Below are 72089 nucleotides of genomic sequence, written 5' to 3' on the forward strand. Positions count from 1 at the left end.
TTTTCCTGTTGGCGAGCGGGCCCCGCCTCCAAATTGCCGGCGGGAAAATCCTGGCCAATGTTACTGTTCATGGGACCTTGATGTGTCCAAAATGGCTGTCATATTTCCTACATTGCAACAGTGACTACATCTCAAAAAGTATTTCATTGGCAGCAAAGCACTTTGGGACGTCCAGAGGTCATGAAAGACGCTATGCATGTCTTTCAATCTTTTATCTTATATTAACTGACATGCCTCCTTACAGCAGTGCACATGTGCCTTTCATTCAATCAGACTTGGCTAGATTTGAACCCAGTAACCAGAGGTAAAACACGCCTTCACTGTTTAGGAACATAGGAGTAGGACATTCAGCCCTTCAAGCCCAACCAAGAGTCAACCTGCCTGGTTTGAATTTAAATAAAACTCGGCTGTTAACAGTCAGTCATCAGACAAGTGGTGCACTCTCCAGTCAGAGTCCACTTGCCAAACAATCAGCACTCTCTTCTCATGAAGCATAAATTGTTGTTTCCTTTACATTTGATATCCTTGCGAATGTCCTTATGAGTGCAAGATGAAAAGCTTCAACATGTGTCTTTTTGCAGCAGTACTCAAGGTCTCAAGGGTCAGTGTTGGAACCCTTGCTGTTGCTGGGCGTGATTTCAAAATTTGCAGATGGTACGAAGATTGGAAATGTTGTCAACTGTGATGAGGATAGTCATGAACTTCAAAAGGACATAGACATGTTGATGGATTGGGCAGGCAAATGGCAGATGAAATTCAATGCAGAGAAGTGTGAAGTGATTCATTTTTGTAGGAAGAACAGTATAAAATAAAAGGAGAAACTGTAAAAGAGGTGCAAGAACAGAGGGACCTCGGTGTATATGTACATAAGTCATTGAAGGTGGCAGGGCATGTTGAGAGAGCAGTTAATAAAGCATAAAGTATCTTAGCCTTTATTAATAGGGGAATTGAGTACAAGAGTAAGGAGGTCATGTTGAACTTGTATAAGACATTATTGCATCCAGTTCTGAACACCTTACTTGAGAGGAAGGACGTTAAGGCATTGGAGAGGGTACAGAGGAGATTCACAAGAATGATTCCAGAGATGAAGAACTGTAGCAGTGAGGATAGATTGGAGAGGTTGAAAACAAAAACAGAATTACCTGGAAAAACTCAGCAGGTCTGGCAGCATCGGCGGAGAAGAAATCAGTTAACATTTCGAGCCTTCATGGCCCTTCGGCAGAACTGGAGCATAGTTAGAAGAAGGGAGAAATATAAATTGGTTTAAGGTGGGTGGGGGGGGTGGGGGTGGTGGGGGGGGTTGGTGGGGAAGAGACACATTGAGGGTGTGGTGTGATTGTGGAGATGAGCAGATAATCAAAAGATGTCACAGACAAAAGGGTCAAAGAGGTGTTGAAGGTGGTGGTATTTGTCTGAGAAAAGTGCTAATTAAGAATGGAAGACAGGATATTCAAAGTACAGCTCTAGTGGGGGTGGGGTGGAAAGACTAAAGGTTTTAGTTTTAGATTTAAAAATAATGGAAATAGGTGGGGAAAGAAGAATCTATATAAATTATTGAAAAAAAAGCGGGGGGGGGAAAGAAACGGGGTGGGGATGGGGGGAGGGGGAGTTTAAGATCTAAAGTTGTTGAATTCAATATTCAGCCCGGAGGGCTGTAAAGTGCCTAGTCGGAAGGTGAGGTGCTGTTCCTCCAGTTTGCGTTGGGCTTCACTGGAACAATGCAACAAGCCAAGGACAGACATGTTGGCAAGAGAACAGGGTGGAGTGTTAAAATGGCAAGCGACAGGGAGGTTTGGGTCTTTCTTGCGGACAGACCGCAGGTGTTCCGCAAAACGGTCGCCCAGTTTGCGTTTGGTCTCTCCAGTGTAGAGGAGACCGCATTGGGAGCAACGAATACAGTAGACTAAGTTAGGGGAAATGCAAGTGAAATGCTGCTTCACTTGAAAGGAGTGTTTGGGCCCTTGGACGGTGAGGAGAGAGGAAGTGAAGGGGCAGGTGTTGCATCTTCTGCGTGGGCATGGGGAGGTGCCATAAGTGGGGGTTGAGGAGTAGAGGGTGATGGAGGAGTGGACCAGGGTGTCCCGGAGGGAACGATCCCTACGGAATGCCGTCAGGGGGGGTGAAGGGAAGATGTGTTTGGTGGTGGCATCATGCTGGAGTTGGCGGAAATGGCGGAGGATGATCTTTTGAATGCGGAGGCTGGTGGGGTGATAAGTGAGGACAAGGGGGACCCTATCATGTTTCTGGGAAGGAGGAGAAGGCGTGAGGGAGGATGCGCGGGATATGGGCCGGACACGGTTGAGGGCCCTGTCAACGACCGTGGATGGAAAACCTCGGTTAAGGAAGAAGGAGGACATGTCAGAGGAGCTGTTTTTGAAGGTAGCATCATCAGAACAGATGCGACGGAGGCGAAGGAACTGAGAGAATGGGATGGAGTCTTTACAGGAAGCGGGGTGTGAGGAGCTGTAGTCGAGGTAGCTGTGGGAGTCGGTAGGCTTGTAATGGATATTGGTGGACAGTCTATCATCAGAAATTGAGACAGAGAGGTTGAGACTCTTTTACTTGGAGAAAAGAGGGCTGAATGGAAACTTGATAGATGTTTTCAAGATCCTGAGCGGTATGGGCAGGGTAAATACTGAGAAAATGTTCCCACTCAAGACAGCATCAAAAATTAGAGACAAAGATTCAAAATAATTGGCAAAAATGAGTAAGCGTGATGTGAGGAAATTCTTTTTCACCCAGAGGGTGGTTGGAGTCTGGAACGAACTTCCTGGTGGATGCAGGTTTGATTGAAGTATTCAAAGTGGAATTGGATTTCTATCTGAAAAGAAAGAATGTCCAAGGTTACGGGGATAAGGCAGGGGAGTGGGACTAGGTAGAATGCTCTTTTAGGGAGCCAGTACAGACTTGATGGGCCGAATTGCCTCCTTTTGCAATGTAAAGACTCTGTGATTCTGTACTACCAAACGACTGCTTCTAACTATATCCCTTTGTAGACTCCTTACCCCCTCTTGACAACTTGCTTTCCTAGTTATTTTAATTGCTGTTGAAGTGCAGACACCTACTCTTAACAGTTCAGTAATTTATCAACAAGAATGAGTAACCTCAATTATACACCATTAATTCATGGAGCAACTATCCCCAGAGATGCAGTCATTCCTTTAATCATATTGTTTACTTTTATTCCTTCATTAAATTAGCCTACAGTTCAATCCCCTCATCTGCCTTGAGTTGGCTGAGCTCAGCAAAGGTGGCGGTTAGCAGCTAATATTGACCTTTACGCCCCGAAACCAAGAAGGGGAAAATTATTATCTGACAAATCCTTGCTCCTGATTGCTATCCAATTATCCATGTTGCAAAAATGCTGGTGCGTGGACAATGGGTGAGAACAGAATCAGTCAGGACCTCATGCCCACCGAGGCCAAACTCCTAATTGAGCTACGGCTCCCTGCCCTGACTGTATGCGCACAACATTAAATAAGTCAATGCCTCCACAACAGGAGGGGAAGGAATGGCTGTGAATGTTGATCAGTTATTTCAGATTAATGCTCTGCCAGGCTGATATGGTTAAGGGCAGAATTGAGGAAAAGAAGAGAAATGGATCAAATCGCCGCCATGGACTGGATGGGCTGATTGGCCTCTTCCCATGCTGTATGTCCTATTTACAGAATCACAGAATCACACAGTGCAGAAGAGGCGCTTTGGCCCATCAAGTCTGCACCGACACATAAGAAACACCTGACCTATCTACCTACCTAATCCCATTTACCAGCACTTGGCCCATAGCCTTGAATGTTATGACATGCCAAGTGCTCATCCAGTTACTTTTTAAAGGATGTGAGGCAACCCGCCTCCACCACCCTCCCAGGCAGCGCATTCCAGACCATCTGGGTAAAAAAGTTTTTCCTCACATTCCCTCTAAATCTCCTGCCCCTCACCTTGAACTTATGTCCCCTTGTGACTGACCCTTCAACTAAGGGGAACAGCTGCTCCCTATCCACCTTGTCCATGCCCCTCATAATCTTGTACACCTCGATCAGGTCGCCCCTCAGTCTTCTCTGCTCCAACAAAAACAACACAAGTCTATCCAACCTCTCTTTATAACTTAAATGTTTCACCCCAGGCAACATCCTGGTGAATCTCCTCTGCACCCCCTCCAGTGCAATCACATCCTTCCTATAATGTGGCGACCAGAACTGCACATTGCTGTTGTTTCAGATAGGTTGGGGCCTGAGTGGTCAGGGATCATGGAAATGGTGTGCCCAGCAAAACAACTGGACGAGGATAAATGTAAGGCAGAGTGTTAGGTTAAAGAGAACTTGTTTGATTTACCTTTGTGAGGACAGAGGGTAGTGTTGCAGAACATTTCCTCGGTAGGGTTAATGGGCTGCGCAAAGTCTGTGGGATTGAGCACATTGTACATCGTCTGCAGGCAGAAGGGGTTTAATGGCTGAATAGCTTTAAATTTTTTTAATGCTGTTTTATTGAAATAAAAGACTTGCATCTCCATAGCACCTTTCATGACCTCCAAAAGCACTTCACAGCCAGTGAAGCACTCTTGGAGGGTGGTCAGTGTAATGTAGTAAACGTGGCAGACACACTGTACACAGCAACATCCCACAAACAGCACTGAAATAAATGACCAGGCCTTCTGGTTTATTGTTAGTGGTGTTAATTGAAGGCCAAAGATAAATGTTGACCGGGACACTGGGCGGAGTGGGGGTGGGGAGGGAGATGGTGGGGTGGCGGATGTTGGGGGGAGAATGCCTCTGTTCGTGTTTCAAATAGTGCCACAGCGTCATTTACATTCATTACATTCCTCTATCTATTGTGTTCCTGGAGGCATTATTGTGTTTATTTGAGAAATGCTAATGCCTCCATTAATATAGCAGACAAATAAATTTGATATGAGCGTGTTAAGTAGTCATAGGACAATATCCAAGAGATAATATTGCTCGGCTTCAGTTTACGATGCACTTAAGCTACAAATGTAGCACTGGTTTAAAATACACTCACTTTGCACCAATGTTGTGATTTATAATGCAATCACGGCCTGAATTTGGAGTCAGGACACAGCCTGATATCCAAGTGAAGAATGAGAAGCTGAGTCACAATGTTTATAATCCACACGGGCCAGCCACTAGCCCAATTATCCTGTCCCCCGCCCTGTCCCCATATCCATCAGCTCCTTTCTCCCTCATGTAAGCATCAGGCTTCCCCTTAAATACAACCAGTGATGCTCCCAGTCTGACCTCTCTGCCCTTGGCCTGCTGCAGTTTTCCAATGAAGCTCAAGCTCGAGGAACAGCACCTCAACTTTTGACTCAACAGCTGAGAGCCTTCTGGAGTCAACATCGAGTTCAACAATAACCTTTGCCTCCATTTTGTTTCTTACATTTTTGCTGGCTTGCTTTTCCCTCATGTTTGTTTCTTCTTTACTTGTGTTCAGATGGCAGCCCTCCTGCCATTCACACCTCTGCTCAAGAACATATTTTGTTTCCTTACTTGTCCTATTACCAGTCCCTTTGTGAACGCTTTGGTCATTTAATCTCTCCTGCTCTCCAGCCCGTCACAGAGCCTCCCTTTTGTTCTTTGTCCCACCCTCCCGTTATTCACTTGTTCAAAGCCTATTACATTTCTAACTTTTTCTAGTTCTGATGAAAGGTCACAGATCTGAAACATTTCTCTCTGCACAGATGCTGCCTGATCTGTTGCGTATTTCCAGCATTTTCTGTTTTTATTTTGGATGTCTAGCATCTGCGTTCCCTTGTTTTAGCTTGAATACAACCATACTCGTAGTTTCAAGCTCTCCATGTAGCAGCGAGTTCCACATTTGCATCACCCTCTAAAAAGAAATCCTTCCTAAATGCCTTTATTTGACCTATTCAGTGACTATCCTGTACTTATAACTTACTCATGTTAGGCTCAACCGCAAGTGATTTGCAAAAGAAGCAAATGTAACGTGAGAAAAAACTTTTTCACACAGCGAGTGGTTCGGGTCTGGGATGCACTGCCTGGAAGTGTGGTGGAGGCAGGTTCAATGGAGGCATTCAAGAGGGCATTGGATGATTATTTGAATTGAAACAATGTGCAGGGGTAGAGGGAAAAGGCAGGGCAATGGCACTAGGTCATAATGCTTGTTTGGCGAGCCAGTGCAGACACGATGGGCCGAATGGCCTCCTTCTGTGCCGTTAAGATTCTGAGGCTCTGTGATTCTGTGAAGTGGAAAAAGGATCTCCATGTTCACCCTATCAATCGTTTCATGATTTTAAAGGGCTCGATCAGGTCTCTTTAGCCTTCTTTCTTCCAGAGTAAAGAGCTTCACCTTGTTCAATCTTCATCTGAAAATTGCATCCCATCAGTTCTCATAGGAAAAGCAGTCATCCATTCAGCCTGTTCAATTAGATCATTGCTGATTGTATCTTAATTCCATCTTCCCACCTTGGCTCTGTAACCTTTTATACCCCTGACTATCAAAATCCTATCAATCTCAGTTTTTCAAATCTTCAATTGACCCCCCTCCCCAAGGCACAATGGCTTTCATGTGTGGAGGGAGTTCCAGACTTCCATTATTCTTTGGTAAAAGCAAAATGCTGAGGATGCTGGAGATCTGAAGGAAAATCGGAAAGTGCCGGAAAAACTCGACAGGTTTGGCGGCATCTTTGGACAGAGAAACGGAGTTAACGTTTCGACTCCAAATTGACTCTTCTTCAGAATTATTATTCTTTGTGTGAAGAAGTGCTTCCTTACATCATCCCTTCACAGCAATGTTCCCATTTTAAAGCTATGCCTGACTCCTCCTGGACCAGGAGGAATAGTTCATCGTTAACATCCTCGTAAATCTTTCCTGCCGCTTTTCCCAGTGGTTCAGCAGCACTTTTGTAGTGTGCAGAGGCCCGAACTGCCCACAGCCTGATATTCCCAACATATGAACAAGGAGCAGGAGTAGTCCATTTGGCCCCTCGAGCCTGCTTCGCCATTTAATAAGATCGCGGCTGATCTGAAAACAACCTTAAATCTGCACCCCACCTACTCCCGATAACCTATCACCCCCTTGCTTGCCAAGAATCTATCCACTTCTGTCTTAAAAAAATATTCAAAGACTCTGCTTCCATCGCTTTTTCAGGAAGAGAGTTCCAAAGACTCCCGACCCTCTGAGAGAAAAAAATTCACCTCTTCTCTGTTTTAAATGGGCGACCCCTAATTTTTAAACAGTGACCCCTAGTTCTAGATTCTTCCACAAGAGGAAACATCCTCTTCACATCCATCCTGTCAAGACCCCTCAGGATCTTATATGTTTCAATCAAGTCACCTCTCACTTTCCTGAGCTCCAGTGGATACAAGCCTAGCCTGCCCATCCTTTCCTCGTAAGAAAACCCACCCATTCCAGGTATTAGTCTGGTAAACCTTCTCTTGTCTTCTTCCAACACATTTACGTCCTTCCTTAAATAAGGTGACCAATATTGTACGCAGTACTGCAGATGTGGAGTCACTCATATTGGAGTCACTTCAGACGCAATATGCACAGTGCAAGTTTAGTGATGAGGCAAAGCCGAGGCTGCTTTTCAGCAATGCCAGGCATGTCTGAGGATATGGCATAGACCATTTAGGACTGAGATGAGGAGAAATTTGTTCACCCAGAGAGCAGTGAGCCTGTGGAACTTGTTACCACAGAAAGTAGTTGAGACCAAAACATTGTATGTTTTCAAGAAGGAGTTAGATATAGCTCTTGGGGCGAAAGGGATCAAAGGGTATGGGGAGAAAGCGGGAGCAGGCTATTGAGTTTGATGATCAGCCATGATCATAATGAATGGCGGAGCAGGCTCGAAGGGCCGAATGGCCTACTCCTGCTCCTAGTTTCTATGTAAGGTGGATCCACATTTAAAAATGACAAGGGCCACCACATTAGGAGACTTGACCAATGCCTGATTCACTGCCAGAAAATCTGTTCATTTATAGCTTTGTTATGGCTCAGCTTAGCTTTATTGGACAGGAACACAAGCCTTGTTAGCTGAACTGCGTTTTTTTTCACCTTCCCTTCATTCCATTGACAGGAGTTAGAACCTATGAGTCAAGTTTGTTACATCGCTAGCCCAACTTGTGACTTCTGAGTCAGCCTTCAATCTGCCACTATGTTTTATTTGAGTGTCATTGTGTATACGTGCATGCTGTTGCTGAGTGAGACCAAGGGAAGCTGCACGTTTTGTGTTAATCTAGAGGGATGTGAAAAAAAAAACTCATAAATGTGGACTCGTAGTGATTTACGCATTTGTTACTGTGAAATAAAATCTAATTATAAAGAACGGTGAAAGTCAAATGCCATGAGAGTATTGAGCTACGGATGGAGTTGTAGATAAGAACTTTTTAAGATAATTGGCAAAAGAACCAAAGGGTGAGGTGAGGAGAGTTTTGATTATCGCAGTGAGGTTATCATGGACGAACTGCCTGAAAGGGCGATGGAAGCAGATTCAATGATAGCTTTCAAAAAGGGAGTTAGATAAATGCTTGAAAAAAAAAATAGCAGGGTGGGAAATGGTGTGATGGCTCAAGTTACTTCCTTCTTTGCTATATGATTCAATGAATAAACAAAGAATGATTTGCATTAATATAGCGACTTAAATGACTTCAGGACTTTCAACAGCGCTTTAAATTCTTTCACGGGTTGTGGGCATTGCTGGCTAGGCCAGCATTTGCTGCACCTCCCTAATTGCCGTTGAGAAGGTGGTGCTGAGCTGCCTTCTTGAACAACTGCAGGTTCAAGGTGTAGGTACACCCACGGTGCTGTTAGGGAGGGATTTCCAGGATTTTGACCGAGAGACAGTGAAGGAACGGCGATATATTTCCAAGTTATGATGGTGTAGGTTTGGAGGGGAACCTGCAGGTTGTGGTGTTCCCATGCATCAGCTGCCCTTGTCCTTTTAGGTGGTAGAGGTTGCGGGTTTGGAAGGTGCTGTCGAAGGAGCCTTGGTGAGTTGCTGCAGTGCATCTTTTGTAGGCTTGGAAATAAATCGACCGTCCTTCACTGTCGCTGGGTCAAAATCCTGGAACTCCCTCCCTAACAGCACTGTGGGTGTACCTACACCACATGGACTGCAGCGGTTCAGGAAGACAGCTCACCACCACCTTCTCAAGGGCAATTAGGGATGGGCAATAAATGCCAGCCTAACCAGTGACGCTCACACCCGTGAAAGAATAATTGGATAAAGTGACTGCTCCGCTTCCTGCAATACAACACTGACAACGCTTCCGAAAGTACTTCATCAGCTATAAAGTGGAGACATCCCGAGGCTGTGAAAAGAATTGTTGTGCCTGCTCTTTCCCCATAGCCCTCTTAATTGTTCTTTTCCAAGTTTTTATCCAATTCCTTTTTGAAAGTTACTGTTAAATGTACTTCTTCTGCCCTTTCGGGCAGTGTGTTCATGATCAAATCACTGCACTAATAAAAACAATCCCCATCTCCCAATCTGATCCTTATGCCGGATTTTTCCTCTGGAAGTATCTTAGAAGGATCGATCATGACCGCACCAGCACTTTGACAGAGTTATCCAGTCACTCCCACTCCCCCTGTTCCTTATCTCCTTTCTGACAGATACAAGGGTGTGAAGCAGAATGATTCAGGCAGACTCAGCCGAGAGAGCGCAAAAAAGTGAAGGGCATAAAATTGTTCATAATGAGAGGGTAATCATCAGTGTGATTGCATAAGTCATTCTAAATGTCAGTGCAGCTCAGTTGGTAGCACTCTCACCTCTGAGTCAGAAGGTTTGTGGACTCGAGACCCATCGAGAGCCTCGTGCATGTAATCCTGCTGATAAGTTTAGTGACGGAGGGCTGCGTTGGCAGATGTGCCAACTTAACTGATAAGGTACCCTCTCAGGTTGATGTCAAAGATCCCATGGCACAATTTCGACAAAGAACGGGGAGTTCCACCCCCGCAGTGTCCTGGACAAATTTATCTTTAGCCAGCAGGCAGGCATCACTCAAAAAGCAAACAAGCGATTTGATCATTTATCTCATTATTGTTACTGGGTCCTTGCTGTATGCAAACTGGTTGCTGCGCTTTTTTTAATTCTTTCATGGGATGTGGGCATCACTGGCAAGGCCAGCATTTGCTGCCCATCCCTAGTTGCCCTTGAACTGAGTGACTTGCTAGGCCATTTCAGAGGGCAGTTAAGAGCCAATACATTGGCTGTGGGTCTGGAGTCATACATGGGCCAGACCAGGTAAGGGTTGGCAGATTTCCTTCCCTGAACCAGATGGGTTTTTACAACAATCAACAATGGTTTCAGGGTCACTGTTACTGAGACAAGCTTTTAATTCCAGGTTTATTAACTGAACTTAAATACCACCAGCTATCCTGGTGGGATTTGAACCCATGGCCCCAGAGCATTCGCCCGGTGTTGGATCCTGGTCAGCAGTTTAGTTGGACGAATGGATCTGGGTTGCACACTTGTTTCGGGATGGCTGAGTTGGTACCATAGACAAAGTAAAACAAAGGAACTCAGCAGCTACACTTGTGTGTTTACAACTCAGACCATGCCTCTACATTACAGTCTGTAACTCTAGACTACGCACTACGGACTACTGACTACTAAGGCTAAAGCAAATGTGACTACTAAGGTTGTCTGCGCTACTCAGCTATCGGGTACGAAGATCATGTGATCTTCCATTATAACATTCTTCTTAAAGGTATATTACACATCAGATTACCACATCCCTCCCCCATTACTCAGCAATACATGTTACAGTTACAATTACAATTTTTCTCAAAATATCAAATTATTTCCACAGATAAGCAATTTACAAATTCAGTCTTTTTGGGGGTTTCCTTATGCGTGTAGAGCGTCTCAGCTCTACAACTTCAGATTTTTTTTGTCAGGAACCTCCTTTTCTGGTGTTTTCCGAACATTAGGTTCCTCGGTGGGCAGCTGTTTACTCCACTCTTGCAGGTACAGCTAATCCTTCAGACACATCTGTACTCAAGTTGTGTTCTTTCAACAGGAGATGTTGATGCAGCCGGAACACTGGAGGAATCATTTCCTGATCGTAACATTTAGATTTTCAGTTGGGCGGGTGCGCCGCTGAGTCACTGCTCGATCGCCGAATTGTCAAAGGCCAATTAAGGCCGGTTAAAAACTAATTAAAATAGTTAAGTGAGCTGCCCGTCCAACCTTAAGGTGGGCGGGGAGGGGCAGGCGAAGAGCCCAGGCGGCCTTCACATTTTTCATGAAACCTCATCCACGGGCGGGGGATGAGGTTTCATGAAGTTTTTATAAATAAAATAAAGTTTTCCATTAATGTCCCTTGACATGTCCCAGCTCATGTCACACTGTCACATGAGGGGACGTGCCTCATAATATTTTCTTTTCTGTATTCAGCTTTTCAAAACTTTAACTAATCTCCGTGAGGCACCCCACCCCCGTGTCTCAGGGAGATTTCTCCGATCTTTCGCTCGCTTGTGCGAAAGAGAGCAGGGAACCACTCAGGGGACACCCCCCCCCCCGCCCGCACAGGAAGCACTCAGCGGCCTTCGTTGGCCCGCCCACATAAAATGGCGGCACGACCCCGATCGGGGGCGCTGATAGGGTTCACGCCTACTCCCGCCTGCCCCCGCACAACCCCCCCGACGGGGGGAAATTCAGCCCTTTGTTTCTCTCCTCCTTATATGTTCTATATGTCTCTGTATGACTTGGTCTTCCACTTTCACGTGGTAAGGAACAGGTCCAGTCACTGTACTTATTTCACCTGATAACCCACTTGGGTCCTTCTCCAAAATGTTTCGCCTATAACGTCTCTCCTAGGGTAAAATTTCTGTCATGACTGTGCCAGTTACGTCCAGTTTTCTGATTCCTTTCCACCTTCCCCCCCTAAATATGGCGTTATTAAACCCAATCTCGCTCTGAAACGGTGTTTCATCAACATTTCCGCGGGTGTGACACCTGTTGTTGTGTGAGGGGTGGTCCTATAATGGAAAAGAAAACGTTCTAGTTTGGTCGCCATGGAGCCTCCAGGTAATTTTTTCATGCCAGTTTTGAATATTTGAACCGCTCTCTCGGCCAGTCCATTGGGGAAGGGTGGTACGGTGAAGTCTTTACTCAATGATACCATCAAGGCTGATAAACGTTGAAACTCAGCGCTCGGAAATGCCGTGCCATTATCTGATACGACCACGTCTGGTGGTGCATTGATGGCAAAACTTTGACGTAGCTTGTCAATGGCAGCAGAAGATGTTGGTGACTTCACCTCATATACGTCCATCCATTTTGAGTGAGCATCAACAATAAGGAGAAACATTGTTCCCACAAAAGGTCCCACAAAGGCAAGATGCAATCACACCCATGGCCTTCCTGGTCGCTCCCACGTGTGTAATGGAGATGTTGGAGGTCACTTTTGCACTTGCTGACACTGCACACAACTTCTCACTAAGCTCTCTGTTTCTCCATCCATCCCAGGCCACCATAGGTAGCTGCGTGCTATGGTCTTCATTCGGGAAATACCTGGATGTGCACTGTGTATCTCAGTTAATAAAGGCTTTTGTTCTTTTGGAGGAACAATCACTCGAGCTCCCCACAATAAGATACCATCCTGGCTGGTTATCTCATATCTTCTGTGAAAATATGGTTTCATTTCATCAGATTCTGGTTCTTGTGACCAACCGTGAAGAACTTGTTCTCATACTTTGGATAAGATCGGGTTTCGACTTGTCCAATCTCTAATCTGTCTGGCACCTAACGGTGATGAATCTTAGAAGTTCAATAATAAAATGAGTTCTTGAAGAACTGGAACATCCTCATCTTTTTCTTTCAAAGGCAAATGACTAAGTGCATCAGCTTTTGCAATCTGATTTCCAGGCCTTTGAATGAAAGCATATTTGTAGGCTGCCAGGATCAACGCCCATTGTTATATTCTTGCTGAGGCTATGGGCGGTATAGCCTTGTCCTCGCTGAACAATCCTGGCAAAGGTTTATGGTCCGAAACGATAGTAAAATGACGACTGTTGCATACTGGTGAAATTTCTTGACACCAAAGATGGTGGACAGGCCTTTCTTTTTCTCTCTGTGAATATTCCTTTTCTGCTATGTTGAGTGTTCTTGATACATATCGAACAGACCATTCTGAGCCATCGTCCATTCGATGGGAGGGCACTGCTCCCACTCCATAGGGAGGTGCGTCACATGTCAAAATGAGCTCTTTTCTTTGGTCAAAATGTACTAATAGGGTGGATGAGTGCAACAATTGTTTCATTTTTGTGAAAGCTTTTTTCTGTGGTGTTTTCCAGGACCAACATTGGCTTTTCTTGAGTGGGTAATAAAGGGGTGTCAGTTCTGTCAACAGTAATTGATCAACCCAAGAATGATTTGAGCTGGGAGGTGTTCCTTGGTGCTGGTGCCTCTCTAATGGTTCTCACTTTTTTCTCAACCGGTTGGAGGCCTTGTGAATCTACCCTCTGACCTAAATAAATTACCTATTTAGTTTGGAACGTGCACTTTTCTCTTTTTAAACGCGCTCCCACCTGCGAGAAACATTTCAAAACTTCTTTCAAGTTTGCCAAACGCTCCTTTTCAGTGAGTCCTGTCACCAGAATGTCATCTAAATAAACTACAACGTGAGGCAGTAAACTTCCCATTGTTCTCTGGAAAATGGTGCAAGCTGAGGATTCACCAAAGGGCAAACGGGTTTATTGTGTGTATTAATTGTGACAAGTTTCTGAGATGCCTTCTCTAACTCCAATTGTCGAAAAGCCTGACTCATATCAAGCTTTGTGTAGATGGTTCCATCTGCCAACTTAACGTAGAGACCTTCAATTTTTGGTATAGGGTGCCTGCCCAACTTAGCCACTTTATTAACAGTCAATTTGTAGTCTCCACAAATTCGAATGCTTTGGTAGGGTTTAAGTACTTGGACTATTGGTGCTGCCCATTCTGAGAACTGCACAGGTTGGATATCTCCCAGTTTCTCTAATCTGTCCAATTAGGCATCTACCTTTTCCGGCATTGCATAAAGTACTGGTCTTGCCTTCATAATTTGGGGGGAAGCATCTGGATCCACATGAATTTTTGCTTTTAGCCCCTGGAACTTCCCGTTCATCTTGGGAAACTGAGGTGTATTTTTATAGTAGCTCAGGTAGCCCACTGGCTCCCAACTGGAAGATCTCAGCCCAATCTAATTTAATTTCTTTCAGTCAGTTTCATCCAAGGAGGCTTGGCCCCTCACCTGCTACCTCCATCAGGGGTAATTTTACTGATTTACTTCCGTATGTACAGTAGCCCTTTGATTTTGATGTCTTCTCCCGTGTAAGTTTTCAATTTGGCATCTGTTTCTTCAAAACTTAATTTACATTCTCCATAATTCAGGTAAGTGAAGGTAGGCTCACCTATTACTGTAGTGGAAGCTCCTGTGCCCACCTCCATTCCGATAGGTCGATCATTCACCCTCACTGTTACATAGATTGGTTCTGTCCTTCTTACCTTTAAATTATACAATGACTAAGCATCTGAATCTGTTACTTCAGGCTCTTCTATGTTATGGATACCACGGGGTTTTTTTCTTTTGAACGAAAGTCTACCTGATTCTATCTTTGCAAATTCTCATGAGGTGTCCGTTTCGATGTCAGTAAAAACATCTGATTTTTTTTAAACTTCCATTCATTCCAAGGTTGTCTGCTGCCCCCTCTGTTACTATTATTCCATGTTTTCACTGCTAAGTCATTTCTTTTTATTTGTCTGCAAGCGGCGGCTGCTTCCTGCTTCTCATCAGAGCTGTGCGTTTTCGCACCCTTTTTAGCTGGGTCAATGTGGAGGATTGCACCATTTTGCGTTCCCTGTGTTTTCGAGTCCCTCACTGCGCTTTCCATGACCAGTGCTATTTCTAATGCCTTCTGAAAATCCAAATTTGTTTCAGATAGTAACCTCTTCTGAATTGCATCTTCATTTATACTGCACGCCAAACGATCTCTAAGCATATCATTTACAGATGTCCCAAACTCGCAATATTCTGTTAACTGTTTCAGACTTTGACACATAACAAGCAACTGTCTCCCTGGGTCTCTATTTCTTGAATTAAATATGAACCGTTGCATTGTTACCGAGGGCCTGGGCTGGTAATGACCCTTCACAAGGTTCACTAAGTCATCAAAGCTTTTCAGATCTGGTGCACTGGGTGACGTCAAACTTCGAATCAATCCATAGGTCTTACTGCCACACGTGGATAAGAGGATCGCTCGCCTCTTCTCCTCCCCCGCAATGTCATTGGCTTGGAAAAACAACACGAGGCGTCCAAGATAAAGAGACTAATCATCCATAGTTGGGTCAAAGGAGTCAACTCTTCCAAACTGCGCATGCTTCGAGGGGACTGCTTTGAAAATTAGGACGGAAATTCTACGTACAATTATCGTGCGAGATACAGCCCGATTTTGGTTCACTTGATTTCCTTCCTTGCTTTTTCTTGCTTTTTCCTCATCGCTGGTTTGTTGGATCCTGATCACTAGTTTAGTTGGACTAATGGATCTGGGTTGCATGCTTGTTTCGGGATGACTGAGTTGGTACCGTAGTCAGAGTAGACCAGCAGACAGTTCTTATGTAGAACACATTCTATTTATTTACAAAGGAACTCAGCAGCTACACTTGTGTGCCTACAACTCAAACCCTGTCTCTACATTACAGACTCTAACTCTAGACTACTCACTACTGACTACTGACCACGAAGGGAGCCTGCACTACTCTGCTATTGGATACTAAGATCATGTGATCTTCCATTATAACATTCTTCTTAAAGACATATTACACATCAGATTACCACACCTGGGCTTCTGGATTATTAGTTTTGTGACATTCCCACCAAGCCACCATCTGCCCCTGCATCATGTGCAGGACTATGGGGAAGGAGCAGGTGCGATTGCTGTCCGCAGTCACTTGTGAACAGATGTGATCAACCCTGTCGTTCTTTTGTGAGATCGCTGCCACTCGCTGTGCTAAGGCAGATCCCATTGTGGCTACCAGCTATGGAACTCAAAACAACTAACTAAATCAAATGTAAAATGACATGATTTAGGAGTAGTCATATGAAGATATGAAATAGCAGCAGAAGTAGGCCATTCAACCCCTTAAGCCTGCTCCCCCTTCCATAAGGTCATGGCTGATCTGTTTGTGTTTTGAGTTCCACACTCCCATCCCCCCTCCAATAACCTTTGATTCCCTTGCCTAACAAGAATCTATCTACCTCTGCCTTAAAAATATCCAATGACCCCCATCTCCACCACCTTCTGAGGCAGAGAGTTCCAAAGTTGCACAACCCTCTGAGAGAGAAAACATTCTCCTCACCTCTATCCTAAAAGGGCAACCCCTAATTTTAAAACAGTGTCCTCTAGTTCTGGATTCACCCACAAGAGGAAGCATCCTTTCTACATCCACCTTGTCAATACTGTTCAGGATCTTATATACTTCAATGATGTCACCCCTCACTCTTCTAAACTCCAGTGGAAACAAGCCTAGTTTGTCCAACCTAGCCTCATAAGACAACCCGCTCATTCCAGGAATCAATCTAGTAAACCTTCTCTGAACTGCCTTCTAAGCATTTACATCCTTCCTTAAATAAGGAGACCAAAATTTCACACAGTATTTGAGATGTGGCCTCAACAAATGCCTTGTATAACTGAAGCATAACATCCTTACTTTTATGTTCAATTCCTCTCGTAATAAAGGATAGCATTCCATTAGCCTTCTTAATTACTTGCTGTACCTGCAGACTAACTTTTTGTGACTCATGTACTAGAACACCTAGATCCCTCTGCACCTCAGAATATGGAGCCATTCTCCATTTAAGTAGTACTCTGCTTTTTTGTTCTTCCTGCCAAAGTGAACAACTTTAAATTTTCCTACATTAAACTCCATTTTCCAGATCTTTGCTCACTCATTCAACCCATCTATATCCATCTGCAACCTCCTCATGTCCCCTTCACAACATACTTTCCTACCTATCTTTGTGTCATCTGCAAATTTAGCTACCCTCACTCCCCTCATCTAAGTCATTGATATAAATCATAAAAAGTTAAGGCCCCAGCACAGACCCATGTGGGACTCTACTCATCACATCCTGCCAATCAGAAAAAGACCCATTTATGCATCCATGCTAATATGTTACCCCCTACACCATGCACTTTTATTTTCCATAATAATCTTTGATACGGCACCTTATCAAATGCCTTCTGTAAATCCAAGTACGGTATGTCTATAGGCTCCCCTTTGTCCACTGGGCATATTACTCCTTCAAAAAACTCCAATAAATTGGTTAAACATGATTTTCCTTTCACAAAACCACACTGACTCTTCCCTATTGCCTTGAGCTCCTCTAAGTGCACAGCTATAACCTCCTTAATGATTGATTCTAATCACCTTCCCATGACAGAAGTCAAGCTAACTGGCCTATAAAAATGATAAAAAATGTTAGGTATTAATAGTAAGGAACAAGTGAGTAGCTGATGTTATCTTATCTTTTATTTTTTAAGTAAGGTTTATTACAATTGGTGAATTGTGTTAAGTATTAGTATAACTTAGCAGCTATGGTAAAGGTTTATTAATAGTAGTAAGGTGTATTAGTACTGGTATGGTTTTTACTTGATCAGTAGTAAGGGTAACTAATTAAGAAAATGGCAGTGTTGCTCCAACCTCGAGAGTGCCCATCCTGTGCTATGTGGGAACTCCAGGATGCTTCCCATATCCTGGATAACCATTTGTGCAGGAAGTGTCGCCAGTTGAAGCAGTTTGAGCTGTATGTGAATGTACAGAGTGTGGTCAATAAGATTGGTGAATTGCAGGCACAGATTGCCAAGTGGGAATATGATGCTGTGGCTATAACAGAGACCTAGCTCAAAGAAGGGCAGGACTGGGTGTTAAATATTCCTGGATACAAGGTGTTCAGCAAAGATAGGAAAGGAAGGAATGGAGGAGGAGTGGTGGTAATGATTAAAGAGAGTGCTAGTGGGACCAAGGACAGAATCTATTTGGCTAGAGCTAAGGAGCAAAAAAGGTGCAATTCCTTTGCGCAGTATAGTTTATAGGCCACAAACGAGTGGAAAAGATGTGGAGGAACAAATTTTCAAGGAAATTGCAGAGAGGTGCAAAAATTACAGAGTACTTATCATGGGAGACTTTAATTATCCATATAGACTGGGGTAGTATTAGTGTAAAGGGCAGAGAAGGACAAGAATTCCTAGAGTGTGTTTAGGAAAATTTTCTTCAGGAGCATGTGTCTAGTCCAACGAGGAAGGGGGCACTGCTGGACCTGAATCTTGGAAATGTGGTGGGCCAAGTAGATCAAGTGTTGGTAGGAGAATATTTAGGGGACAGTGATCATTGTATCATAAGGTTGAGGATGACTACGGAAAAAGGACAATGAACAGTCCAGAAAGAAAAATTAACTGGAGGAAATTCAACTTCAATGGGATGAGAACGGACCTGGGCCAAATAAATTTGAGACAAAGATTGGCAGGAAAATTGGTGGCTGATCAATGGGCTACTTTCAAAGGAGAGCTAATCAGGCACAGTCAAGGTATATTCCCTTGAAGGAGAAAGATAAGGCAAAAAAATCCAGAGCTCCCTGGATGACAAAGGAGATAGAAATTGAGATAAAGAAGAAAATGTATGCTTATGATATGCGTCAGGTAGAAACAATGGGCGCAATTTTCTGTGCCTGCTACATCGGGCATGTTCGGTGGCATGTGTAGACAATATGGTGCGATCGATTTTACGACGGTGGGAAACCAGTTCGCGATTGCCCACTCAGCCTGTTGACGGTGGACCGTGTTCATGCTATTGGATGTCGGGAACCTCACTGTAATGCATCTGCTTATCATTACCAGGCCAGCCCGCTAGAATCGTCCCCCCTCTCTGGATCGTTCGTCCACGTTGGTGGGAAAGCCCCGAAGCAGCTCATGCAAGGTGGAAGGTCGCCATTGAGGGTCTGCTTCGGGACACAGTGTCTTGGCCATGGTCTGCTACGGATGATCATTGAGGGGGTGGAGAGAAAGGTGTAGGCTTGACTGGGAGAAGAAGGTGTACCGGGGTGGTGGGAATGGGGGGTGGGGGGCGGGGGGGGTGAGGGTGGGAGGTTGGTGGGGGAACGATTATGTCAGAAGGGGTACGCAACAGCACATAAAAGGCGTGCACCAGATGGCCTGCATTTTGAGGGGGACTCGGAGATGAGTACACAGAGTACACAGTAATGTTGCGCAGTGCTCGCCAGGGTCGCCTGTTGGACTTCAAGCTTCAGCGGGGGTTGGGGGGGGGGGGGGGTGGGGCGGGGGTGGCGGGTGGAGGTGGGGGGGTGGTGGTCGGGGTTAAGGGAAGTCCTGTCATTGAGGTGACTGGTGGCAGTGGCAGTCACTTTAATGCCGATGGTGGGGAAACTTCTGGAAACAATAATTCAGGCCGAAGTTAATAATCAGATGGAAATTAGTCAAGGAAAACCAGCATGGGTTTCTTAAAGGAAAATAACCATTAACTAACTTGCTGGAGTGCTTTGAAGAGTTAACAGAAAGGGTTGATGATGGCAATGCTGTAAGTGTGGTGTACATGGACTTCCAAAGGGCGTTTGATACAGTGCCACACAACAGGCTTGTCAGCAAACTTATGGCTCATGGAATTAGAGGGACAGTAGTAGCATGGATATGGAATTGGCTCAGTGGCAGACAAGTGGTTAATGAATATTTTTCGGGCAGGAAGTTTTGTCGTGGAGTTCCCCAGTGGTCAATGTTGGGACCTTTGCTTTTCCTGACATATATTAATAACCTTGACCTTGGTGTACAGGGCACAATTTCAAAGTTTGCAGATGATACAAAACTTGGAACCATTGTGAACTGTGAGGAGGATAGTGTAGAACTTCAAAAGGATACAGACAAATTGGTGGAATGGGCAGACAGGTAGCAGATTAAGTTCAATGCAGAGAAATGGGAAGTGATTCATCTTGATAGAAAGATAGAAAGAACATGGAGAAATAGTATAAAATAATGGGTACAACACTAAAGGGAGTGCAGGAACAGAGGGACCTGGGTGTATATGTGCAGAAGTCATTGAAGGTGGCAGGACAGGTTGAGAGAATGGTTAATAAAGTATCCTGGGCTTTATTAATTGGGGCAGAGAGTAGAAGAGCAAGGAGGTTACGTTGAACTTGTACAGGACACTTGTCCAGCCTCAGCTGGAGTATTGCGTCCAGTTCTGAGCACCACATTTTAGGAAAGATGGGAAGACATTAGAGAGGGTGCAGATAAGATTCACAAGAATGGTTCCTGGGATGAGGGACTTCAATTGTGCAGATAGATTGGAGAAATTGGGACTGCTTTACTTCGAGAAAGGAAGGCTGAGAGGAGATTCAATAGAGGTATTCAAAATCATGAAGGGTCTGGATAGAGTAGATAGGGAGAAACTGTTCCCACTCACCAAAGGATCGAGAACGAGAGGGCACGGATTTAAAGTAATTCGTAAAAGAAGCAATAAAGATATGAGGAAAACTTTTTCACACAGTGAGTGGCTAGGATGTGGAAAGCACTGCCTGAGAGTGTGGTGGAGGCCGGTTTAATTAAAGCATTGAAAAGGTAATTAGACTGCGATCTGAAAAGGATCGGGCTACCGGGAGATGGCGGGGGGATGGAACTAGATTGAGTTGCTGATTCAGAGAGCCGGTGCAGACATGATGGGCCAAATGGCCTCCTTCTGCACCATGACAATTCTGTGATCCTGTGATCCTTAAAATCTACCTCTCTGAACAAGGTTTTGGTCATGTGACCTAGTATCTCCTTCTGTTTGTTGATTCATTGTTAACTCTTGTTTTACAATGCTCCTGTGAAGCGCCTTGGGATAATTTATTATGTTAAAGGAGTCACATAAATAGAAGTTGTTGTTGCCATTGTTGGAGACCGTAGACTCTTTCTGATACCTCCTGCTGTCTTGATTTCTGGTGGGCACAGCCGGGAAAGCAAACGCGTTAAAGCAACAGCGTAAAATAATTAAATCGTTAACAGAATCATGAGAGATGTCAGTGAAGCAGATGAAAGGACTCTTGTGTTTGTTTTGTGCAATGATGGATAACTGGGTGTGATTACAAGGTCGTAATCTAATCACGTTGTTCAAATAAGTTTCATTATCCATGCGAGCAAAGTGGTTTTTAACTATAATTTGAGCCCCCATATTAGATTACAGTCTCACAATCTCTCCCTGCTATCTGTGTCTAATACACCTTGATTCAATTTTATGTTGTGTGTGTGTGTTGGGGGAGGGTGGTTTAATCAGTCTTCAGTGATTTTTTTCCCCCTTAGCAATGGTTGTCAGTGAGCTTCACATCCTTGACATTTGTACAGGAAGATTAATGATTGTGACATTATTATTATTGAAGATTTATTGGAAGGAACCTGCTGTCAGATACAGGGGAAGTTCCACATCCAGTTCAAATTAAAGCATGTTTTATTCTACCTGATTTATTTTTTCAACCTGCTATTGGAAGTCTTCAAAGCCACTGTTGCCATGCTCCCTTGAGGGGCTTCTGATCCATCATGTGACAGGAAGGAAGTGCTGTACGCTCAATCATAGGATCAGTTGACAGGAACATAAAAAGTGTCAAAGATAATAATGAATCTACTTGGATTTTTGATGCTCAGCTCTCTCTTACTCGTCCTCTTCCCTTATACATCCAGCCACATTTTGGCGATATCTCTTGTTTGTTCCTGTACGAGCCTGATTATTCCAAACATTGCTCATTCTTTGAAGAGTTAACTTCTTTTAAAAGTGCGCTTTGAACTTGCTTTGCACTAACATCATTGTTTTAATGAGAAGAGGATATTGTGACAATTTCTTGTACTTATACCGTGTACAGTGTCACCATCCCAGCTGATGTTAATGGTAGACAAGTCAGACCCTAGAGTGAAACCTGGCTTGATAGATCCTAACTTTTTTTTTTGGAAACTGTTACTGAACAAATTCACAGGAGTCTGCTGATGAACTTTTAATACAAACAATAAAATATTTATTAAAACATGAAAAGTGAACTATATTATGCCAGGCAAAAAAAAAGGTTGGAAAGATCTCAATACAAACACAAGAAAATGATTCAGATCACACTACTCATTTACCCAGCAAATAAACCAGTGAATATTTACCACTATATTGACATAAAGGCTTCTCACTTGAGGCTGGCACAGTTGCAAACAATTTTCTTCTGGTGAATTCCTGAGCATTCACTCGATGCTTTTCACCCAACTTGTATCTTTCCCCGAGACACCCAAAACTGCACTCTAAACTCACTATTGCTTCAGCTACAGAGCAAACACATGAATTCCCTAAGCTCAGTCTCCCAGTGGCATCTCTGCTAAATGAATCAATTTACTGAGTTCTATAACTGATCTATCAGTCAACTACCATCCCAATAGCCCCAATCTCAGAGTTTAAAATCCCTTTTCTCTCTCTCTGACCCTTACACTGAACTCTCTACTCTATCTCTATGTGTCTGTGTCACTTGAACACTGTCATTAGGCAACAGTAAAGTTTTTTTTCCAGGACCACTACACTTTTAATATATATATATATATATATAAATATATATGTGTATATATATATATATATATATATATTTACACATATATACACAAACAAACCCAAAAGACCTGACCTTCAGTCAGGAGTCCATCCAGGCTTTCTGGCACCAAGGTTCACAAACGAAATCTAAATGAAAGTGGAACCTTTTTACCTCACTTAACACAGAAATGTATATCTTCAACTTAAAATTATACATTGTCTCTAACAACAGCATATTCAGGCACTATTTATAATATACATTCAGATTTAAGATGCATAGGAACATAGGAATAGGAGAAGGACAATCAGCCCATCGAGCCTGCTCCACCATTCAATATGATCATGGCTGATTGAACACTTCAATGCCTTTTACCCCACACTATCCCCGTAACCCTTTACGTTACCGTTAATCAGAAATCTTTCAATCTCTACCTTAAGCATACTCAATGACTGAGCTTCCACGGCCCTCCGGGGTAGAGAATTCCAGAGATTCACAACCCTCTGAGTAAGGAAATTTCTCCTCATCTCAGTCCTAACTGGCTTCCCCCTTATGTTGAAATTGTGCCCCGTAGCTCTAGACGTCCCAACCAGTGGAACATCTTACCTGCATCTACCCTGTCTATTCCTTTAAATATTTTGTAGGTTTCAATGAGATCACCTCTCATTCTTCAAAACCCTAGAGAACACAGGCCCAGTTTCCCCAATCTCTCTTCATAGGAAAGTCCCACCATCCCTGCAACAAGTCTGGTGAACCATCGTTGCACTCCCTCTATGGCAATAATATCTTTTCTGAGGTAAGGGGACCAAAACTGCACACACTACTCCAGGTGCAGTTTAACCAAGCTTCTATACAATTGAAGCAAGACTTCATTACTCTTGTTCTCAAATCCTCTTGTGATAAAGGCTAACATTCCATTGGCCTTCCTAATTGCCAGCTACACCTGCATGTTACCTTTCAGTGTCTTATGGACAAGGACACTCAGGTCCTCTTGTATATCTACACTTTCTAATCTCTTACCATTTAGGAAACACTCTGCACACCTATTCCTTCTACCAAAGTGAATAACCTCACATTTTTCCACATTATATTCCATCTGCCATGTTCTTGCCCACTCACTAAGTCTGTCCAAATCCTCCTGTAGCCTGTAGCGAACTTGAAATATGACATTTGGTCCCCACATCCAAATCATTGATATATACTGTGAACAGCTGGAGCCCAAGTACTGATCCTTGTTGTACCTCACTAGTCACAGCCCGCCAACGTGCGAATGACCCGATTATTCCTACTCTCTGTTTACTGCCTGTTAGCCAACCCTTAATCCTTGCCAATATATTGCCTCCTATCCCATGTGCTTTTATTTTGCTAATCAACCTCCTGTGGGGGACTTTATCAAAAGCCTTCTGAAAATCCAAGTTTACTATGTCCATCGACTTTCCTTTATCAATTTTGTTAGTGACATCCTCAAAAAACTCCAACAAGTACATCAGACATGATTTCCCATTCACAAATCCATGCTGACTATGCCCAATCAGATCATGACTATCTAAATATCCATTTATCACGTCCTTTATAATAGATTCTAGCATTTTCCCTACTACTGATATAAGGCTAACAAGCCTGTAGTTCCCTGTCTTCTCTTTCCGTCCCTTTTTAAATAGTGGGGTAACATTTTCTACCTTCCAATCTTCAGGAACCTTTCCAGAATCTATAGCATTTTGGAAAATGATCACCAATGCATCCACTATCTCTATAGCAACTTCTTTCAACACTCTGGGATGTGAGAATATCAGGTCCTGGTGACTTATCAACTTCCAGTCCTATTAATTTCTCCAATACAACCTTCTTACTTATAGCAATTTCCTCCAACGCCTCATTCCCCCTAGTCCCTTGGATCTCTAAACCTGGGAGATCTTCCTCAGTGAAAACAGACACAAAGTAATCATTTAGCTTCTCTGCCATTTCTCTATTCCCCATTATGAATTCTCCTGACTCTGCTTGTAATGGACCCACATTTGTCTTAGCCAAAACACTTCCTTTTTACATACCTACAGAAGCTTTTAAATGGTATACAACACATCCAAAAAAACTGGATCTAAGGCAGACATAAGCCCTGTACTGTTAGCAATTACTAATCAGGGTTTGTCTTAGACTTTCAAATCTTTCCTGCTTTTAATTTTTCTGGGTATGTCATTGCAGTGATTCTCAAACATTTTTCATCTATGGCCCCTTTTCAAATAGATTGGTATTACAGAACCCCCATCTGAATGAGAACACTGTTTAATGCCCTAGGCGGAGTTGGGTTGGACGTCACAGAACGGTTGCAGACGAGCTACAGGGGATGTGTGAGGATGGCACAAGACAGACGAGCATGACATACCATGGCAGCAGATTTCCTGCTGGGAGTAGCTACAAGTGGCAGCAGCTGCAATGATCATAATACGAAGATGCTGCATGTAAAAATTGTTTCAATAATAGTTTTAAGACAAATATTTAATGACAGATATCACTGAAATGAGTTTGCCTGCTTCTCACTGCAGGGCATGTCTAACTTTGAAGTGAGCAGAAGCATGAGAAGACCAGGAGGTTGGAGAGAGCAGGAGCACAGAGAGAGAGAGTGGGGGCACATAGAGAGCAGAAGCATTGAGGCAGCAGGCACATGGGGAGAGCAGGAGCATGGAGAGAGCAGGAGCACAAAGAGAGCAGGAGCATTGAGAGAGCAGGAGCACAGGGAGAGCAGGAGCATAGAGAGAGCAGGAGCACAGGGAGAGCGGGAGCATAGAGAGAGCAGGAGCATGGAGAGAGCAGGAGCACAGAGAGTGCAGGAGCACAGAGAGAGCAGGAGCATTGAGAGAGCAGGAGCACGGAGAGAGCAGGAGCACAGAGAGAGCAGGAGCATTGAGAGAGCAGGAGCACAGGGAGAGCTGGAGCATGGAGAGAGCAGGAGCATTGAGAGAGCAGGAGCATGGAGAGAGCAGGAGCATTGAGAGAGCAGGAGCATGGAGAGAGCAGGAGCACAGGGAGAGCTGGAGCATGGAGAGAGCAGAAGCACGCAGAGAGCAGGAGCACAGAGAGAACAGGGGCACGGGAGAGCAGGATAGAGAGAGCAGGAGCACAGAGAGAGTAGGAGCACGGGGAGAGAACAGGAGCACAGAGCGAGCAAGAGAACAGGAGAACAGACGGAATGGGAGCACGGGGAAAGTAGGAGCACAGAAAGAGCAGAAGAATGGAGAGAGCGGGAGCAGAGGGAGAGCAGGAGCATGGAGAGAATAGGAGCACAGGGAGAGCAGGAGCACAGGGAGAGCAGGAGCACAGAGAGAGCAGGATCATGGGAGAGCAGGAGCATGGGGAGAGCAGGAGCACAGGGAGAACAGGACCATGGGAGAGCAGGAGCATGGGTAGAGCAGGAGCACAGGGAGAGCAGGATCATGGGAGAGCAGGAGCATGGGTAGAGCAGGAGCACAGAGAGAGCAGGAGCACAGGGAGAGCAGGATCACAGGAGAGCAGAAGCACAGAGAGAGCAGGAGCACAGGGAGAGCAGGATCACGGGAGAGCAGAAGCACAGGGACAGCAGGAGCACAGGGAGAACAGGACCATGGGAGAGCAGGAGCATGGGTAGAGCAGGAGCACAGGGAGAGCAGGAGCACAGGGAGAGCAGGAGCATGGGTAGAGCAGGAGCACAGTGAGAGCAGGAGCACAGGGAGAGCAGGATCATGGGAGAGCAGGAGCATGGGGAGAGCAGGAGCACAGGGAGAACAGGACCGTGGGAGAGCAGGAGCATGGGTAGAGCAGGAGCACAGAGAGAGCAGGAGCACAGGGAGAGCAGGATCACAGGAGAGCAGAAGCACAGAGAGAGCAGGAGCACAGGGAGAGCAGGATCACGGGAGAGCAGAAGCACAGGGACAGCAGGAGCACAGGGAGAACAGGACCATGGGAGAGCAGGAGCACAGAGAGAGCAGGAGCACAGAGAGAGCAGGAGAATGGAGAGAGCAGCAACTGGGAGAGAGCAGGAGCATGGGGAGTGTAGGATCAAGGAGAGAACGGGAGCATGGGGAGAACTGGAGCACAGAGAAAGAAAATCAGGGAGAAATGTTAGAGAATTGGGGGCAGTGGGAGGGTGCAGGATGGGGGAGCAGCTCACCTCTGATTTTCCGCTCACTTGCCACCACAGTGCTCTAGATAGTCACCAACCTGTAAGGCTGGCCCTGGGCCATGGACCCAAACGTTCTGTGTGAATCCCCAGCAGACTGTGAATCCAGGTTTGTAAACTCCTAAAATACTGTCAACTTTCCTGGGACTGAAGATAAGGCATCACTGAGAATGCTCTAAGGCACAATAGTCCAAATAATACAAGGCAAGGTTAGAATACGAAATAGAACATCAGTCCCCTCCTCCCTGATGATGAAACCTAAACTTTCAATCAGGACTCATTGTGCAATGAAAGGAAGGGGGAACCAATGCTTATTTCTCCCCCTCCCTAACAATGCTGTACTATGGCTTATTATGGTGGCTTTCAATGGGATCTGCCAACCTGGACAAAACCAGGAATCAAATCTGGGACTTTCCAGTTTCTGTTATTTGTGCCTTCCCTCAATAATCATCGGCATGTTGTTTCAGCTTTGTTTGAAGTGACGTTTCTCTGAAAAAAACATGAATGCTCCCGATAATGACCATTGCTGACAATGCCAGCAGTTATTGCCTATCCTGAGCTGCCCCTGATAATGGCAGTGGTGAGGCACCTCTTTCTTAAACTGCTGTGGTCCATCTGATGAAGGTGATCCCACTGTGTTGTTAGGTAAGGAATTCCAAGGTTTTGATGATGGTCCAGGCCAGGTCAGGATAGGCTTTGTAACTTGTGTTAACGATGAACACACTGCGGTGTTCACCAGGAGTGAACCATGCTCCCTGCAATGTTAATATGGTGAGAAAATGGGAAGGATTTTCTTTCAACTTGCTTTTACCAGTTCCTTGCATAATGCGGTTAAAACTCTTCAGAGCAATTTGTGCTAAATTATAGAGTTTTGTCGTGGTGTGCAGCTGAATTGATAGTGGGCTCCTGCTATTACTGCTGCTAATGTGCTTTAATGGAGACATGGATTGACAGAACAGAGTGATCCCTCACATCAAAGGCAATCACAGTTTGATGCCAGGTTAAGGTGGCAGCTTTGTAGTCACTTAAAGCCAACAGACATCGTTAACTTCCCCTCCCAGCTCCACTGACAGGGATTAGAATGCTGACGTGACCTATATTTGTACTGTCACAAGCCCACTCATCATCATTAAGGAGGAGCATTGAGTACATTGACAAGTCTGCTAGAGTTGCCAGTCGGGAACTGGTCATGTCATGTTTGTAACATCGTTGACATCTTGTCACCAGAGCACTTCGCCCTCTCCTCCCACAGTCAGCACTGGTTAACTGCAACTCCAATGTTTAGGCCATTGAAGGTTTGAATAGGTCAATCGGGAAAGGAGCCATTTAACTCAGCTCATCGTCTCTAATTTCCATCTCTCCCCCTGTGATTCTCAGAGTCTCGGCTTTGAATAAAATGGCTCCAGGGAAGCAATAGCAACAATTTGTATTCATGTCGTGCCTTTGATGGGGCGATGAAAATCAAGACACGTGCAAGAGTTGGAGGAATGCAGAGTTCCTGGAGGGTGTAGGGCTGGTGGTGGTTACAGGGATAGGGGGAATTGGGAATTCAGTCATGTCCACCTATTAGCAAATCACAACTTTCTAAGTCACAACCAAATGTTGGCTTTATTCCAATGACATCTATTGCAATTCTCACTATTTGCAGAGATCTTGCTTTAATAAGACCTGTCAGTGTTGAAAGTTCCGATCTCTTTGAGTTCAGAGGTCAATGTGACTAAGCATCCATTTGACATGATCTCACCTGTTTGCTCATGCTGTGTGGCTGAAGGAGGAATAAAGCCAAATTCATCAGATACCTCTACAAAAAAAGCGCCGTGACTTGTCACTGCCTGAACAAGTGGATGATATAAATAGTTTGACAGAATTGAAGATTCAAAAGCTAGGTGTGGTAATTCTCAATCCCAGGCTCTAACCCCTCCTAGCCCCCTGTCTAAGACTGAACCATCCTATTTGACCAAATATGTTTGTATGGCCCTGAGTTGACCCTATGTCTTCTCTGTCACCACGACAACTGACTTCCATCTCTTAAACGTCACCTATCTCCACTTCTGACTTAGCTCAACTGCTGCTGAAACCTTTAACCATGCCTTTGTTACATATCCATGACTGCTCTAAAGCTCTGTTGGCCGGCCTCCTACCTTGCAGCTCTCTAAACTTGAGTTCACCCTAAACTCTGTTGCCCATCTCTTACCGTATGCCAAGTCACATTCACTCATCACCTATGTCAGTTCCCTGTCTGGCAAAGCCTTGACTTCAAAATTCTCTCACTTGTTTTCAGATCCATCCCCTGCCTTGCCCTTCTGCATCCCCTGTAATCTTCTCAACCCCTACAACATTTCAGAGCTCTGGGTTCCTCCAATTCTAGCCCCTTGTACACCCTCCATTTCCTTCGCCCCACCATTAGATTGTAGGTAAAAATCGGTACAGCTCCTGCCTTCTACACTGCTCTCTAGGAAGGGATGGGCTCTGTGGGGGTTAGTGCAGGAAATGTGGGGCTGATGAGTGTTGTGCAGAAAACCCCAGCCACACTCGAGCGCTAAAGGGAGTGCTGCACTGTTGAAGGAGTGTCTTTCAGATGGCATGCTAAACTGAGACCCCATCTGACCTCTCAGGTGGATGTAGAAGATTACAAGACTATCACCCCAATGTCCAATATATATCTCTAAACATCGCTAAGAAACAAAGGATCTGGTCATTATGCAAATTGTTTGTTGTGTTGCCTACATTACAACATTGACTGAATATCAGAAGTATTTCTTTGTCTGTAAAGTGCTCTTGATTCACCCTGAGCTCATGAAAGGGACTATGTAAATACAAACTATTTCTCTTCCTCTTGCTTCCTTTCTTTAGCTCAGGGCAGGTCTTGTGGTGCAGTGGGTAGCATCATTACCTCTAAACAGTAGCCCTGGGTTCAAGTCCCACCCCAGGATTTGATGATCTTGGAAAATGTGTTTGTAACACAGCTAAACAGGTTGATTATCAACCTACAGATCCTTCCAATGTGCCATTGGCAGGTGATAAGAGTGGGAGAGTCTCCTGGTCAGCAATGCTTGCTGCAGAGTGGTACCCCCCCATGCTATAGTCCTGTTCCAGGTTCGAAAAGGCTAATGACCTGTTCCAGAGCAGCAAGCTACGGAAACAGATGTAAGCATGTGTTTTGTCTGCCTATGCATCTCTAGACGTAGGAAGTCTTCTATGTCTAGGTTTCTTTATTGCTCTCTCATGCTCTCTCTCTTTCTCTCTCCCTTCCTTCTGCACATATAAACTGTCTCATTATTTCAGTCTGTGCCACATCCTTCCTCTGCTTTGGTGCCACCATCAAGGTTCAGTTATCAGCACCGTACAGAAGGGCTGACTGACATTAGCCTCCTTCACATCCATCACAATGTCTTATCTTCTGCAGCGTGGCCTCTCTTGTCTGTGATAAGCACTTACACTGGGGTTTTCTGTGACATAAAGACAGTGCAGAAAGCAAAAATATCAATTTATTAAACACGGGTGTTTGTAGTTGAAACACTTTGTTAGGTTTGCCTACATGGTGCCCCAATTATTGTTTCTTACATTCTGGCATTAGCACAGATTCTTTATATGTTTTGGTGGACTCAACCATGTCAAGAGGTAACTTTTCCAATTCTTCAAGTACAAATCGCTGCGGAAATATACAGAGCGCTATGAACGAGAACAGCTTATTGAGTGATGCCGAGTGACATTGTTGCATTAAAAGACACTCGACTCTTAGAATTCTTTGACTGTTCGACACAGCTGCTGGGAAACAAGACCCATTGCCTCTTGAAAGCCACCATTATTCCCTGGGTAGCGCAGGATCTTTCCACTGGTAAACCTCGCAGGTCAAGCCACTTTCTATTCCGGCTTAAAAAGGATGTTATTTGTAGCCAGTGAGATATGATAGCAATCCAAATTATATTCTTTTGAGGCCTGTCACCTGATTCCCAGCACTTAAGAAACCCAAGTTCTTTGTCACTGGGATTTCATTGTGTAAAAACTGATAATGAATACACCATTTATTTTAAATTGCCAACAGAGGAACACCTTAGGAATGAGTTTTGTTACAAGGGCTTTCAGCTCGGTTGTGCGTTTTCACTGCTCTTGTCCACATTCACAGGCAATTATCAAGTCTGCTTCCAAGTACAAACCCAGCAACTTGAGTGTCAATGGGCACCAGAGTCAGAGGGCGGAATCGTCCCAGGTTTGCATGAAGTGTGGTGGCGGGCACGAAAAAAGACGGTCACAACGACGAGATTTCGTGTCATATCCTCTGCTTCCTGTCTCATTAATTATGCGGCCACAGGAGAGATGCCGTCTTGCTGCCGGGTGGCCTCTGTATCGCCCGCCACGTTGTTACCTCACCGTCTCCTCACTCTGGGTACTATATCTAAACTCCAGCCGCGCGCACAGTTCTCAATGCTTGCAGCCCAGGACCGCTCCAGCGAGGACAGGGCCCTGAAAGCCAAGAAGAGTTCGGTGACCCGTCACTGGAATGCCTTTTGGAGGCTCGTCGACTAGAGTAATTAATGAAGTGATTAAATGAATACGATAGCGATGGTAGGACAGGTGATGTGTCGCTGCTACAGCATGTAGGTGCTGCTGGACACCAGAGCGAACACATCTGTACCAAATGTTTGCAGCTCGAGGACCTCCGAGTCCGAGTTAAGGAGCTGGAGTCTGAGCTGCAGACATTGCGCAACATCAGGGAGAGGGAAAGTTACCTGGACACTTTGCTCCAGGAGGTGGTCACACCTCTCAGATTAGGTCATTCAAATTTGGTCTGTGATCAGGGACATGAGAGTGTGACTGCAGGTGAAGTAGGTCTGGGGGCCCAGGGAGTAGAATTCGAGGAGCCTTGGCCTCTGCAATTATCCAACAGTTACAAGATTCTTGCAAGATGTGTAGATGAGAGTGGGGGCTGCAGGGAGGATGAGCAAACTAACCATGGCACTGTGGTGCAGGGAGCCATTCAAGTGGAGGGAGGAAATGGGAGCGCAGTAGTGGTAGGGGACAGTATAATTAGGGGGATAGATGCTGTTCTCTGCAGCCATGAGCGTGAGTTCCGAAGGCTGTGTTGCCTGCCCGGTGCCAGGGTTAAGGACATCTCCTCAGGGCTGGAGAGGAACTTGGACTGGGAGGGGAGGGATCCAGTTGTCATCGCCCACGTTGGTACCAACAACACTGACAGGACTAGAAAGGAGGTTCTGCTGAAAGAATTTGAACAGTTCGGAGCTAAATTGAAAAGCAGAACCTCCAGGGTAATAATCTCGGGATTACTACCTGAGCCATGGGCAAGCTGACATAGGATAAATAAAGTCAAGAAGTTAAATGTGTGGCTCAAAGATTGGTGTGGGAGGAATGGGTTTCAGTTCATGGGACACTGGCACCAGTACTGGGGAAGAAGAGAACTGTTCCAGTGGGACAGGCTTCACTTGAACCGTGCAGGGACCAGTGTCCTGGTGAATCGAATAACTAGGGCTGTAGTGGGCTTTAAACTAAATGGGGGTGTGGGAGGGGGGTGAACGTGGAGGGCTCTGGGGAGGGGATATGTAGACTTACAAAGCAAAAGGACATGGCAGCCCTGGAGGGCAGCTATTTAGGTAATGATACCCAGATTGTGACAGGAAGGGACAGGGTGTACAAACATAAAAAAACAGCAGCAGATAGGGTCAAAGAAGAAAAAATGGAAAAAAGGCAAAATTAATGGCTCTTTACTTAAACAAAATAAATGAATTAACAGCACAAATAGAAGTTAATGGGTATGATCTTATAGCCATTACGGAGATGCGGTCACAAGGAGATCAAAGCTGGGAACTAAATATTCAGGGATATGTGACTTTTCGAAAGGACAGGCAGGAAGGGGTAGCTTTGTTAGTGCGCGATGGAATAAGTACTATAGCAAGGAATGATCTTGGAGCGGGAGATGTAAAATTCATTTGGGTGAAGGTAAGAAATAACAAGGGGAAGAAGACATTGGTGGGTGTAGTCTATAGGCTTCCTAACAGCAGCTATACTGCAGGACAGAGAATAAATCAGGAGATAATGAGGGCATGTAAAAAAGGCAGTACATTAATTATGGATGACTTTAATCTTCATGTAGATTGGGAAAATCAACTTGGCAGAGGTAGCCATGAGCAAAGGTTCATAGAGTGTATTTGGCACAGTTTCCTCGAACAATATGTTATGGATCCAACCCGGGATCAGGCTATTTCGGATCTGGTAATATGTAATGAGGCAGGTTTAGTAAATAATTTCAGATAAAAGGTCCCATAGGAAACAGTGACCATAACATTGTAGAATTTAGCATTCAGTTTGAGAGTGAGAAACTTGGGTCAGAAACAACTGTGCTAAACTTAAATAAGGGTAATTACAAAGGAATGAGGGCAGAATTGGTTGAAGTGGACTGGGAAAGGAGTTTAGCAGAAAAGACGGATGATGAATAATGGCAGGCATTTAAGAAAATAGTTCATGACTCTCAACAAAGATATATCCCAGCGAGGAAGAAGGATTCTAGGTAGGGGATAAAACAACCATGGCTAACCAAGGAAGTTAAGGATAGTATCAAATTGAAAGAAAAAGCATGCAATGTGGCAAAGCTTAGTGGTAAACTAGAGGATTGGGAATGTTTTAAAAAACCAACAAAAGATGACCAAAAAATATAAAGGGGGAGAAAATAAACTTTCAGGGTAAACTGGCAAGTAACATAAAAATGGACAGTAAGAGCTTCTTTAAATATATAAAAAGAAAGAGAGAGGCCAAAGTGAACATAAGCCCCTAAGAGAATGAGGCTGGAGAAATAATTATGGGAAACCAGGAAGTGGCAGAGGAGTTGAATAAATACTTTGCATTAGTCTTCTTGGTAGAATGCATTAATAGCTTTCCAAAATTACTAAATAATCAAGGGGCAAAAGTGAGGCAGAAAATAAATAAGGTAACTATCACTAGATCAAAAGTACCAGGGAAACTAATGGGGATAAACACCGATAAGTCCCCTGGACAGATGGGTTGCATCCTAGGATATTAAAGGGAGTAGCTACACAAATAGTGGTAGTAATATTCCAAGAATCCTTAGACTCTGGAAAGGTCCCAGAAGATTGGAAAACTGCCGATGTAACACCCTTATTCAAAAAGGGAGGGAGACAAAAAACAAGTGACTATAGGCCAGTTAGCTTTACATCCGTCATTGGGAAAATGTTCGAGTCTATTTTAAAGGATGTAATAGCAGAACATTTAGAAATGCATAATACAATCAAGCAGAGTCAGCATGGCTTCATGAAGGGGAAGTCATGCCTGACAAATTTATTAAAATTCTTTGAGTAGGTAACAAGCAGGATAGATAAAGGGGAACCAGTGGATGTAATATATTTGGATTTCCAAAAGGCGTTCAATAAGGTACCGCATAAAAGGCTACTTAATAAGATAAGAGCCCATGGTGTTGGGGGTAGTGTATTAGCATGGATAGAGGATTGGCTAACTAATAGAACACAGAGATTTGGGATAAGGGGGACATTTTAAGGGTAGCAACCTGTAACTAGTGGAGTGCCACAGGGATCAGTGCTGGGCCCACAATTATTTACAAAATTTATTAATGACTTGGATGAGGGAAGTGAATGTACTATTGCCAAGTTTGTGGATGACACAAAAATAGGTGGGAAGGCAAGTGGTGAGGATGACACAAGGAGTCTACAGAGGGATATAGACAGGCTAAGTGGATGGGCAAAAACTTGGCAGATGGAATATTACGTGCAAAAATGTGAAGTTATGTATTTTGGCAGGTAGAATAGAGGAGCTGAATATTATTTCAATGGAGAAAGACTGCAGATGGCTGCAGCCCAGAGGGTTTTGGGGGTCCTTGTGCATGAATCCCAAAAAGCTAGCATATAAGTTCAGCAAGTAATAGGGAAGGAAATGGAATGTTGGCCTTTATTTCAAAGGGAATAGGGTATAAAAATAGAGAAGTGTTACTAAAACTATGCAAGGCACTAGTTGTAGACCACACTTTGAATACTGTGAACAGTTTTGGTCCCTTTATCTAAGGAAGGATATACTGGCATTGGAGGCAGTCCAGAGAAGGTTCACACAGTTGATCTCGGGTATGGAGGGATTTTCTTATGAGGAAAGGTTGAGTAGGTTGGGCCTGTACTCATTATGGTTTAGAAGAATGAGAGGTGACCTTATTGAAACATATAAGATTCTTAGAGGGCTTGACAGGGTAGATGCTGAGAGGTTGTTTCCCCTTGTGGGAGAGTCTAGGAGCAGAGGGTATAATCTCAGAGTATTTAAGGCAGATATGAGGAGAAATTTCTTTTCTCAGAGGGTAGTGAACCTATGGAATTCTCTACAGCAGAAGGCTGCAGAGGTTGGGTCGTTAAGTATATTCAAGGCTGAGATAGACAGATTTTTAATCAGTAAGGGAATCAAGGGTTATGGGGAAAAGGCAGGAAAGTGGAGTTGAGGATTATCAGATCAGCTAAGATCTCATTGATTGGTGGAGCAGACTCGATGGGCTGAAAGGCCTACTCCTGCTTCTTTGTCTTATAGTCTTTTGGTGATGATCTCCACCCCCACTCTGGCTGCAGGAGGTCCAGTAATCTCACCACTCCAGCGTGGGAGGTGGTGGCACTGGTGGTCAATGCCAACGCTGCACAGAAGAGACTGGCCATCCAGTGCAGAAAACAGATGAATGATCTCATCTCTGCTGCCAGGGTAAGGCAACCAGCTCATCACTCTGAACCCACACACTCACAAGCCCATCACACATTCACTGGCATCTCATTCACTGCCAACCCAAGGCACATCACCACTCACTCTCTCACACACACCCTCACACCTCAATCTGGCCTCATCTCCTCTGGAGACTGCCTCCTCAGCCCTCAGCATCTTGAGGCCACTTGCAACAGATCAACATGTGCCCCCACACACACATACCCTGGGATGCTCCGCTTCCCCAATACAGCCCTCACCCTGCAGCCTCTCCCCTTGCCAGAAGCCACTTCTCCCTCTTCACCAAGAAAGCCCTAAAATTCCGGCCAGAAAGTTGTGGATTCAAGTCCCATTTCAGAGAACTGAGCAAAAAAAAAAACCCAGGGTGAAATTCCCAGCGGAATGCTGATGGATTGCTGCAATTGTTGGAGATGGGTCAATTTTCAGATGGGAGGTTAAACTGAAGCTGCATCCAATGGCTTAAAGGTCCAGCTGTTCAAAAAGGACATCAGCTTTTAAAGGGAACAGCACCTAATGCAAACGTGGGATACAGCAGCAATTAACAGCTCAAATTGGCTGACGGTCTGCTGCCCATGGGGATATTGACCTCACCACTGGTGCCCATCTGGAAAATCATGCACATGCTGCTGGTATTTGCTTGTCTATTGACTGAGGCTGGGCTGGGGGGTGCGGAGACACACCATGGCCATCATTTCTGCCACCATGACCTTGCCATGTTTACCCTGTTTACCCCAGGTATTGGCCCTGTTCGTAAAGCCTTTTAGATGAGATGTTAAACCACGACCCGGTCTGCCCTCTCAGGCTCATATAAAGTATCCCAAACAGCAAAGTGATAATCACCTGCATTTCATGATGTTGGTTGAGGGATAAATGGCCACCAGGGAGAACTCTGCTTCACTTCTTCCAAACTGTGCCATGGAATCTTTTACATCCACCTGAGAGTGTTGATCTGTCAGTTGAAAGATGGCACCTCTGCCTGTGCAGCACTCCCACAGTACTGCATGGAGTATCAGTCTAGATTTTATTCTCAAGTGGGTACTGAACCCACAACCTTCTGATTCAGAGGCAAAAGCACTGTCCACTGAGGCACAGCTGATAAGGGCAGTGGCTCAACAGTCACCTCTGCTGTGATCACTGAGCAACGACATAAACAAGGGTTGTCTCTGGTTCCTTCCTGATCTGTAGATCTCAGTTATCTATGACTGAACCAATAAATATCATTGGCAAATTCTTATGGGTCCTCTCTCTATTGTCATTAGCATGCTCTCATTGCTGGTGATTGTGGGCATGGAGTGCTGCATCTTGGACCCTTCTGTTTAGCAAATACAGCAAGGATTGGTAGAAAAATAACGTGGGTTCTTTATTTGAAGATAAGACCATATACAGACAGTGGTAACTAGGAGGCTATGTAGACATGCCTTATCTGTAGGATTTTTGCTCTGTCCTGTCTACAGAGTACATGGGATTGTACATCACATTCTGTCTCGTGATTGACAGCAGTTTAACGTACACTCCCTTAAAGGTACATCACAATGCTGCGTGGTTAGTGCAAAATACAAGGGGATCTACCAAGAATAGCACAACATCGAGTTAATCTCAGCAGCCCTGTGGCAAGATTTCCACATAGAAGTACAAGTAAGGCAGTATGAGCTGTAATGAGATTGAGAAACAGACTGAGGTATTGTTGACACATGACATGACAAATGACACAGAAGTTCACACATGATAACCTGACAGAAATTAGGATAAAATCTGTACGTTCAGAATAGGGCGACTATTATAAGGCCAATAAGCTCAGAACTACAAGTTGTATTCCATAAGAATGTAAGAAAAGTCAAGAATGGGGAAACGTTGATCAACCAATTGACTTTCAACACCCTAGCACTGAAACTCAGCCATTGTTACATCTAACTACACTCTGAATGTCCCTAATGGTGCTGCCTTTCCTGCCCAAACCTGGTAAATTATTGGATATAATCATCATTTTTTGATTCAAAATGTCTTAGGAATGTAGCAACAGGGCTGCTCAGATACTGAAGTAGTACATGTCCAAATGCAGCAAGATCTGGACAATATCCAGGCTTGGGCTAACAATTTGCACCATACAAGTGCCAGGCAATGACCATCTCCAGCAAGAGACAATCTAACCATTGCCCCTTGACATTCAATGGCATTACCATCGCTGAATCCCCCACTATCAACATCCTGGGGGTTGACCAGAAGCTGAACTGGCCTATCCATATCCCAACATGGCAGCTGGTGGAGTTTAAATTCAAAAATAAATCTGGAATATAAAGCTAGTCTCAGTAATGGTGACAATGACAACTATCATCAATTGTTGTAAAAACCCACCTGATTCACTAATGCCCTTTAGGGAAGGAAATCTGCCATCCTTACCTGGTCTGGCCTACATGTGACTCCAGACCCATAGCAATATGGTTGACTCTTAACTGCCCTCGAAAATGGCCCTAGCAAAGCCACTCAGTTGAAGTAAATTAGGGATGGGCAACAAATGCTGGCCTTGCCGGCAATGCCCGCATCCCATGAAAAAAAATATAAATGCTGTGGCTACAAGGGTGGGTCGTAGGCTTGGAACCCTGCGGCAAGTAACTCACATCCTGACTCCCCAAAGCCTGTCCACCATCTACAAGGCACAAGTGAGGTGTATGATGGAATACTTCCCACTTGCCTGGATGAGTACAGCTCCAACAACGCTCAAGAAGCTTAATACCATTCTGGACAAAACAGCTCACTTGATTGGCATCCCTTCCACAAACATTCACTCCCTCCACCACCGATGTACAGTGGCAGCAGTGTGTACCATCTACAAGATGCACTGCAGGAACTCACCAAGTTTCCTTAGGCAGCACCTTCCAAACTCATGACCGCTACCATCTGGAAGGACAAGAGGAGCGATACATGGGAATGCCATGTATCACCAAGTTCCCTCCAAGCAACTCACTATCCTGACTTGGAAATATATTGCCGTTCCTTCACTGTCGCTGCATAAAAATCCTGGAACTCCCTCCCTAACAGCACTGTGGGTGTACCTACATGAACAGGGGCTGCAGCGGTTCAAGAACACAGCTCACCACCACCTTCTCAAGGGCAATTAGGGATGGGCAATAAATGCTGGCCTAGCCACCAACACCCACATCCTGTAAATGAATAAAAAAAATGGACCTTTCAGCCCCTCAAGCCTATTTCATCATTTAATGCAATATTGGCTAAGCTGTATCTTAGCTGTGTCTCAAATCTATTTACTCCCCTCGGGTCTGTAACCCTTAATACCATTGCCTAATAAAAATCTACCAATCTCAGTTTTGAAATCATCGATTGGACCATGTCTGTTTTAAATATAGTTTTCCTCTATAACATTGACTTTCTTTAGCTAAAGTAATTCATAAGATGTGAAGCACTATGAGAACCCTTGAGGATCACATGAAGAACAATCGAAACACAAGCACTTCCTTTTCCATTATTGAAGCCATATCCCTTCCTTTGAAGTAATATTCTGGGTGTATTTTATGGCCTCAGAACTTCCAATAACTCTTACGTTTCTGCCCGAATATTTGAGATGCCCTATCATGAGGATTATTTAGTGCTCACTCTTGTAGAATCTAATGGAGGGGAAGAGGAGGAGAATTTTATTTTTACCCAGAGAGTTATTAGGATCTGGGACTCACTGCCTGAAAGGGTGGTGGAAGCAAATTCAATAGCAACTTTCAAAAGGGAATTTGATGAATACTTGAAGAACAAAAACTTGCAGGGCTATGGGGAAAGAGCAAGGAGTGGGACTAATTACTCAATTTCCTGGGGTGGGGGAAGGGGGAGGGGTGGGGAGGGTGGTGGAATCACTTGACGATTTATGGGTAGGGCCCTTATTTGGTGATTTCCATGGAAAATTGCCAAAAATGTGAATGCAATCCCCAAAACACTGGCCAAAGTGCTGTATTCTGACATAATTGCAATAGCAAGTCCTTCCCCAGTAATTTCTATTAAAAGAGCAATGATGTGCAATGACCATCGCCACCAGGTACCTCATCATGCAACATTAGATGTGATTCCGCGATTGGATAGCATTTGTTAAATAATCCTCAGTGTGCTAAGAATTACGCTGACAACCCAATTTAAGATTGTCAGTCGGGCTTGCGAAATTGCAATACTGGAAGCTCCATATATTAATGCACAGGGCCCCTGTTCTTTGCAGACAGAAAGTACATGTACATACATTGTGCCTGTTTCGGCTAAACAGAACAAGTGACAGCCATTCAATGACTCATTCCTCAGGGCAATGCTTGGACCAATCAGGGTCAAGCTGCCTGGTTTAGATTTCAAACAATGCTTGGCAGTTAACTGTCAGTCACCATCAGTGGTGCATTCTCCATGGTAATGTAATTTTCCAACCAATCAGCACACTCTTTACATCCAGTATAAATTGTTGTTTTCCCCCCTTATATCGATATTCTTACGAATACTCTGATGACTGCAAAGTGAAAAACTTAGACATGTTCTTTTTTCAGCAATACATCACCCATTACTTCCTTAATGGGATGTGGGAATCACTGGCTAGGACAACATTTATTGCCCATTCTACTTGCCCTTGTTTAGAGGGCATTTAAGAGTCAACCACATTGCTGTGGGTCTGGAGTCACATGTAGGCCAAACCAGGTAAGGACAACAGATTTTCTTCCCTAAAGGACATTAGTGAACCAGATGGGGTTTTACAACAATCAACAATGGTTTCATGGTCATCAGTAGAATTTTAATTCCAGAATTTTATTGAATTCAAATTCCACCATCTGCTGTGGGAGATTTGAACCCTGGTCCCCAGAGCATTACCCTGCGTGCCTGCATTATTAGTCCAGTGACAATACCACTACGCATTGCCTCCCCTTAATTGGACATTACTTGGACACCTATCTCCTTTCCTTCATCGTTGGTGGGTCAATGTCCTAGAATGTGAAGGTTTCACCAGGAGGACTGCAGTGATTTCAGGCAAAGTCCCATCGCCACCTCCTTGGAGGGGGTGAGAGATCAGCAATAAATGCCAGCCTTGATAAATTGAAATAGAATTTGCCTCATTCTGCTACCCTAAGTATGTAGTCTTATTCATGGCAAATGCAAGGAGAGACAGAAGCCATTAATCCATCGGGTCATCAAGCAAATGTTAAATCTATTTTTAAGTACAGATCATGGAAGTGTTTGGAAAGACTCTTACAAGTTAAAGGATTTTCTGAAAATTAAAAAGTAATTTTCAAGTGGAAGGTCACTATTGGATGTCATCCAAGGAATGTTAAGTAACTTAGACACAGCATAGAGCATTCCCCAGTCAGATATTACATGGTTAGATTCACTTCTCTCTTAGCCACAGCAAACCCGTTGTCTCTCTAAGTGAGACCATGAATTTAATGTTATCGGTACAGAATTAGGAGGAATTTTATTCTAGCAGTAGGTTAAATGCCAGCCGTGGCTTAATGGGTTACACCTTTCACTTCTGGCTCTGAAAGTCATCAGTCCAAACTCCACTCTAAACAGTAGAGTGTAAAATCTGGACTGGGATTACAGTGCAGTACTGAGGGAGTGCTGCATTGTCTGAGCTGCCACCTTTCAGTTTAAGTGTTTAACTGAGGCCCTGTCTGCCCTCTCAGGTGAATGTAAAAGAGCTCATGGCACTATTAGACCTTGGATTTTTGCCCATTCACTCAACCATCTGCAACCACCTTACGTCCTTTTCACAACATACTTTCCAACCTATCTTTCCGTCATCCGCAAATTTAGCTACCACGCCTTCACTCCCCTCACCTAAGTCATTGATGTAAATTGTAAAAAGTTGAGGCCCCAGCACAGACCCCTATGTGAATCCACTCATCACATCCTGCCAATCAGAAAAAGGCCCATTTACGCATACTCTGTTTTCTGCCAGCCAGCCAATCTTATATTCAGGCTAATATTACCCCCTACACCATGAGCTTTATCTTCCGCAATAACCTTCGATGTGGCACCTTAGCAAATGCCTTCTGGAAATCAAGGAGGGTTGTGCAACTTTGGAATTCCCTCCCTCTGAAGGTGGTGGAGGGGGCGGCACTGAATATTTTTAAGGCAGAGGTAGATAGATTCACGTTAGGCAAGGGAATCCAAGGCTGAGGCCACAGTACATTCGGTGGTTTAAAAAAAATGCATTCCAAACAATACCTGTGGCTTATCTGCCTCTCCGAAGAATTGTTTGGTGGCAGTTTGCAATGTCTGGAAACAGCTCCGGGATTGAACTTGTGCTCCTGTGGCCTTAGCTTAAAATGTCAGGGCTTCCCGGAACTCCAATTAATCCGCCTTTCACCGGGATTGTGGTTTCTGAGTCCTCACTCATCGGCCAACTCATTCGGAACATTGCTAGAGGCTGTTTTCATTGATCTTAAACTCCCAAAGATTGAATTGCTCACAAACTATAGGGGAAAATACTGCCCTGTGCAGTTTAAAGTATGATTGTTTCCATCACGTGTCCTGTTAATTTTTGTGGGAAACCATTGACAATGAGAACCTCCACAATGTGAGATGTACATAAAATGGAAACAAAAAAAAGAGAAAAAAGACTTGCATTCATGTAGCACCTTGCACAACCTGAAGACAACCTCTATCCTCTAGGAACCTGGCTGAATCTCATTAATTCCTTTTCATTCAGAGCGTTTACAAAATAGACTCATCAAAAATAAAGGCATATATTCATATTGTTTGGCCTTAGGGCACCCCAAAACACTTTATATATAAAGTACTTTTTGAAATGTAGTCACTGTTGTAACTTTGAAGTATGTCGGCCAATTTGTGCACAGCAAGCTCCCACAAGCAGCAATTAGAGAATGTCCATGTGAAAATCTGTTTTTTTTTATTAGAAATATTTGACATTTTATCATTCATGGGATGTGGGCAGCATTGACCGTTATTGCCCATCCCTAGTTGCCCTTGAGGAGGTGGTGGTGAGCTGCCTTCTTGAATCGCTGCAGTCCATGTGGTGTAGGTACACCCACAGTGCTGTTAGGAAGAGAGTTTCAGGATTTTGACACAGCGACAGTGAAGGAACGGCGATATATTTGCAATTCAGGTTGGTGGGTGACTTGGAGGGGAACTTGCAGGTGATGACTTTCCCATGCATCTGCGTGCACTTGTCCTTCTAGGTGGTAGAGGTCATGAGTTTGAAAGGTGCTCTCAAGGGCGCCTTGGTGAGTTCCTGAAGTGCATCTTGTAGGTGATACACACTGCTGCTACTGTGCGTCAGTGGTGGAGGGAGCAGATGTTTAAGTTGATGCATGAGGTGCCAAGCAAGCAGGCTGCTTTGTCCTGGATGGTGTCAAGCTTCTTGGGCGTTGTTGGAGCTGCACTCATCCAGGCAAGTGGAGAGTATTCCAATTCACTCCTGCCTTGTAGATGGTGGACAGGCTTTGGGGAATCAGGAGGTGAGTTACTTTTCACAGAATTCCCAGCCTCTAACCTGTTCTTGTAGTCACAGTATTTATGTGGCTGGCCCAGTTAATTTTCTGGTCAATGGTAACCCTCAGGATGTAGATAATGGGGGATTTAGCTATGGTAGTGCCATTAAATGCCAAGGGGTGATGGTTAAATTCTCTCTTCTTGGAGATAGTCATTGCCTGGCACATATGTGCTACTTATTAGCTCAAGCTGAGTATTGACCAGATCTTGCTGCATATGCACATGGACTGCTTCAGTATCTGAGCAGTTGCAAATGGTGCTGAACATTGTGAAATCATCAATGAATGTCCCCAATCCTGATGTTATGATGGAGGGAAGGTCATTGACGAAGCAGCTGAAGATGGTTGGGTCTAGGACACTACCCTGAGGCACACCTGCAGTGATGTCCTCGGGTTGTGGTGATTGGCCTCCAACAATCAGAGCTATCTTCCTTTGTGGTAGGTATGACTCCTACAGTGCAGAGTTTTCACCCTGATTCCCATTGATTTCAATTTGGCTAGGGCTCCTTGATGTCACTCTTGGTCAAATGCTGCCTTGATGTCAAGGGTAGTTACTCTAACAAGCACACAAGAACACAAGATGTAGGAGCAAGAGTCGAGCCTGCACTGCCATTCAATATGATCATGGGTCATCTTGGGCTTCAACTCCACTTTCCTGCCCGTACCCCATATCCCTTGATTCCTGAGAGGCCAAAAATTTGTCTATCCCAGCTTTACCTCTTGAGGTCAGCTCTTCTGTCCATGTTTGGTCCAAGGCTGTCAATGAGGTCAGGAGTCAAATGGCTCTGGCAGAACCCAAACTGAGCATCAATGAGGGGTTATTGCTTTGTAGATGCCGCTGGATAGCACTGTCGCTCACACGTTCCATCACTTTTCTGATGTTTGGGAGGAGACTGATTGGGCAGTAATTGACTAGATTGGTTTTTGCCTGTTTTTTGCGCACAGGACATACCTGGGCAATTTTCCACATTGTTGGGTAGATACCAGCGTTGTAGCTATACTGGAACATCTTGGATCGGGACCAAGTTCTGGAGCACAAGTCTTCAGTGCTACTTGCTGCGATGTTGCCAGGGCCCATAGGCTTTGTAATATCTGGTGACCTCAACCGTTTTTTGGAGTGATTCAAACTGACTGAAGAGGGAGCTGAGATTCACTCAACACTTCTGTCTCAACTTGTTTGAAGATGCTTTTGCAATGATGTGCTGGGCTTCTCCATCATTAAGTATGAAGATATTTGTGGAGCCTCGTCCTCCGGTTAGTTGTTTAATTATCCGCCACCATTCACTTACTAACATTGAAAGACTGATTCCTTCATCTTTTCAGCGCTAAGGTGTAAAAACCTGATGTGGCGGGAGCCCTTTAGCAAAATCGTTGAACATGATAATTCCCTGCATTAAAATGCTTGAGAGGCCATTTATTTGCATTCCCGTTCTTGGGACGCGAATGCTGCTGGCTAGGCCAACATTTGTCACCCATCCTGAGTTTATCCTCGAGGGGTTTGTTTGACCACTTCGGAGAGAACTTAAGCATCAATCACATTGGTATGGGACTGGAGTCACACGCAAACCAGAGCGGGAAGGGGCAGCAGGTTTCCTTCTCCAAAGGGAGGGAAAAAATAACTGAGTTCAAATTCTCAATCTCCCCTGTTAGGATTGGGTTAGAGAGTAGGGGAGTGCAACTAATTGGATAGTTCCTTCAAAGAGCTGGCATGGACACAATGGGCTCAATGTCCTCCCTCTGTATTTTATGATTCTACGCTGAATGATTTCCTGTTTATTCAGGCGGGTGTTAAGAACTAAGCCACTGAGAGCAGGAGGATTTTCCTGATCATCAGTTCTTCCATTTTATGTTATTAGCAGAAGCGAAATAAATGGCTGTTTAATCTCACTCTTGCTTGTGCATAAAATTACTCTTATGTTTGTCTAAATAATAGTGACTGTATTTAAAATGCTATTAATTGTAAGTGAAAGGTTTTCAGACCATGTAATAAGTTGGGTTATGAATTCGGATCTTTTATTCAGCCGATTTTTTCTGCTATAGCAGAATGTTAAACAGAGTTAGAGAACATATTGTTACAACCAGGATGGGAGGAGTGCCTGAATTATCAAACCCCACTACTCTGCAGGCTGTCCCATTAATTTAAATGTTTAATTTTCACACTGAAATGGCCAATTGCTTATCTATACTTCTGGTACCCTCCTAGTACTCTGGCCAGGTTTCTTTCAAAAAAACTCAGAATGATTAATTAATTTTTAAACAGTACTCCTTTTAAACAAGCTTCAAGAACTGGTTGACGCACTATTGTAATCTGGAGGTGTAACTAACTGGTCCTTTTAAAGTTCCCCAGTACATACACAGGCACACACACACAGAAACGCACACACACAGAAACACACACACACGCATACACACACACACACACACACACAGAAACGCACACACAGAAACACACACACACACACAGAAACACATGCACAGAAACACACACACAGAAATGCACACACAGAAACACACACACACAGAAACACACGCACACACACAGAAACACACACACACACACACACACAAGAAACACATGCACACACACAGAACCACACACACACACAAGAAACACACACACACACACAGAAACACACACACACAGAAACACATGCACACACACAGAAACACACACACACACACAGAAACACACACACAGAAACACACACACACAGAAACACACGCACATGCACAGAAACACACACACACAGAAACCCATGCACACACACAGAAACCCACGCATACACACAGAAACACACACACAGAAACACACGCATATACACAGATACACACACACACACAGAAACCCATGCACACACACAGAAACCCACGCATACACACAGAAACACACACACGCAGAGACACACGCACACACACAGAAACACACACACACACACAGAAACACATGCGCACACACAGAAACACACACACCCACACAGAAACACATGCGCACAGAAACACACACACATAGAAACACACGCACACACACAGAAACACACACACATAGAAACACACGCACACAGAAACACATGCACACACACAGAAACACACACACATAGAAACACACGCACACAAACAGAAACACACACACACACAGAAACACATGCACACACACAGAAACACACACACACACAGAAACACACACACAGAAACACATGCACACACACAGAAACACACACACATAGAAACACACGCACACACACAGAAACACACACACACAGAAACACATGCACACACACAGAAACACATGCACACACACAGAAACACACACGCAGAAACACATGCACACACACAGAAACACACACACACAGAAACACACAAACACAGAAACACACACACACAGAAACACGCACACACACAGAAACACACATACACAGAAACACATGCACACACACAGAAACACACACACACACACAGAAACACATGCACACACACAGAAACACACACACAGAAACACACACACATAGAAACACACGCATACACACAGAAACACACGCACACACACAGAAACACACACACACACACAGAAACACACACACACACACACACAGAAACACACGCACACACACAGAAACACACACACACAGAAACACACACACACAAAAACACACACACACACACAGAAACACATGCACACACACAGAAACACACACACACACACACACAGAAACACATGCACACACACAGAAACACACACACACACACAGAAACACATGCACACACACAGAAACACACACACAGAAACACATGCACACACACAGAAACACACACACATAGAAACACACGCACACAAACAGAAACACACACACAGAAACACATGCACACACACAGAAACACACACACAGAAACACACACACAGAAACACATGCACACACACAGAAACACACACACATAGAAACACACGCACACACACAGAAACACACACACACAGAAACACATGCACACACACAGAAACACATGCACACACACAGAAACACACACATAGAAACACATGCACACACACAGAAACACACACACACACACAGAAACACACAAACACAGAAACACACACACACAGAAACACACACACACACACAAACACACATACACAGAAACACATGCACACACACAGAAACACACACACACACACAGAAACACATGCACACACACAGAAACACACACACACACACAGAAACACACGCACACACACAGAAACACACACACACACAGAAACACACACACACACAGAAACACACACACACACACAGAAACACACGCACACACACAGAAACACACACACACACAGAAACACACACACACAAACACACACACAGAAACACGCACACACACAGAAACATGCACACACACAGAAACACACGCACACACACAGAAACACACACACACACAGAAACACACACACATAGAAACACACACACACACACACAGAAACACACACACACACACAGAAACACATGCGCACACACAGAAACACACACACCCACACAGAAACACATGCACACACACAGAAACACACACACACACACACACACAGAAACACACACACACAGAAACACATGCACACACACAGAAACACACACACATAGAAACACACGCACACACACAGAAACACACACACATAGAAACACACGCACACAGAAACACATGCACACACACAGAAACACACACACATAGAAACACACGCACACAAACAGAAACACACACACACAGAAACACAAAAACACAGAAACACACACACACAGAAACACGCACACACACAGAAACACACATACACAGAAACACATGCACACACACAGAAACACACACACACACAGAAACACATGCACACACACAGAAACACACACACAGAAACACACACACATAGAAACACACGCACACACACAGAAACACACGCACACACACAGAAACACACACACACACACAGAAACACACACACACACACAGAAACACACACACACAGAAACACACGCACACACACAGAAACACACACACACAGAAACACACACACACAAAAACACACACACACACACACAGAAACACATGCACACACACAGAAACACACACACACAGAAACACACACACACACACAGAAACACACACACACACAGAAACACACACACACACACAGAAACACACTCACACAGAAACACACACACACACACAGAAACACACGCACACACACAGAAACACACACAGAAACACACACACACAGAAACACATGCACACACACAGAAACACACACACACAGAAACACATGCACACACACAGAAACACACACACACAGAAACACACACACAGAAACACACACACACAGAAACACATGCACACACACAGAAACACACACACACAGAAACACATGCACACACACAGAAACACACACACACACACACACACAGAAACACACACACACAGAAACACATGCACACACACAGAAACACACACATGCACAAACAAACAAAAGACACAGAGATAGTCGCTGCAGAGATGGGCGGATGGAAACAAACTTTCTTTGAAAAGAAAAAAAATTAAAGTTCACAGAGGTTCGGTCTGAATGGGTGGAATTTAATGCCCTCCCCCATGGCTGGTTTGGTGGCAGGTGGTATTTAATCAGGCGGGAGAGTGGCTGTTGGGGACTCCGCCCATGGACGGCCTTCCTGCCCTATTAGCAATTGAGGCCCTTAAGTGGGCAATTAGTACCCACTTAAGGGCCTCATGTCACCACTGCTAGTGTTCGCTTAGCGACGGAAGAGGCCTTGTCATGAGGGGAGCCCGAAAAGTAAATCATGTCGGGATGCTTGTGGGCTTCCAAAGCTCAAAGGCACCTAGTGCCTGATCGAGGCACCTGGCATCAGGAAGGGGGGGGTTCCCGCTGAGACCCTACCCCACTGCCCGTGCTACCGACACCCCCTCCCCGCAACCCCAACTCCGCGACCTCTCTGCCACAATCATTCATCTATGTAGGGACCATCAGTGAACCTAGGCCTCGGGTGGCTGTAGTACCGACAGCAGCCACTGCCTCCCTGGCGGTGCCGCTGAGCAATGAAGAGATGCCAGCCTCTGGCTGGCTGGCTGGCATCTCTGTGGGCATGACTTCCTCCCCGGGCTTCCTGGATCCCAGAGGAGGCCTGCAGCTGCCCAGTTAAGTGCCTTAATGTCTAAGCCTTCCCTAAAAGAGGCGATGTGGGGCACTCACTAGCTCTCCAGCTGGGAGGGTGAGACCCCTGTCACCTCCATTAAATATTGCCCTATGACTCTACAAATCTAACTAACACAGACCTCCTCTTTTGTTCTTTCTTAACCCCGTCCCCCTTATCCCTCTAAATCTGTGCATTTGTAACTTCTCCCAGTTCTGACGAAAGGTCATTGACCTAAAACGTTAACTCTGTTTCTCTCCGCACAGATGCTGCCTGACCTGCTGAGTATTTCCCGCACTTTTTGTTTTTATTTCAGATTTCCAGCGCCTGCAGCATTTTCCTTTTGCCCTCATGTAACAGATTAATCTGGGCATTCTCTTGTTGCTGTTTGAGGGAGCTTGCTGTGCGCAAATTGGCAGCTCTGTGACCTAAATTAGAATGGTGATTTCACTTCAAACACTTCATTGTACTTCGTTGGCTGTAAAGTGCTTTAGGATGTCCGAAGGTGGTGAAATGCAAATCCTTCTTTTACACAGAGTGTCAGGATAGACTCAATGGACTGAATGGCCTCCTTGTGTACCATAATGACTCTATGGCTGCAATTTTACAGGCTTGGGGAGGTTGGGGTGGGGGGGGGTGGAATTGACGTAAAATTGAGTGCCACACAGGTGGCTCCATTGCCAGTGGCTATCTGCCCATCCCCAGTGCCACTGCAGGGGAGGCGTTGGGTGGCCTGTTCACCCCTGGGCCAGTTGAGGCTCTGAAGTGGCCAATTAATGGCTAGTTAAGGGCCTCCCACTCCCGTCACTGGGATCTTATCCAGGTGAAACTGGCAGACTGCTCGGGGGCAGAAGAGGTGTTGCCTCCTTCTCAGGCTGCCCTTGGCCTATCAGAAGTCTCCCCTGCCCATGTCTCCCCTCTAACTAGCCCTTTCCACCCCAGACCCCCCCCACCCCCTTCACCCCCATTACCGTGGCCTACTAGCCTGAACCCAGCGAATCCTGGACTTAACCTCATGTCTTAGGCTCCGTCGCTGAATGCCTCCCTTGGGCAGTTTGTTTGGACAGTGCTGGCCTCCTTATTTAAATAAAGATGTAAATGCATTAGAAACAGTTTAGAGAAGGTTTACTAGACTAATACTAGGCGGGTGGTCTTATGAGGAAAGGCTGGACAGGTTATGTTTATATCCACTGGAATTTAGAAGAGTAAGAGGCGACTTAGTTGAAACCTTTAAGATCCTGAGATAACTTGACAGGGTGGATATGGAGAGGATGTTCCCTCTTGTGGGAGAATGTGGAACTTGGGGTCAATGTTTAAAAATAAGGTGCCGCCCATTTAAGACAGAGATGAGGAGAATTCTTTCCCCCCAGAGGGTTGTGAGTCTTTGGAACCCTCTTCCTCAAAAGGCAGTGGAAGCAGAGTCTTTGGATGTTTTTTAAGGCAGTGCTAGATAGATTCTTGATTAACAAGGGGGTGAAAGGTTATTGGCAGGAATGTGGGGTTGAGGTTACATTCAGATCAGCCATGATCTTATTGGATGGCGGACCAGGCTCGAGGGGCCGAGTGGCCTACTCCTGCTCCTAATTTGTACGTTCGTATATAGCCCCAGTCATAGCCAGCACTCCCAGTGATGCTGCTGGGACAAGAGAGCTGAAGGCCATCTGATTGGTTCGCCGCTCTCTGAGGTGCGGCTTCCTCCTTGATGGGGGTGAAAGTCCTGCCTCAAGTTGATTAACGACCCGATGACAGTTAAATGGCTGTGGGATAAGTGGCCAAACCAGGGTGAGCTTTCTCCTGGCTCTTACCTTGGGGTGGGGGACAAAATGAAATTCAGCCCCATGACTCCAAGACTAAAAATTCCTCACAAATTATACTTTCTTTCAAAGGGGTGACGGGGCTGGTGCAGATGTCAATTGAGGAATACAGCCTGGGGGCAAGTTTGTCTGTCACTAGCTACTCAGTGGTCAGTACCTAAGCATGCTTACAGATGGGTATCTTAATTGAGAGCCAGTTACCAGTCACTGATCTCTCTCTCTCTCACACTTTCTTGGTGTCTTCGCTCTTTCTCTTTCCCTCCACTGGTGAGTGACACAAGTTGAAGAGACACCTAAAGTGGGTAAAAAATGTTTTTTAAAAATGACACAATAATAGAGGAAATGGTCACAAGGATCGATCCTTTCAACAGCTTCCCAACATGTTACAAACTGTGAGAGCGAATATGTGAGTAAGGGAGAGAGTGCAAAGGACTGTGGTGCTATGAAAAAGATGTTGGGGAAAATCATTGAGTCTTGGTTTCAGGACCATGTCCCTCTGCCAGGAGCTCACCATAGTATGTGGCAGGTGGGAGGGATGTGGGCTGGAATTCCTAATGTGACAAGGTGCTCTTAAAGGGGAGGAGGAACTATAACTTCTCTGCCCTCAAGAGCTTTAATGGGATCACCTTTGAAGTCCTGATGATTGACAGATAGCAAGGGGTAACCAGACCGACACAAAGTGGTCTAACATAATACAGCTCCTCCTCCTCCTTCAGGCACCAGGCCCTAAGAGGGCATTGGCGACCATGGACTTCCATTGGATTGGTGATGATTATGCTTGGCAAAGCACTGCAATGGTTTGCTGTTGCCTTCTGCTGTAAGGCTGACCAGGAGACTCTCCCACTCTTACTACCTGCCATCACCTGATAATTAACCTGTCTGGCCATGTTATGAATGCACCTTCCATGGCTATTAAGCCCCGGAGCGGGACTTGAACCCAGGGCTTCTGGCCCAGAGGTAGGGACACCCGCCACTGTGCCCCATGACTGCTATTTGTTTCTTTTATATATTTTATTACTGTTACCCTTAAATGCGTTTAAAGGGAAGCTAAATCAGCACAAGAGTCAAAAAGGGATAGAAGGATTATGCTGATAGGGTTAGACCAAGGGGAGTGGGAGGAGGCTCGTGTGGAGCATAAACCTGTTTCTGCACTGCAGACCCAATGCAACATTTAACCTGGTCTGTTAAAGAAGGATGATTCTGTTCTCTAGTAGTGGCCAGTGGACTTTTGAACTCTGAACTTTTCATTGCAGCCTGGTTTTAATATGAATTGCCTGGTTAATGAGAGGGGTTAATTGACCACCATGTACTTTGTTCTAAAGAGCTGTAATCAATGATAATCAATACATGGGTAAGCATCAGTCCTGACAAAGGAAAACATCTGGGTAGAATTCATCTTTTTAATTAGGGCTCGGGGAAATCAAGCTCGATGATGAATGATACACCATCACACATGGAAGATCCTGCTGAACACCTCTGTTCCATTTGCAAGGTAACCTGAGTTTCTGCTCACTAGCTCTCTTGTTGGCTCTCTCACTCTCGCTCTTTCCTCAGCCTCCTGTAATATTTCAGTGAAGATCAATGGAAGTTCGAGGAAGAATACCTTGCATTTCAACTGGGCACTTTACAAACTTCTGGTCTCAACACCTAGTTCAACAATTTTAGTTCATAACCTCTGCTCTTATTTTATCAGACAACAGCTGTTGGTAATGCTTCTAAAGTTCCCTTTTAATCTCTCCTTCCTTCCACCCTATCGCACACCTTCCATTTTGTTCTTTTCTCCTTTCCCTGCCTCTGTATTTGCTTCAAACCTGGTACCTCTCAAATATATTCCAATTCTGATGAAAGATCAATGCTAACTTTGTTTTTCTCTTCACAGATGGTTCCTGACCTGCTGAATCTGTTTATGTTAGAGACATAATTAATTGCTTCATTTAGTCGAACAGCAATTAAATGTAACAGGATAGAGATTTGTAAAATATCAAAATAAAGGAGTTACACTCATTTCAGCTGCTTATCTTACAACATAATCTAGGTTGACGCCCCTGTATAGTACAGAGGAGTGCTACATTATTGGAGGTAATGTTTAACTGACTATCTAGATGGTAGCGGTGGTGGGTTTGGAAGGTGTTGCCTAAAGAGCCTTGGTAAGTTTCCATTGCCCTGGCGAAGGTGTTGGTGGGTCATTTTCTTGAACCTCCACAGCCTGTGTACCTAGGTGTACCTGCAGAGCTGTAGGGAAGAGAGTTCCAGGTTTTGACCCAGTGATGATGAAGAAATGGTGATATAGTTCCAAGTTAGGATGATGTGTGACTTGGGGATGGGGGAGAGCATCTTGGAGGCGATAGTGTCCTCCATTCACGTCCATCACATTCCTACTTATTTCTGAGATCCAGGTAAACAGTCTGCCGGGGTTGACCTTGCCTTAACTGCCTTCCGGAATGGCCAGAGAAGCCACTCAGTTCAGGGACAATTAGGGACAGGCAACAAATGTTGGCCTTGCCAGTGATACCCACATCCCATGAAAGAATTAAAAAAAAGTCCTTAAAGATCTTCACTGGCTCCTCTTCTAAAATGTAAACAATAGCTTGCTTGTTTGAATTGTCTTGATTCATACATGAATATTGGGTATTTGGGGTGAGAACACAAGAACATAAGAAGTAGGAGCAGGAGTACGGCCTGTCAAACCTGCGCTAACATTGAATACAATTATGGCTGATTTTGGGCTTCAACTCCACTTTCCCACCCACTCCCCAAATCCCTTGATACCCTGAGAGACCAAAAATGTGTCTATCTTAGCAGTAAATGTATTCAGCAATGGGGCCATTCACAACCCTATGGGATAGAGAATGCCAGAGATTCACCACCCTTTGAGTGAAGTAATTTCTTCTCACCTCAGCCCTAAATGATTATCCTAAGACTGTGCCCCCGTGTTTTAGATTCACCGAGAAGCGGAGACAACCCCTCAGCGTCTACCCTGTCAAACCTCTTCAAAATCTTTTATGTTTCAATGAGATCACCTCTCATTCTTCTAAACTCCAGAGAATATAAACGCAATTTACTCAGCCTCTCATCATAGGATAATCACCTCATCCCAGGGACTAATTTAGTGAACCTTCACTGTACCGCCTCTAATGCAAGTACATCCTTTCTTAAATGTGGAGGTCAAAACTGCACATAGTATTCCAGATGTGGCCTCACCAAAATCCTGTACAATTTTAGAAGACTTCTTTATTCCTGTACCCCAATCCCCTTGTAATAAAGGCCAATACATGCCATTTTCCTTCCTTATTGCTTGCTGCACTTGCCTGCTGACTTTCTGTGTTCCTTGTGCCAGCACAGCCAAGTCTCTCTGAACATCATAATAATAAAAGCAATACTGCGGATGCTGGAAATCTGAAATAAAAACAGAAAATGCTGAAAAAGCTCAGCAGGTCTGGTAGCATCTGTGGAAAGAGAAACAGAGTTAACCTTTCGAGTCCTTATGACTCTTCAGAGCTAAAGAGAAGTAGAAATGTGAAGGAATTTATAATGTTTAAAAGGGGGTGGAGCAGGTGGAGCAAAATAGAAGGTCAGGGATAGGTGGGAGCTAAGGAGAAATTTGACAAAGATGCCATGAACACAAGACAAAGTGGGTGTTACTGGTAGTGTTAAAGACTAAAGAAGGTGCTGACAGTGGCATAAAGATAGGACAGCAAAATGTCTTAATGGCAGAACAAGGGTTTGCGCTCTGTGAAGGCAAAACATAAGAACATGTGACAGATGGCCCTATTTTTATCACTTTGAACATCAACATTCACAAGTTTCTCACCTTCTCACCTTTTGAAAAATATCCCGCTTTTCTATTCTTATGACCAAATAACTGTGAATAACTTCACAGAGGGAGCAGAGGGCTTCATGGTGGTGATGAAACGGATAGAATCATAGTATGATTCAGCACAGAAGGAGACTATTTGGCCAAGCTTGCTTGTGCTAGCTGTTTGTTAGTGTTATTCAATTAGCCCTACTCCCTGGCTCTTTCCCCAATTCCCTACAATTATTTTCAGCTCAAAGTATTTATCCAACTCCTTTTCGAAAATTCCCATTGAATCTGCTTCCACCGCCCTTTCAGGCAGCCCATTCCGGATCACAACAACTCACTGTGAAGAGGAAAAGTTCCCTTCGTGTCATGTCTAATTCTTTTGCTGTCCACCTTAAACATGTGTCCTTTGGTTACTGGCTCTCCTACCATTGGAAACACTATCTCCTTTTATTCGCTATCAAAACTACTCATAATTTGAACACCTCTATCAAGTCCCCTTTTAACCTTCTCTGCTCCGAGGAGAGCAACCCCAGCTCCTCTCCACATAACTGAAGTCCCTCATCCCTATTGCCTATACATATCTCCCCTGCACGCTCTCCAAGGTCTTGGCAACCTTGCGAAGATGTGGTGCCCAGAAGTAGATGCAATACCTCGGCCTTTTCTTTATTCATTCATGGGATGCGGGCATCACTGGCTAGGCCAACATTTATTGCCCATCCCTAATTGCCCTTGTTCAGAGGGCATTTTAAGAGTCAACCACACTGCTGTGGATCTGGAGTCACATGTAGGCCAGACCGGGTAAGGGCAGTGGATTTCCTTCACTAAAGGATGATAGTGAACCAGATGGGTTTTTACAACAATCGGCAATGGTTTCATGGCTTTGATTCAGATTTTAATTGAATTCAAATTTCACCATCTGCCGTGGTGGGGTTGAAACCCAGGGCATTACCCTGGGTCTCTGGAATGTTAATCCAGTGACAATACCACTATGCCACCACCACCCCAGCTGAGTCCCAACTAGTGTTTTATAAAGGTTTAGCATAGCTGTCTTGCTTTTACACTTTTTGTCTCTATTAATAAAGCCAAGGGCCCCACATACATTTTAACAGCCTTTGATCCCATATGCATTTGGACTCATAGACGTCTATAGCACAGAAGGAGGCCATTTGGCACATCCTGTCCGCACCGGTCAATAAAGATCTGACTGCACTAATCCCGCTTTCCAGCGCATGGTCCATAGCCCTGGAGGCTATGGCAACACAGGTGAATATCTAAATACTTTTTAAATGTTATGAGAGTTTCTGACTCTACCACCCTTTCAGATAGTGAATTCCAGACTCCCACTACCCTCTGGGTGAAAAACTTCCTCCTCAACTCCCCTCTTAGCCTTCTACCCCTTACCTTAAATCTATGCCCCATGGTTATTAACCCCTCTACTAATGAAAAAGTGCCTTCCTATCCACCCTATCTATGTCCTCATAATCTTATACACCTCTATCAGGTCCCCTCTCAGCCTTTGCTGCTCCAAGGAAAACAACCTCAACCTCAACAATCTTTCCTCATAGCTCAGACCCTCCAGCCCAGACTGCAATCTTGGTAAATCTCCTATGCACCCTCTCCGGTGCAATCACATCTTTCCTGTAATGTGGTGACCAGAATTGCACGCAGTACTCCAGTTGTGGCCTAACCAGCGTTTTGTACAGTTCCAGCATAACCTCCCTGCTCTTGTATTCTACACCTCGGCTAATAAAGGCAAGTATCCCATTTTGCATTTTGGATCCCTTTGATCCCACAGTCTTCAATTTTGCTGTGATACTTTGTCAAACCCTTCTCGTTACTTCCTAGAGACAACATTGAGTTACATATACAATAGAATTCAGGGGAGGAGTTGGGTTAGATCGGAGGGTAGTCGGGGGTCAGCAGTGGGTAGTTGGGCTGGGTCAGGTCAGGTGTGGTAGTTGGGTGGTGGGGGGTAGTCTGGTGATTGGGGGGGTTAGTTGGGCAAGGTTGATGGGGTAGTCAGAGGGTCGGGGGCGTATTGGGGGGTCAGTGTGAGTGATTGGGGGGACAGTTCTGGAGTTACCCAGGTGTTAGACTAGGTTTTAATCTGACTAACATTCCTCTGTTTAACTATCCAGGTAAGTACATTGGAATTGTCCGAAGTCTCTTACTCTAACTCAGAGTTGGAGCTATTCACGGATGGTCTTGGGGAGAAGGGGAATTGCTCATCGGAAGTTGAAACTTTGCAGGCAGTTTCTATGTATGTCCACACACCAGGACTTCCGCAGAGTCCTGACACGTATCTTCCATCGGACGTCCGGTCTCTGACAATCCAGAGGCGGGAAGATTTGGCTCACAATTTTGGGAAAGCCAGCTGACTTGCTGCTGACAGTTGCAATAAATGTCTGCATTAACTTGACCAGTAATCAGCATTTAATTTCCGTGTTACATGTTACAGATGGATGATGTTTCAACATCATTATCATTATCTCTTTGCTAAGGATGGTCATCCATTGATCAATCCTCAATTATCAGCCACACCAATTGCTTTTGTAGCCGCTGTTTATTTCTAAGGCATGGATTGCAATAATCAACATTATCTACAATATTGAGTTAGACACAAATTCAATGAAAGAAACCATTCAGCAATTGGACTTGCGATGTCCCCTTCATTCAAATCCAACCATCGCCACCCTCCACCTTCCCATCCCGCAGCAGGCAGGGAGACTACCACTTAATCCAGAGTTCTGTTTTCTGGTCTATACGAGTCCTATTAATAGGACTGGAACACACAACCTGCTTTCGGTGTCATACTGAGGAACTGCTTCATGGGTTTTCCAATAAGCTACAGATTCAGAGGCAGTTGAGTGTCCGTGTACATGAATCAGAGAAAGTTAACATGCAGGTAGAGCAAGCAATTAGCAAGGCAAGTGGAGACAGTGTTAGGGGAGCTGAATGCCCTCCTAGTGAGGCACTTTGTTCCTCTAGACATTTAAGAACTTTATGCATTTTAATTAGGCCATCTCTCATTCTTCTAAATGCCAGGGAATATAGGCCTAGTTTACTCAATCTCTCATCGCAGGAATCAGTCCAACAAACCTTCATTGCACTCCTTCTAGGGTAAGTTATGTCCTTCCTTAGGTAAGGAGATCAAAACCGAACACAGTAGACCAGGTGTGGCCTCACACTGTATAATTGTAGCAAGTCTTCTTTGCTGTTAATCCTTTTGAAACAAGTAAAACAAAAATGATGGTAGGTGAGGGTAATGCGGCTGGTGTGGTGTACCTGGACTTCCAAAAGGCATTTGATAAATAGCCTCACAACAGGCTTGTGGGCAAAGTTAGAGCTCATGGAATGAAAGGGACAGTAGCTGCATGGGTGCGAAATTGGCTGAGTGACAAGAAACAGAGTAGTGGTGAACAGTTGTCCCTTGGACTGGAGGAAGGTTTAGAATGGAGTTCCCTGGGGATTGGTGTTAGGACCCCTGCTCTTCCTGATACATATTAATGACCTAAACCTTGGTGTACAGGGCACAATTTCAAAATCTGTGGATGACACAAAACTTGGAAGTATTGTGAACTGTGAAGAGGATAGTATTAAACTTCAAAAGGAGATAGAATGTGCAGAAAATTGGCAAATGAAATTTAATGGAGAGAAATATGAAGTGATTCACTTTGGTAGGAAGAACATGGAGAGACAATCTAAAATAAAGGGCACAGTTCTAAATGGGGTGCAGAAGCACAGGGACCTGGGTATTTATGTGCATAATTCATTGAAGGTGGCAGGAGAGATTGAGAGAGCAGTTAATAAAGCATATAGTATTCTAGGCCTTATTAATAAGGGCATAGAGTACAAGAGCAAAGAGGTTATGCTGAATTTGTATAGGTCACTAGTTTGGCCTCAGTTGGAATATTGCATCCAGTCCCGAGTGCCATACTTTAGGAAGAATGTGAAGGCATTGGAAACAGTGCAGAAAAGATTCACGACAATGCTTCCAGGGATGAGGGACATTGTATATGAAGACAGATTGGAGAAATTAGGACTGTTTCCTTGAAGAAAAGAAGGCTGAGAAGAGATTTGGTAGAGGTATTCAAAATCATGTGGGGTCTATACAGAGTAGATAGGGGGGAACTGTCCCCACTCCTGAAAGGATCGAGAACAAGGGGACACAGATTTAAAGCAATCGGTAAAAGGAGCAAAAGTGACATGAGGAAAATCTTTATCGCGGGGCGAGTGGTTAAGGTCTGGACTGCTCTGCCTGAGAGTGTGGCACAGGCAGGTTCAACTGAAACGCTCAAAAAGGAATTAGGTTGCTATCTGAAGGGGAGGGTTACGGGGAGAAGGCAAGGTAATGGCAATAAATGAATTGGTCATTCAGAGAGCTGATACAAGCATGAAGGGCCAAATGGCCTCTTTCTGTGCTGCACCAATTCTGTGATTCTGTGAAGCGTGGAGTGATTCATTTTGGTAAGAAGGATGAGGGGAGACAATATAAATTAAAGGGTACAGTTCTAAAGGGGGTGCAGGGGCAGAGAAAGCTGGAGGGTATATGGGCACAAATCATTGAAGGTGGCAAGATGAGAAATCATTTGAAAAAGCAAACAGAGTCCTGAGCTTTATTAATAGGGGCATAGATTATAATAGCCAGGAATTTATGATAAATCTTTACAAAACGCTGTTTCAGCCTCAGCTGAAGAATTGCCTCCAGTCCTGGGTGCCGCACTTTAGGAGAGATGTGAAGGCATTAGAGAGGGTGCAGAGAAGATTCATGAGAATGGTTCCAGGGATGAGGAACTTCAGTTACATAAAAAGATTGAAGAAGTTGGGACTGTTCTCCTTAGAGAAAGGAATGTTGAGAGAACATTTAATAGAGGTGTTCAAAATCATGGACAGGGTAGATAGGGAAAAACTGTTCCCATTGGTGGAAGGATGACGAATTGTAGGACATCGATTTAAAGTGGGTGCAAAAGAAGCAACGACAACATGAAGGAGAACGTTTTTATGCAGTGAATGATTATGAGAGCACCTGAAAGTTTGATGGAGGCAGACTCTGTCATGGTTTTCAAAGAAGAATGGGATAATTATCTGAAGAGAAAAAAATTGTAGGATTACGGGAAAAAGGCGGGAGAGTGGCAGTAGGTGAATGGCTCTTGCTGTGAGCCACCACAGACAAATGGACTGAACGGCCTCTTTCTGTGCTGTAACTATTCTTTGATTCTATGAAAAGGATGAATAAACTAAGGTACAACTGGTTTAGAATGAATTACAACTTTGGCCCAAACATGGGCGAAAAGTGGTGAATTCCAGAGGTGAAGTGACAGCACTAAACATCAAAGCTGCATTTGACCAAGTGTGGCATCAAGGAGCCCTGGCAAAATTAAAGCCAATGGGAATCGGGGGCAAGGCTCTCTAGTGATTGGAGTCACACCTAACACGAAGGAAGATGGTTGAGGTTGTTGGAGACCTCAGTCCCAGGCCATCACTGCAGGAGGTCCTCAGGGTAGTGTCCTAGGCACAATCATTTTCAACTGCTTCATCAATGACTTTCCCTCCATCATAAGGTCAGAAGTGGGGATGTTCAAACAAATATCTGACCTCGAACTACTTCTGAGTGCCACATGAAAAGAAAAGACTTGCATTTTGCTCTCAGCTTTCACAACCTAGGACACCCACAAGTGTTTGACAATCAATGAAGTATTTTTGAAGTGTAATGTAGGAATTGAAGCAGCCAATTTGCACACAGCAAGCCCCCACAAAGAAACACCATTGTTATAATGACCAGGTAATCTGTGATACTGACTGTGGGAGATTGCACAATATTCAGCACCATTCACAACTTATGTCATTGAAGAGTATACAACTCCTCAAAAGATTGACAGGGTAGATGCTGAAAGGCTATTTTGCCTGAATTAAGAGCCCAGAACTAGGGGTTATGGTTTCAGATTAATGAGGTTGACCATTTAGGGCTGAGATGAGGAATGTCTTCACTCAGAGGGTTATGAGTTTTTGGAATTCTCTAACTTGGGGTGATCAGTTATTGAGTGTATTCAAGACTGTGATGATTGATTTTTGGACACTAAAGGAATTAAGGGATACGGGGGAAAGTGCAGTTGAAGAAAAGACATGATCTTATGTATATGACCCTGTGGGGAGGCAGTGGCATAGTGGATATAGTAATCCATAGTGGCATAGTAATCTAGGCTCCCAGGGTAAGGCTCTGGGGACCAGGGTTTGAATCCCACCATGGCAGATGGTGGAGCTTGAATTCAATAAAAACTTAGAATTAAAATAAACCATTGCTGATTGTCGTAAAAACCCATTTGGTTCACTAATGTCCTTTGGGGAAGGAAATCTGCTGCCCTTACCTGGTCTGGCCTATGTGTGATTCCAGGCCCACAGCAATGTGGTTGACTCTTAAATGCCCTCTGAACAAGAGCAATTAGGAATGGGCAATAAATGTTGGCCTAGCCAGTGACACCCATGAACAAATAATAATAAAAAAAGAATGGCTTGGGAGGCTGCTTCTCTTGCTCTTATTTCTTATGTTCTGTTGTTCCCATCTCACATGCAAAATTTTTTCTAAAAGCTGCCATTTAACCTTTTGCCAAGAAGTTATCTTTAGAACTCTGCCAATGATGCCTGATTGGCGTCGGCACATAAATATGCTCGATGCCGTCTTCGGTTGGTTGTATGGAAACAGCCCGTGCCAGCAACGTGTGGCATACTGGATAGGGGAACGAGGGGCAAAGGTCAGTGCAAAGTCAGAATGGCGGAGCGTTACCGAGGCTCAGTGTGTCCTTGGCAATACCCCTTGAGAGAGAAAAGAGAGAAACGAAATTAGAGCCCGAGCATGTTCTCACTGAACTAAAACAGTCAAGCTTCTTCTCTCGTTTATGCAGGCCATAAATATATTATGTGAAATAAAACATACCTGTTAAAGTTTAATTGTCCCTCAGCTTCAGTTTTTAATAGCCTTTATGCTCTTGAGGATAGTCTGTGACAATTGGCGTAATTAAGTACTTACAACAAGCTTGAGTTTAAAGAATCTATTACTGCTAGTTTAATTAAAACATTTAATTAATGCTAGAAGATTAGATCAAATGAAGTTCTTAGTTTTCCTCCCCACTCACCAGTTTATGTTACCTTGATTCTTGAGTGCACAGGTCCCTAAGGAAACTCTTTCAATAAGTTTATGAAGGCTTGATAGGGCACAACTTGTGACATTAACAATGCTTAACTTGCCCATTTGCCATCCCTCTGTCTGCACTTTAACAGAGGCATTCACCCTCTTCTAGATTGAAGTTCCAGTGGCGGTACTGAGGGAGTGCTACACCGTCATCTTTTGGGTGAGATGTTAAACCAAGGCCCCCCCCCCAGGTTGACATAAAAGATCCCATGACCCTATTTCGAAGAAGAGCAGGGCAATTCTCCCTCAATCAATATCACCGATTACCTGGCCATTATAACAGTGCTGTATTTGGGAGTTTGCTGTGTGCAAATTGGCTGCTTCAATTTCTACATTACACTTCAACGATAGGGAGGTGATGCTTCAGTTATACAAGGCACCGGTGAGGCCACATCTGGAGTATTGTGCACAGTACTTGTCTCCTTATTTGATGAAAGGTGTAAGTGTGTTAGAAGCAGTTCAAAGAAGGTTTACTAGACTAATACAAGGAATGGGCGAGTTGCCTTATGAGGAAAGATTGGACAGGCTAGGCTTGTATCCACTGAAATTTAGAAGAGCACGAGACAACTTGATTGAAACCTATAAGATCCTGAGGGATCTTGACAGGGTGGATGTGGAGAGGATGTTTTCCCTTATGGGAGGATCTAGAACTAGAGCCCACTGTTTAAAAATAAGGGGTCGCCCATTTAAGACAGAGATGAGAAGAAATTTTTTCTCTCAGAGGGTTGTGAGCCTTTGGAACACTCTTCCTCAAAAGGCGATGGAAGCAGAGCCTTTGAACATTTTTAAGGCAAAGCTAGTTAGATTATTGATTAACAAGGTGGTGAAAGGTTATCGGGGGTAGGAAGGAAGGTAAGGTTAAGGGTACATTCAGATCAGCTATGATCTTATTGAATGGCAGAGCAGGATCAAGGGACCAATTTTTTAAAAAAAATTCGTTCTTGGGATCTGGGCATCGCTGGCTAGGCCAGCATTTATTGCCCATCCATAACTGCCCTTGTTTAGAGGGCATTTAAGAGTCAGCCACAATCCTTCCATAAAGCACATTAGTTGAACCAGATGGGCTTTTACAACAACTGGCAATGGTTTCATGGTCATCGTTAGACTTTTAATTCCAGAATTTTTTCATTGAGTTCAAACTTCACCATCGGCCGTGATGGGATTTGAACCCAGGTTCCCGGAGCATTACCCTGGGTCCTTGGATTACCAATCCAGTGACAACACCACCACGCCTCCGCCCTACTCCTGCTCCTAGTTCATATGTTCATGTGTTCACTGATTGTCACACACTTTGGGATGCCCTGAGGTTGTGAAAGGCGCCACCAAAATGCAAGTCTTTTCTTTTCAGGTGGCACTCAGGAGTGGTTTGTAGCGGGATGTCTCTTTGAACGTCCCTCCTGATGATCTTCCGGACGTTTCTCTCTCTTCCCCACACCCTTCTCACCTCAAATATTCTCTTCTACAGCACTAATTACTCTGATTAACAGTAAAACATTTTGGCTTATAATTATTTTTCTCATCTTCAGTGACCTTGCAACTATTTGCAGTGCAGTCGGCGTCATTAATCATTCATTAATGACCCAATGGCGAAACTATTCCTGAGTGTGCTATTAATCTACTCACTGGAGGTGAGAACGGAATGGTCAATTAGTTATTTCAGAGCAAGAATGCTGTTTTCTCAGGATTGGCATGACAATCCTTAGCAAACAAACTTTTTTTAAATAAAAAAAAACCTTGTTTTTTTTCCACCTTGCTGCACATCAGACATTCCCATATCAATGTCAATCCCAAAGTTGGCCATCATACTCAAGAGGTTTCCAGGTGATTTTTCTTGTCCTCGTGTGGTCCCTTTACCAAATTAGGCAGGAAACCAGCCGGTCTATCAAGCCTGCCCTTGCTCACCATGACGGTGGACAGCGTCATGAATGGACATCCCTATCCCTACCCCTCCCCCGACGGAAGGTCCAGGGCGAGACAAAAAAAATCTCACAGAACAAACCCATATATTACTGAAAAAAAGAGATAAACTCTCAAAGCTTTTCATCTTGCACTCATCAGGATAGCTCACAAGAAATTACCAACTGCTTGTGATGATGTTATAGTAGAGTAAACATTTATTAAAGGAATAAAGCAAAACAAAAACACAATTACACTTCAATACAAGAATGGCTTCACACAGTAAACAGTATTTTAAAACAAAAGCAAAAAACTGCGGATGCTGGAAATCCAAAACAGTATTTTAAAACAGTTCCACTAGATTTTAATTTAACTACTCTCAGAGCTAACCATCCCCTGTTCTGTTCAGCAACTATCCTTATGGATTTCAGAATCTATAGGATTCCAGTAATTTTTACCACACAGCGCCTTTTTTCCCTGGGGTGTCCTCTGAAGCTGACAGTACCTGGTTGTCCTGGTCTGACCTTGTTCACAATGTCTTCTGGGAATTCTGACCAGCTATCCTGCTGTCTTCTGGGAGATCTAAGCAGCTACCCCCTCACAGAGGCTTTAGTATTTCCTTAAATGCATCCCTTCCCTTTAATCGCTCCATTGTCTCAACCAGTCTCTTTAGAAATGCTTTCTCCCCAGAATTGATTAAACTTGTTTCTTTACCAGCTCTTAGACGTATAAAAAACAAACTTACCCTACCTTTACCTTATGTACACCTTTTACAACTTGCCTATATCCCACTTTGAGCTAAAAAAACTTAAGTCAAAATTACTCCTACTATTGTTTTATGTAAAACTCTGGTTGAAGTTTCTCTTCGTTAATTAACCACTTCTTCCTGTTGGTTTAAGACTCTTGCAGGCACTCTGGCTCTTATTCCAATTACCATAGTTACAAATCCCCAATGGCCTGTCTCCCGGTAGATAAGAAATATGCCAGAGTTATTAACAGAAGAAAAAATATTGCAATTCCTTCTTTTCTTGACAATACTATATATATGTATATGTATGTCTGTGTATGTTGATGTATGTACTATATATATAAATCTCTGGACGACAGCATGCTCAGCATTCAGGGCAAAATGGTAAGATCTTACAATTAGATTTAGACAGTTCTGGAGCAAGATCAGGAATCTTCACACAAACGTTAGTAAAAATCTAAAACTGCCTCCCCGAAGGGCTTGTGGATGATAAGGGGATACGGGCATTTGAAATATTCAAAATTAAGATCAATAGACTTTGTTCAGTAAGGATATTAAGAAATATGAGCAAAGCCGAATAAATTAGATTAGGGTACTATTATGGCACAGCCGATGGTAAATGATGAGTTGTTCAAACCCCAAAGGGAAACTTGAAACAACTGCCACAACTTGTTTTGCAGTTTGTATAAATTTTGAGATGCGTGCCTTGAATTCAATAGTAATAAGACCACCAAGTCTTTTGGTTTTTACAAAAGTAGGTTAAACATTTATTTATAAGATAAATTATTTTTAATACATACATAGATCTACAAATTACAACTATGATAACTTCTAAATCCCCTACTCAATCTAACTCCCAGTTACGTTTTTGTAAAGGCAACAGTAAGTCACATAGATTTGAAGAGAACCAGGCAAAGGAAACAATACCCTAAACATCCAGATTCAAAGTGAGTTTTCTTAACTTCAGTCCCTGGAGGCAGCAGTTTGGGTATATACAGGTTGCAGGCTTTTCACACTTGTTGAATCTTTAAAAACTGCCCTTATACACAGCCTTCACTCCTTTATACATATTGAATGCAAATACCCATTGTTTCACTCTACCTTTGGACTTTATCTTCCTGATAATAAAAATCTCTTATAGCACTAAGTTTTACCAGTATTTTTGGGAAAAATAAACACACTATTTCTAAACTTCACCTGGCTAGGTGACATACTTCACCCCTGCTTGGAAAACAATCTAATCTGGCTTATTTCAAAATGGAAACGTTGCCTTGGCACCCATGTTTCTAAACATCCCCATGTTTACCTAATTAACATTTCAAACCTAACTTCTCTTCTTTCATCAAAGCACCCAGACTAGCTGCCCCTAATTCAATTAAGTCTCTCACACACACACACACACACACACACACATACGCATACACACACACAGACACAGACACATAGGGCAGAATTTTGTCCATGGCGAGCGGGCTTGGTGGGGGCTGGCGGGGGTGGTCAGGAAGCCGACTGCCATTGGCGATCGGGACCGGGCTGTGATTTCTTGTTGGCGGGCCAAGGACAGCCCACCCAGCGTGAAATGCAAGCGGCAGCGCTCAGCGCTGCCTGTACGGGCTGGGGTGGGGGGGGGGGGGGGGGGGGCGGGGAGGAGGAGGGCGAATGGGCCGAGTGCAAACTTCGCGCATGAGCACGAGTGAGCACTTCATAAACTCCCTGAGGCACCGAGTTTTTAAAAAAGAAAGTGAAGAAAATAAAAATGTAATAAAACACGTCCCATCGTGTGACTCTGTCACATGAGCAGGGGCATCTTATTAGTTGAATTTTAAAACTTTTATTGTTACTCGCTTTTGGAAACCTCATCCCGCTCGTGGATGAAGTTTTCAAAAAAAATGCAAAGGCCCCTTGGCCTTTTCACCTCCCCGCCAACTGTTAGGTTGGACGGGCAGCGAAAAATTTAATTTAATTGATTATTTAATGCCCTTTTAATTGTCGGCTGCTGACTCCGGCGCGCGCCCGCCAACCAAACCATTGCATGACCGCGCGTTGACATCAGCACACTTGGCCGATGTCAACGCCCGCCATTTCACACACGAGCGGGTCACCTTCTGAACGAAAATTCCTGCCCCCTATAGACACACAGACACATCCCACTATTACTCTATTTTACAATAAATTCCAATAATATTATGAGAATTCTTATATCTTCCTGGCAGGTACAGATCGGACAAAATCTAACTAAATGGAGAAACAGGATTGAGGGACTGAATGGTCAACTTCCGCTCCAAATGGTCCACACAGCGAATGGCATCACCTGCCGATGCCACAGGGAAGTGGCACACAAGGATGGCGGCAATTCCTTTCCGATGTTTAAAATCTTGGCTCTGATTGCTTGATGCAAACCTCCATGGCTGCTAATTGATGTTTTAATTAGTGCGCCAGTAGGAAGTTGGATGTGCAACTGCAAAGGTCCCCAAGTGAAAAAGCAATGAAGACCTGCGATATCATTGTTCAGAAGAGGAACCCGCTCATACCAGTGCAGGTTTGACAGAGGTATAAACCAAGTGAAAATAACTTGACATAATCTGTATTGTTAAGCTAAGGAAAAATAATTCCTTAGGAGTAGGTTGAGCAATCATACATTAACGCCATGTGGATGGATGTGTAGACTGTAGTCTTTCCCCTATTTCTCCAATCTGCCAGGCTTGTACATACAAATATAATTAAAAAAGGAGAGAGAAAGAGAGACAGAGGGCGAGCGGGCAGTGGCAGCCGTGTAGTTGTTTTTCAGAACTTGTTTTTTGTTCATTGGTGTGTCGCAGTTTCCTTTCCAAGCTGGTGTGACAGAGGCACACACGGTCTCTGTAATATGCTGCCAGGGCTTCCGTAACACTCCCTGCAAGCCTCACCCTGGGCCTTATATTCTCTGTCTGACTGTCACTCTGACTCTCAGTTCTCAGCCTGCTGCGCTGTTCTAATGAAACGCAACGGAAGCTCGAGGAACAGCACCTTGTCTTTCGGTTAGGCACTATCAACATCCTTGGGATTACCATTGACCAGAAACTGAACTGGACCAGCCATGTGAGTACTGTGGCTACAAGAGCAGCTCAGAGGCTGGTAAGCTTGTGGTGAGCAACTCACCTCCTGACTCCCCAAAGCCTGCCCACCATCAATAAGGCACAAGTCACGAGTGTATTGGAATAGTCTCCACTTGCCTGGGTGAGTGTGGCCCCAGCAACACTCAAGAAGCTTGACTCCATCCAGCACCATAAGACCATAAGACGTAGGAGCAGAAGTAGGCCATTTGGCCCATCGGGTCTGCTCTGCCATTCAATTAGATCACAGCTGATCTGATAACCCTCAACTCCACTTTCCTGCCTTTTCCCCATAACCCTTGATTCCCTTACTGATTAAAAATCTATCTATCTTAGCCTTGAATATACTGAACGACCCAGCCTCTACAGCCCTCTGCGGTAAAGAATTCCACAGATTGACTACTCTCTGAGAGAAGAAATTCCTCCCTATCTCTGTCTTAAATGGGCGACCCCTTACTCTGAGATTATGCCCTCTGGTCCTAGACTCTCCCACAAGGGGAAACAACATCTCAGCATCTACCCTGTCAAGCCCCCTAAGAATCTTATACGTTTCAATAAGGTCACCTCTCATTCTTCTAAACTCCAATGAGCCCACGCCCAACGTACTCAACCTCTCCTCATAAGAAAAACCCTCCATACCCAGGATCAACATAGTAAACATTCTCTGGACTGCCTCCAATGCCAGCATTCCTTTCCTTAGGTAAGAGGGCCAAAACTGTTCACAGTATTCTAGGTGTGGTCTAACTAGTGCCCTGTATAGTTTTAGCAAGACTTCCCTATTTTTATACTCCATTCCCTTTGAAATAAAGGCCAACATTCCATTTGCCTTCCCTATTACTTGCTAAACTTGTATGCTAGTTTTTTGGGATTCATGCACCAAGGACACCCAGATCCCTCTGTGATGCAGCTTTCTGCAGTCTTTCTCCATTTAAATAATATTCAGCTCTTGAATATTATTTAAATAATATTCAGCTTCCTGCCAAAGTGCATAACTTCATATTTTCCCACATTATGTTCCATCTGCCAAGTTTTTGCCCATTCGCTTAACCTGTCTATATCCTTCTGTAGACCCTTTTTGTGTCATCCTCACCACTTGCCTTCTATTTTTGTGTCATCCGCAAACTTGGCGATAGTACATTCACTTCCCTTATCCAAGTCATTAATATATATTGTAAGTAATTGTGGCCCCAGCACTGATCCCTGTGGCACTCCACTAGTTACAGGTTGCCATCCTGAAAATGCCGCCCTTATCCCAAATCTCTGTGTTCTATTAGTTAGCCAATCCTCTAACCATGCTAATATACTACTCCAACACCATTGTCTTCTACCTTATTAAGTAGCCTTATGTGTGGCACCTTATCAAATTTCTTTTGGAAATCCAAATATATTACATCTACTGGTTTCTCTTTATCTATCTGGCTTGTTACCTCCTCAAAGAACTCTAATAAATTTGTCAGGCATGACTTCCCCTTCATGAAGCCATGCCGACTCTGCTTGATTATATTGTGCATTTCTAAATGCTCTGCTATTACATCCTTTATAATAGATTCTAACATTTTCCCAATGACAGATGTTAAGCTAACTGATCGATAGTTGCTTGTTTTTTGTCTCTCTCCCCTTTTGAATAAGGGTGTTACATTGGCAGTTTTCCAATCCTCTGGGACTTTTCCAGATTCTAAGGATTCTTGAAAGATTATTACCAGCTCATCCGCTATCTGTGTAGCTACTTCCTTTAATACCCTAGAATGCAACCCATCAGGTCCATTTTGCCCCTTGACTATTGGCACCCCATCCACAACCTTCAACAGTCACTCTCTCCACCACCAATGCACAGTGGCAGCAGTGTGTACCATTTACAAGATGCACAGCAGCAACTCACCAAGGCTCCTTCAACAGCAGCTTCCAAACCCACGACCTTTATCACCTAAAAGGACAAGGGCAGGAGATGCATGGGAACACCACCACCTGCAACTTCCTTCCCAAGTCACTCGCCATCCTGACTTGGAAATATATCGCTGTGAATTTCACTGTTGCTGGGTCAAAATCCTGGAACTGCCTCCCTAACAGCACTGTGGGTGCACCTACACCACATGGTCTGCAGCAGTTCAAATCGGTGGCTCATTGCCACCTTCTCAAGGGCAATTAGGGATGGGCAATAAATGTTGGCCTAGCCAGTGACACACACTTCCCACGAAGAAATTTAAAAAAAACTTTACAGTCTGCTGGACTCAACACAATTTCTGGCTGTAACTACTGTTCTCATTAGTTTGGACGTCAGGTGTTGTAATGATTTTGCTGTTGATTTAGGGCGTGGATGATAGTGGGTTGCAGGCAATTGAAATGTTCAAAACTTAGTTCAATAGACTTTGTTCAGTAAGGATATTAAGAGATATGAGCAAAGCCGAATAAATTAGATTAGGGTACAGGTCGGACAAAACCCAATGAATTGGAGAAATAGGGTTGAGAGACTGAATGGCCGACTCCTGCTCCTAATGGTCCACACAGTGAATGGCATCATCTGCCAATGCCACAGGGAAGTGGCGCACAAGAGTGGTGGCAATTCCTTTTCGATGTTTAAACTTTTGCCTCTGATTGCTTGATGCAAACCTCCATGGCTTTTAACTGATGGCTTAATTAATATAAAAACAAAAAGCTAAAAGGTTCTGCCGAAGGGCCATGAAGGCTCGAAACGTTAACTGATTTCTTCTCCGCCGATGCTGCCAGACCTGTTGAGTTTTTCCAGGTAATTCTGTTTTTGCTTAATTAATATGTCAGTTGGAAGTTGGGTGTGCATTGAAAACGCAATTAAAACCTGTGAAATCATTGTTCAAATGAGGAATCACACCACTGTTGGTTTCACAGAGGTATAAAACCAATTAAAATAATTCAATATAATCCATTTATTAAACTAAGAAAAAAAAATTGTTGTTTTCCCCATTTTCTCCTTTCCGTGCCTCTGTAGTTGTTTCGAACCAGTTACATCTCTAACTTTCTCCAGTTCTGCCCAGAGACCACAGACCTGAAATGTTAACTTTGTTTCCCTCTCCGTGTATACTACCTGACCTGCTGGGTATTCCTAGCATTTTCTGCGGACATTTCTTAACGTGGGCCTTGACAATGTCAGGAGGTGCCATCTGGGCTAAAGTGAGTGTTATGGACTTGATTTTCCAGACAGATTTCTCATTAGAAACATCAAACTTTATTTACAGGCTGAAGCAGCAGTTACATGCTCCTATCAAGCTCCACAATTAGAAGAAGAACTCCTGTTGTAAGGTTCTCAGTTGCTTAGAGCCGATTCATCCACACTGTCATGTGATACTGTGCAACACGATAAGTCTTAAAGCTACAACTACTACATTCTTTAAAGCTAAAAATGCGACACTGAGGCAAGGTTGTCAATGCAAGCCTTTGCTCAGTGTGGCTGGCTTCTCTCATGGGAGATAGTCCATGCTCAGAATCGGAGCCAGGTGACTCATTCATTATCGTGTTGCTGTTTGAGTGAACTTGACTCTCACCTCTGAGTCAGAGGGTCATGGGTTCAAGCCCCGTGCCTGAACTCTGAGCACGAGGTCCAGGCTGGCACATCCGTGCAGCACTGAGGGAGTATTTTCCGTGGTGTTTAGGTAACATCAGCAGCCACTCTTCAGAAGAAACCCATTGGTGGTGAAGTGCTTTGAGATTTATTGCAAATGTGAAAAATCCATAGATCTGTTATAGTTTACAACATAGAAACAGACCATTTGGCCCTTTGTGTCTGTGCAATCTTTATTTTCAATCAATCCAAAACTAATCCCACTGCCCTCCTTTCCCCCATAGCCCCCTGTCTTCCAAAGCTGTACACAGCAAACTGTGGTCTTATATAAATTTTATAATTACTTTCCTCTTGTATTCCATGCTGCTGTTGATATTTTTTGTAAATGGCCCTATCTATATGCAAACGCACTTTCAGGAAATTTGAGCCCCAAGGATTTTGTGCTCATCGACAGTCTCCAGTGCTGCGCTATTCACCACACACCAACTCAAGATGTCTCACGCCAATTACAAAAGTAATGACCACTTACTCATATGCTATGGTACAGAAACAGGCCATTCTGGCCATCGAAGTGCGCGCCAGTGTTTTTTGCTCCCAGCACGCTATCACACTTAGCTTGACTTCTCCAGACTCTTCTCCTCTTTTGGAAACGAGAATGACCGCAGATTATGAACCTGTGGGAGATGCAAAGGGGCTGAACCTGCCCAGTCCGTGCCTCACTTTGCCCACACTTTGCCCCCACCAGTCAGACTCTCGCCCGCATTCTCTCAACACACGGAAAGCCGTCCAGGTTCCGTGGGTGCCAACGTACCTCAGGGCAGAATGACCAAGTGGCAGGTGATGTTTCCTTGGATGTGCTTGGGTACGGGGCATCGAATGCGCACGTGTGAAAATCCAAAATGGAGCAATGCACGTTGCATCGAATTTATAAG

The sequence above is a fragment of the Cetorhinus maximus genome, chromosome 7 (assembly GCF_964194155.1).
Source record: "Cetorhinus maximus chromosome 7, sCetMax3.hap1.1, whole genome shotgun sequence".
Classification (NCBI taxonomy): Eukaryota; Metazoa; Chordata; class Chondrichthyes; order Lamniformes; family Cetorhinidae; genus Cetorhinus; species Cetorhinus maximus.